Source organism: Telopea speciosissima, chromosome 10 (genome assembly GCF_018873765.1).
Source record: "Telopea speciosissima isolate NSW1024214 ecotype Mountain lineage chromosome 10, Tspe_v1, whole genome shotgun sequence".
NCBI lineage: Eukaryota > Viridiplantae > Streptophyta > Magnoliopsida > Proteales > Proteaceae > Telopea > Telopea speciosissima.
In genome coordinates this window covers 40,839,099-40,911,187 of record NC_057925.1, presented here as the reverse complement: position 1 = coordinate 40,911,187, position 72,089 = coordinate 40,839,099, and the positions used below count along the sequence as shown (strand labels likewise).

Below are 72,089 nucleotides of genomic sequence, written 5' to 3'. Positions count from 1 at the left end.
CCAATTAAGGTAAGGTGACTGGAGACAGGTCGGAGATAGGGTCTAGATGGGAATCTTCTAGATAAGCATCTAAAGCTAATAGATGCCTATCTACAATCAGATGCTTCAATAAAGAAGAGAAGTTTATGGAGACAAACCTAAAGCTGGTAGATGGGTATTCCCGTCCCGAATTTCATATCTCTAGTGCTATCGAGTGGTTATGCTTCCAAATGGATATGTTGACATCCATAACATATGCCATCTCTTTGGTTTTCTTGATCTCCATGCTGAAGGAAATACTTAGCCTTGGTAAAAAGATGAAACTTGACATCTTATAAATTCATCTTTTATAGCAACTCTGATTGATTGCTCACATAAAAACTTGATTTTGAATTTATTTTGCTTTCTTTTCTCTCTTGAAGGTGTTATGGGTTTAGCAGTCACATATGGGCTTGGTTTTAGTATGCATGCGGTTATATGGGCGCTTTGCAGTCTTAAGAATAAAATTATATTCATTGAGAGAATATTGCAGTATGCTTGCATCCTTAGTGAACCCCCTCAATTGGTGGAAGAAAATAGACCAGGTTGTGAATGACCAACACAAGGAAAAGTTGATATTGTTGATCTTCAAGTAATTTCCAATCTAAATTCCTCAAGTCTTTTTCCTCGTACTTATTTCTTCATTAAGGAATGGACCCTTCGAAGCTAATGTTGCTACATAGTTCTTCATACTCTTATGAAATTCTATTAAGCTTTGTGATTTAGTTATTTAATATGTATGTAGGTCTGGTATGCCCCACACCTTCCTCTTGTCTTGCGAGGTCTCACATGCACTTTCTCTGGAGGGATGAAGATTGGCATTGTTGGACGAACAAGAAGTGGCAAATCAACTTTTGTACATGCTCTCTTCCGTATGCTTGAACCTACAGTTGGTCAAATTTGGGTAGATGGTATAAATATTTCCAAGATTGGCCTTCATGATTTGAGGTTAAGATTGAGCATCATCCCACAAGACCCAACAATGTTTGAGGGGACTGTAAGAAACAATCTTGACCCGCTTGAAGAGTACACTGATGAACAAATTTGGGAGGAGGGAATTTTTTTTCATTTGATAAATAATCTTTAATGAGTGATCAATGACATATATAATGGACATATCTTCTGTTTATTGATTATTCGTACAATAAACAAACATATCACAATACATTGGTTGTGACATGTATAGTTGTCTTGTTTTTATTTTTTCATTACTTTTTGAAATCATTTTTCATTGAGATATTAAAATCATTTCATTGGATTCATTGGATCATTTTTTGGGCCAAATTTGTCCTAAGAGATTCTCTTATTTAAGACCTGAGAGGTCCATTGTTTTTACTGCCTTGTTTTCCATTTCCACTTGGCACCCCTTGCTTGTTTATTTCATCTTTTGTTAGCTTATCTTGAATGATCAGTTCGATGTCCTATTGAATAATCAAACAAGATGCTAAGTTGACATAGACTTTTTGTTGTCTTAAGCTTTAGACAAATGCCACCTTGGTGATGAAATTAGAAAGAAGGAAGGGAAGTTTGATTCTACAGGTTGATTTTTTTTTTTTTTTTTTTCATATTTACTCTATATCAAATTACTCAACCTTAATTTATCTATGCACTAGTGTAGTATTGTATGATATATTTAACTTCTAATGAAAAACCCAACCTTGTAGCCCTCCAACCCCTTTTTTTTTACACGAAATAGGGGAAGAAAAGTTAATGAAAATAAGAACTTGAATAGATAACCCACTTTTGTATGGTGGTTGTTGCAGTGACTGAAAATGGAGAGAATTGGAGCATGGGCCAAAGGCAGCTAGTTTATTTAGGGCGAGTATTACTCAAGAGGAGCAAAGTGTTAGTACTCGATGAAGCTACTGCATCAATGGATACTATGACTAACTACCTAATTCAGAAAACGCTTAGTCAACACTTCTCAGGGTCTACTGTCATCACAATTGCACATAGGATAACATCAATTCTTGATGTTGATATGGTCTTCCTTCTTGATAATGGTTAGTAGCTTGTAATTAGTAAATCACAATCAGATGGATTAAGTTGAGTTCTATAATTTGACTTTTCATCATTTTTTGGTGCCTGTCTATTCAAATTAACATGTTTTCTTGTCTTAAGCAGGGCTTATACTGGAATATGATTCCCCAACCAAATTGCTAGAGATCAAATCTTCATCATTTGCAAAACTTGTTAAGGAGTATACTGGAAGATGTAGTTACTAGTCTTTAACAAGCTAAATGAGTTTTGAATGTTCAAAGTAAACAGGTTGCATTAGACTAAGGTGCATTACTATCCTGATTAAGACAAAAATTTATTAGGAGATCGAGGCTACATGTAAGCATTTGAATTGGCATTGTCATTCAGTTGAAGTATTGGAATAGTAAAGAAGATGAAGAGAGAGAAAAAAATCATTTTTCTCATGCACCTTTATAAACTTTGGGTGAAAATGTAGTAGTCCAACAACATCTTTAGACTAGCAAATGTCTACCACGTGGCTTGATGGATATGACAGAATAAATCACGTGAAATATTTATGGAGATTAATGAGCATACAAATAAACTACGGAGGTGTCATTGGCATACCTAGATCCATGGTTGTGGAAGTTGAATTCTTGACGATCTTTATCACACACTAACTGCGTTGGTCGGTCTACCCTTTTCCACTTTTCACTTTAGGTTTTCTTAGGTTAGTCACTTAATGGGCTAGTGACAACTATTTATACTGGAGAGGGTAGGGACCAACCCTACAAAGAAACTAGGGCTTCATTCCCATTAAGGAAACAATACCTTAGGTCCACACATAGTAAATGGACTCATACCATTAAGGTAGCTCCCATCAACACAACTAAATCAATTTTGTTAAAATAAAGTGGGACTATGCCAGTCCACTTTATGAAAATCTTACAATCTCCCACTTGGGCTGCATATGCCACAAGTTTTGATTTTGAAAACCTTTTAAAATGACTCTCTGGTTTAGACAAATTGATTATAGCCACAAAAGATAGTGTTGAATTTGGGCTTATTAAAACTGATTAATTTGGGCTTATTAAAACTAATTAATTTGGGCTTATAAATCAGATTTAACCCAATTTTATTTTTAGTAACTATAGGAAAACATAAACTGGAAAAAGATCCGGCATCATCGGGGTTACACCTGTGGTGGAATCTCTCACATGCAAGAGAAATCGACCAAATGATGACTCACCTGTGGTGGCAAGAGCACATCGTTCGCCATATGGTTTTCCTGACTGTAATCCATCCGAATAGTCAATGATGATCTCACAATCTAAGTAACTAGTCCACTAAGTGGAAGCATAATCACTTAAATCATGAACCCCATATACTTGGATTGCTACTGAATATCCATTTTATTTCAACAATTTTCATAAATATGATTTTTATCATAAAACACACATATCCAATATATTTAAAGAAATGTCACCTAAATTAATCTTTTCGTGACGTTTTGAATTATCACAGGATGTCAATATCATGAATAGGCTACATGCAATTCCTCGTGACGAAACTGAATGTCACAAACTATATAACACCAATGAGCAAGTAAAAATACATCAAATTGGCTAAAGATTCATGAAAATCAAGTGTAATGCATATAAACCAATGTGTAATACATCCATCATCCATAGTAGGATAGAATTCTATTTTTCTCATAGTGACAGCATAAGAAAACTTCATATAAGATCTAAAATTTGTTCACTTTTGAACTAAACAACCTTGTTCAATTCTGTCATAAACTAATATGACTAAAACCGGTCAAAGTCAAAAGCCAAACGGACAACGAATCTTTAGGTCCAAATAAATAATTCGACGGACCGAATTATTGATTCGATCCAACCTAGTGGAACACGATGACGAAAATGTCGATGCACAATAACATGACTATGAAGTTAATAGGTTCATGATTATAACATTGTAGAGGTTCCAAAGTAATAAATGTAAGTAAAGAAAATAATCTATAAATATTTATTGATAAATAATTTTCAAGACCAGTAATGATATATAGAACCAATCTACAGAAGCGATTTCTAGAAATGAAGCCAAACACAATAATCGTAAGGCCATATTTAGAATTTAGAAATTATTTCAATAGATCAAACTTAAACCGTATGATTTCTGATTCACTTCCATAAACAATTTATGGTCGATCCATTTATAAGACTTTTCAAGTAGGTTTCATTAGAAAAACTATGATGAAAGTATTTAATCCATAACTTTATAAGCCTAACCTTACTACTTTAATGATCTAAAACCTCAATTATATGTGAACATCATCATGTTCATCTTGTACAGAAGTTACAAAATTTAAAATTTCAATGCCTTCACATATTTATAAGATTGTCTAAAATAACTTTATAGGATAAAAAATGATGGAACATGTGGCAACAATATCCCCTTAATGGTAAACTTATAAATACCAAACATTATAAGATTGCGTTTTCTTAAATGTCACAAATAACCAAAAGCATACATCACTGATTATAATACCTCATGACAATACAAAATGTCACAAATTTCTTAATGTATTATAATATACATGTGATTTTATATACTGCCTAGTGACATAGTTAAATGTCACAACCTTAATGGCACTGAATCCACACTTAGAATAGTCCAAAATATGATGTTACAAAAGTACATATATGTGACATAACATGAGAGAAAGCAAGTATAATAATCATATTAAATGATTAAACAATTGAACAACCAATATGCAGTCAAACAATTCTTTATGTATCCAAACAACACCTTAGAAGGCCAAAGGGATACATAAAGCAGCTAAACAGAACCTTATCTAAGAGTTTAATTTAATGTCTCTCAAATTGAGAGTATACTTTAATACATTCCCGACACTGTATGAAACATTAAATTATCCTTGATTTAAATTTTTTAGTCCCATCGGTTCAAGGTACTCTTTAAATTCAGGATCAAAACGGTTCAAAAATGGCTTACAAATAGCTTTAAAATAATTTAAAAAATCACTTTTATTAAAACTATTTTCAAAATAGAATTGTTTCCCTGAAATAGAAGTGCTTTTATGGAACATAAATAGTATTCTGAAGCAAAAATATTTCTCTGAAACGTTTCTATGAATTATATCAACCAGAAATTACTTCTGTAAATAAAATGAACCAAATCAATTTCTACGAATAATCCATAGCCTGAATTGAACCAAACTAGACAAATTAAATCAAAATCTTAACAAGGTTCAAAATTAAATTACATCGCCCCACTGGTCGAACCATATAACCGACTCAGAGTACATAATTCTATCCTCCTACCGGTTTGACTAGTCAGTATGACAATGTGCTAGACGTGGCATAAAACAATGATAAACCTTTAAAAAATAAAATTAATACAGGCTTATATCCATATTATGCATTTTTAATTTAATAGACTTTATAATAATTAGCCACAAAAAACTAAATAGACTCATTTTATTTTCATTAAAAGTCCTCTTTAAGCATGTAACAAATATAATAGTTTACCAAAAAAAAAACAAATATAACTGAAATAAAATTTAAGTGTGTTACCATGCATAAAATCTATCGTGCCAATTTAAAATATAACGAGACACAAATCAAACACTTAAAGTGTTCCTATTGTTATAAAAGGGAACATCCCAAGGTAATATGGAACACACAATTCTCTTAAGTGTTGGCATTCAATAATGTTCCCTATCATGACAAAAATAGAACATCATGTCATGTATACATCATATGTGCTCTATTGTTACAATATGTAACATTACAAGGTAAAAGCAAAATTAAACAAATAGTGCACATACTCGTGACAGAATTAAATGTCACAACAAATAAACCCATAAGAACCAATTTGAACCAAATTAAATTAGAAATCAGATTTGAACCAAGGGTTGAACTAATTCAAAAGGTTTGGTCAAAAGCAAAAGTTGACTGGTCAACGGGTCAGGTCATGAATAAAAAAAATATATGGGTCAATGGATTGGGTCTCCTGATTGGGTTGGTGGGTCAACCTGAACCGTGGTGCATTTCAGCACCAAGAATCGACACATGTTAGCATATCCATCATAGACAAAACACACCCATAATTATTATAAAAGGCAAAACCTTTTCCTTTATCATTAAAAAAAATATATCTCCATTATCAACCTATAAAATCCGGTTTTTGAGAACCAAGAATAAAGACAAAATTGACAGCACATGCTCTGGTTTTTTTTTTAATAGTTGCACATCTACCCAGAAAAGGGTAATAATTTCACAGTATTACACGGTTTCAAAACCGTGTCGACCCCCATTTTTATATTTTTTTTATTAAATCAAAATAGGTTAAAAGAAAGAATTAGAGAGGGAATATTCCCTCTCCTTCTTCCCCAAAACGCAAGAAGCAGAGAACGAAAGAAAACTCATTTTGGGGTTCCATGGTTTACCAGCGCTTCCGACAACGGCCAAACGAGGGGGCTAGTGGCCTAGAAAATACCGGCGAAGGATCGCCTTCCTCAGGCGATAACAATCATGGGTTGATATGGCCAAAATAGCCCATGAAAAGCAAGGAAAACGGTGTTGCAAGTCTGTAACAACCAACCTACTATTGCTCGATATGGCTAAAACAGGTCACCGGAGGCCCCGAAACACTCGACAAAGGACTGCCACCCTTCTGGATCCAAAACTCTGCCCTCAATGGCCGCCTAGAAAACGCAACGCTGACAGAAATTCAGGAAACCCCCTTTTAAGGGTTCCAAAAATACATTACTACCTTCACTGAAAACGTCGTTAAAAGTGGGTGAACGACCACCTGATTCCGGCTATCACAACTCCGGTCAAGATGCTGGTGAAACTCAATGGCGATCATGAATGAAAGCAAAATCTTTACGGGTTTAGAAAATGCCCATCGACGAAAAGTGGGCTCCAACAGGGCCGACACACTACGATGAAGGTGGAAAGAGTCTTGATGACTGCTATGCCAGTGTCCAAACACCAGAAAAGCCAATAGATGAAGGTTGCCGAGACAACCGAGTTCAACTTCTTATCTAAGGAGTTTTTTTTTTAATTTTATTGTTTATTTTTTTTATGAATCTGGTTCTTGGCGGATGAGATACATACTGAGAATGGTGTAAATCCATAGATGGTTACTTTCACAGTGATCGGCTAAATAAAGGCTATGGTTTCAGACATGGCAACTGAATCTAATCCATCGAATCGGCCATAAAAACACTAAACAGAATTGCAGCCCATTGTCTACCATGAAACTGCTCTGATACCATTGATAGAATAAATCATGCGGAATATTCATGGAGATCAATGAGCATACAAATAAACTACGGAAGTGTCATTGGCGTACCTGGATCCATGGTTGTGGAAGCTGAATTCTTGACGATCTCTGTCGCACACGAACTATGTTGGTCTGGTCTACCCTCTTCCACTTTTTACTTTAGGTTTTCTTAGGTTAGTCACTTCCTGGGTCAGTGACAACTATTTATAGTGGTGAGGATAGGGACCAACCCTACAAAGAAACTAGGGTTTCCTTCCCATTAAGGAAACAATACCTTAGGTCCACACATAGTAATAGGACTCATACTGTTAAGGTAGCTCCCATCAACACAACTAAACCAGTTTTGTTAAAATAAAGTGGGACTATGCTAACACCACTCTCGAGCTTTTTTGGATAAGTTCTTCTCTCATGAACATTCGTCGCGTGCCCCGATCATACTGCATCCTTTGTTCTTGATCTCTACCGCTCTTTACCAGTAAGTTACTCTCTAGCCATGTCTTCTTCTTCGTCGGAGTCTAACAGGGATTCTGGCAAAGCTGCAGAAATGAGTGGGGGTTCTGACCCCGAAGTGAGTTTCGAGAGGACCCAAGAGGAGCGATCTGCACTCTTTGGGTCAAAGAGGTTTGCTGCTCAAGTCCAACACCTGACCCAGGGCTCTGTTGCTCGGTCTAAGAGTGGGCAAGTGTCGGCTGAGACTTCAACAGAGCGTACTACCGATGGTGGCGCTGCCTCTGGTGTTGAAGAGGAGGAGGAGGCCATGGTGAGACCTACCAGTGTGGCAACCTTTGAGAGTTCTGTGATTGAGGATTCGCTGACTGCTCTCCGAATTCAGTACAACTTTCCTTCGTGGGTGGAGACATGGGTCCCCAATAAAGTTGAGAGGGTGAACACCCCCCGGCCGGGCATAGTGTGCCTATATGAGGTCATCTTTTAGTGTGGTCTTCGCTTCCTTGTCCACCATTTTATTTTAGAAGTACTTGATCGCTTTGAGATCTCCCCCAGCTGCTTAGTGGCGAATGGTTGGAAGCACCTCCTAGGCTTCTACTGTTTCTTTGCTCAGCTTGGTCATATGGCCTTATGGGCGCTTTTTCTTTATTTTTATCATCTGAAGAAGACCGGTGATGAATGGTTCTACGTGGCTCTGCGTAGTACGACGAGGTCATATAGACCTAAGGCATTCGTCTCTCACATACCCGACTCCGCAAAGAAGTGGAAAGATCGCTTTTTCTTTGCACGTATTAACGATAATCCCTTTAGAGTGGTGTGGGGATCCGTGCGGTTACATTTGGTGAATCGGGTCCCCATACTGAGCTCATATGATCAACGGTCCCTCGAGCTCATAGCACAGGGCATGACCTTCAACGTGCATGGTCTGGAAAACGAGGATCTACTGGTTGAGTATGGACTGAGCTCAGCACGGGGTGAGTCCCTTCCTTAAAGAACCTATTTCCTTAGTGGCACGAACTGTTTCTAACCTGTATTTATCTTTCTTCCAATGGATTATGAACCGGATGTCAACGAGCTTCGCGAAGAGGCCATATCGGCCAGACAAAAGGCCTTGGACAAGTAATCCAGGCGTTCGCCCCACCCTTTGCTCTCGGGCATTTCCATAGGGGGTTAGGCGTCCTCCAGCGGTGGCCAGAAGAAGTAGGAGGTCTCCTCCAAGGGGAAGGAGAAGGTAGAGAAGGTCAGTAAGGCTCTTCCGCCTAAGGTCCCTGAGAAGAGGATGTGTGAAGATGTGGTGAGCTTTGACCCCTCCTCGAAAAGAGTTGCGCGAGGTGCTGGATCCCCGGAGAAGATTGCCCAGGTCTCGAAGGTTCAAAGACAGCCCCAAAGGACCTCACTAATGGGAAATCTGGCAAGGGTAAGACGGGCGTTTTGCCTCCTCCCAAGGGGAAGAAGTGCCTCCAGTTTCAGTGGGAGGTCTACGAGGGTGACTCCTCTCTCCATTCTCCTCATGTTGCTGGGGAGTTGATTGATTATGGGCCTCCAAGGGACGTCGATGATTTTTGTGCTCGGTTGAATGATGAACTTCTCAATTCATTTGCACTCGATTTCGCTAGGGTAAGCCTCGAGCTAAGCTGATTCCTTCCTTGGTTTGCTCAGGGCAGTTCTGATATCATCCCATTCTCTGTAGGTTACTCGGGGGGCGAGCGAGCTACGGTAGCGTGTAGCGAGGTTGTTCGCCTCTTATGAGGAGGAGAAAAAGATGAGAGAGGCTGCGGAGGAGCAGACGATAGTCACTGGGACCACCATCTCTACTTTGACTGAGGGGGCTAAGAAGGATGCGGTCAAATCTTTCACTAGGTGCATCGAGGAGCCGGAGATGCAGTTGAAGCTGGCGGATAATGAGACGGCTTTGGAGAAGAGGAAGACTACCAGCATCCAGAAGGACTTTGTTGACTTTCAGAACCGGCAGCCCCAGGTGATTGAAGATGCCATTAGGGTGGCCCTGGAGGCCTTTAAATCGTCTGATTAGCTGAAAGATCGCATGAAGGAGGTGAGTCACAAGGGCTACAGGGCTGGAGTTGATGATACCGTGAAGCACGTTCTCGAGACGACTCCCGGCTATGACTTCTTTGGCTTCAACTATTATATTCCTCTTATTTTGGCGACCCCGGATGTACAGGAGGCCGTGGAGGATCCTGTGGCCATGGATGACCCCCTGCTCCAATATCTCCTCCTATTGTTATCGCACCCTCCACGGATGAACTCGTTCCCCCTGTTCCTCCTCCAGCGGACATGTCCTCGGCTCTCATGGATCCCACTCTGGACCCCCTTCCCGCTGACTCATCTCCAACAAGCGCAACTGTTGCCTCTGATCCTCCAACCAGCAATTGAAAATCCTAATGTTTCCCCCCCCCTTTTTTTTTCCCGACTGTGTAAATACCCAGCTTATCATCAATGAAATATATTTCCTAGCACGTTCTTCCTCTTGCCTTTTTCTCTATTTATACGAGCAACTTCAGGTTGTATCTCTAGGTTAACTCCTCGGGCTAATTTTCCCGACTAACCCTTTGAAATTGGTTCCCTCATGAAGTTTTACCTTTCTCCATGACATAAGCATTATTATGATTTTGAGCATTCCCCAAATATTCTCTGCGAATTTCCCACGTAAGCTTTTATTGCCTTTCCCTTTCTGTTGACCCTTGATTTCTTCTTGCTATTTATGAGAGCCGGCTTTTGAACTGCTTTCTTGATAATGACGTGCTTCGAGTTTCTTGGAGAGACCTCAAGCTAACGGGAAATAGACACGTGTCTTAGCTCGGCACAGGAATTGAATTGTTATCCCTGTATCTGTGCTTTTCTCATCCTTTTGGGGCGATGCGAGACCAATAAAATTTAGCCACATGGTCCATGACATGAGTTGCCATTTACGTGGCTCTGGACTTTGAATCGTCGCTTCACTGTGTTTGTATCTTTCCAACGTTTGCGGGAAGTGTGAGCCAATGGGACCAAGCCACGTGGTCCGCGAAGTATCATACCCCTTATGTGGTTAAGAACCCCGAACCGTCACCCTTCTTCTTTAAATAGAGACTAAGTCTTTCAACCCTTGCATTGTTCATAGAATCATGGCTCCTTCTGCCACCTTGCTGCTTTTCTTCCGCTCTTGGGGTTTACATTTCCTTCGCCGTGCATGGCTTTGCCCTTTTTTTAGACACAGAGGCTCCAAATTCGGGGAGCTTGATCCCTTCACTAGTGTTGTTTTTGGCTTCAATCTTCTAATGACATTGGCCCTCGCAGCTTCAATCCTTGATCGACATACCATGTCTCTCGGGCGATTGGCCGTGGGGCATCCCCTTTGTGTTTCCTTCCATGTCAACTCATTGGAGTGGTAAGGTTGCATCAAAGGGGTGGAGAATCTTGAGGAGACCTCTCCTTGCCCTATTCCACTGTTAACGTATTTGGCAGGTTGAGATGTGGAACTATCAGGCGCGCTGGAGCACCTAAGGCCGTAGCCCACTCATGTTCTTCAAGCTCTTCATCCTTGGTGGAGGTAGAGGGGTGATGACTGAGCTTCTTGGGTCTTAGAGCATCTGTATGGTGAATCCCATTTGACTTGGCAGCCTGCTCTTGATTCTCGGGGTCGCTCAATGACAGAAGCTTTTGATGAGCTCAGTATCGATCTATCCGATGCTGTTGTTATGCTATTTCTATCTCACACTTTACGACCCCCGGTCCTTGTCTTTCATCAGCCTTCTTTTGTTCAAGAGCTCCAAGACGGTCTCGGACTCACGTTGCTAATGGGCTTTAGTTTGCCATGTTTTCTCCTTTCGTGGAGATGTACTTGGATCATAAAACGATCTTTGTAACTGTCTTTGTATACTATAACCTCCTCATGTGCTTGTATTCCATAGAGGCATTAATAAAGGATTCTTCCTATTTTCTTTACTTGTGCTTTTCTTTCTTTATGTGAGCTACGATCTTCCTATGCCATCAGTCAGCGTCTTTCCGCTATGAATCAGATTTTTGTTCTGCTAGTCCTTTAGTGTGAGCATGACGAACTAAGCATTAGTATTGCCTTTAAGGCTTAACCTTTAGTGCTGACCAAGGAGGTCAATTTTCCATGCTAACCCCACAAGCTAGACTTTCGTGCTGTCCTAGTAGATCAGCCTTTCGAGCTGGACTTTCTTGCTGACCTTTGAGATCAGACTTTTGTGCTAACTCTGCGACCTAGATTTTTGTGCTGACCACGGGGATCAGACTTTTATGCTAACTCAGGGAGCTAGACTTTCGTGCTGACAATGGAGATCAGACTTTTATGCTAACTCAGGGAGCTAGACTTTCTTGCTGACCTTTGAGAGCTGACTTTTTGTCCTAACTCTGCGAGCTAGACTTTCTTGCTAACCACGGGGATTAGACTTTTATGCTAACTCAGGGTGCTAGACTTTTTTAATGGTTCTTGCACAAAATTTGGCACGAAGTGAGATTCCATTAATCAAAAAGCAATTGTTTACAATGACCTCTTACTGAGATAATTTTTTCAGATTTTCTGAATTCCAGGGTCGTGGTATCTTGTTGCCCCCTGGGGTCTTCAAGCGATAAGTACCCAGTCTGATTTGCTTGGAGACCACGTATGGTCCTTCCCAGTTTGCATCCAGCTTGCCCTGATGCTATGGTTGGGAGGCACTCACTTTTCGTAACACTAAGTCGCCAGCTCAGAATGTCCTTTCTTTGACCTTGGAATTGTAGTAGCGGGCCGTTCTCTGCTTGTAAGCCACATTCCTTATCAATACATCCTCTCTGGCTTCATCTAGGAAGTCCAGGTTGGCTCTCAGCCCATCCTGATAGGTTCTTTCATTGAAGTTTAGACTTCTAAGTGATCCCGCTACAACCTCAACCAGCGCCAGCGCTTCAGTCCCGTAGGTAAGTCAGAATGGGCTCTCCCCCGTGGGTGTTCGAACGGTAGTTCGATATGACCATAATACACTGGGGAGTTCATCGAACCACCTTCCTTTTGCTTCAGTTAGCCTTCTCTTCACTCCTGTGAGTAGAGTATGATTTGTCACTTTCGCTTGGCCATTTGCTTGAGGGTAAGCGATTGAGGTCGTTCGGTGCTCGATGCCGTATTGGGAACAAAATGCCCCAAATTATGGATTATCGAACTGCTTCCCATTGTCAATCACCAGTATTTTTGGCAGACCAAACCTGTAGATGATCTTGTCTCTAAAAAATTTCTCCATTTGTTGATGCGTGATCTTTACTAATGGCTCTGCTTTCACCCATTTGGTGAAGTAATCCATAGCGACCATGAGATATCTTCTTCCCCCTGAGGCCGGGGTGAAGTTGCCCAGTATATCCATCCCCCACATGGCGAAGGGGATAGGACTAAGTATGGAGGCTAATTCCATAGCAGGTTGATGTGGTATATTTGTAAACTTCTGGCACTGTTCGCATCTTCTCATGTACTGGATCGCCTCTTTCTGCATGTTGGGCCAGTAAAACCCAGCTCTCAATACTTTGTAAGCCAGATGCCTTCCCCCCATGTGACTGCCACATATGCCTTGATGTACTTCCACTAGGGCGTTCAGAGCATGTGTGGGGGTTAAACATGGACCAGAAGCTGATCTTTTGTATAGCTCGCTCTCTATCAGCGTGTACCGGGCTGCTCGACCTAGAACCTTGCGGGCTTCGACCTTGTCTTTGGGTAAGATGTTGTCTCTTAAGTACGAGATGATTGGGTCCATCCAACTAGGGTCGATCTCAGCTTGTGCGACTTCTCGAGCCAGATGAGAAGGCCCATCGAGCTGCTCAATATATACTGAACCATCGAGCCTGGCCAGTTCCTCAGTTGATAGATGAGAGAGCGCATCAGCCTTCTCATTCTTAGTGTGTGGTACCCTACTTATCTCGAACTTCTCGAACGAGCTTATTAACTTCTTGGCTTCTTTTAAGTATGCTGCCATTCGATCGTCCTTGGCTTCATAGTCCCCATTGACCTAATTCACGATCAGTTGTGAGTCAACCCGTATGGCTAGCCTTTTGACCTGTATGGCCCCGGTAGTCCTTAGTCCCGTAATCAGTGCTTAGTACTTGGCCTCATTGTTTGAGGCAGGGAAGTTCAATCGAAGGGCAAACTATATCTTGAAGCCTTCGGGGCTTGTTAGGATAAAGCCAGCCCCCCTGACCTCTGAATTACTCGATCCATCTATAAACATAGTCCATGACAGTTCTGGGCTGGATTGTACTTCTAACGTGTCCTCTTGCTCTGGTTCATTTTTGTTCTACGTGCAATCGACCATAAAGTCCGCCAGAGATTGTCCCTTTATAGCTGTTCTAGGCCTATACTCGATCTGATATTTGCTCAGCTCCACGGCCCAGGCTGTTAACCTCCCAGATACATCGGGCTTGTGGAGCACCTTTTTCAAGGGCTGGTCAGTCATGACTGCTATTGGATAGGCTTGAAAGTATGGTCATAGCTTTCGGGCTGCTTTCACTAGCGCGAATGCAAGTTTCTCGATCTTAGGGTAGCGAGTTTCCACGTCTAGTAGGACGTGAATGACATAGTATACAGGCTTCTGAATTCTGTCTTCTTCTCATATCAGGTGGCGCTTACAGCTACTGGTGACATCGTCAGGTACAGGAGTAGCTCTTTTTCCGGTACTGGACGCATCAATAGAGGCAGGTTGGCAAGATAACCTTTGAGGTCTTTGAAAGCTTTCTGACATTCTTCCATCCATGCGAATCCCTTTACATCCTTGAGATTCTTCAAGGTTTTGAAGAAAGGCAAACATTTATCCCTCGAACGGAACACGAAGCATGTCAGTGCTGCGATTCTTCCATTCAACCTTTGTACTTCTCGAACAGTCTTGAGCGGGCTCATTTCTTGTATAGCCTTGATCTTTGCAGGGTTGGGCTCAATCCCTCTTTGGGACACTATATAACCTAGGAATTTGCCAGAACTGACCCAGAAGGCGCACTTGGCTGGATTCAGCTTCATCTGGTGAGCTCGTAACACTTGGAATGCTTCGTCCAGATCGGCCAAGTGATCCTGGGCCTTGATGCTTTTTACTAGCATATCATCCACGTATACCTCCATATTCCTGCCTATTTGGGCCTTGAAAATTTTGTTTACCATTCTTTGGTAGGTCACTCCTGCGTTTTTCAGCCCGAACGGCATCACCAGGTAGCAAAAGTTCTCCTAGTCGGATCAGAATGCTGTGTACACTTCATCTCCTTCTTTCATCAGGACCTGGTTGTACCCGGAATAATCATCCATAAAACTCAACCTCTTGTGTCCTACCATTGCATCTATCAGCAGATCGATCCTGGGCAATGGGTACTCATCTTGGGGACATGTCTTATTGTGGTCGGTGTAGTCCATACACATCCTCCATTTCCCATTTGGCTTGGGTACCATCACTACGTTTGCAAGCCAGGTAGGGAATTGTTCTTCTCTAATAAAGCTGGACTTCTCTATTTCCTCTTTCATCGCGGCCTGTCGCTCTGGCGTGAACGTTCTTCTTTTTTGTTGCACTGGCTTTCTGTTGGGGTCCACGTGCAGGGCGTGTTCAGCGACGTGATGGGGTATGCCTGGCATGTCGGCTGCTGACCAGGCAAATACGTCCTTGTTCTTCTGGAGGAATAAGGTGAGCTCCCTCGCCTCTTCTCCGCTTAGTGAAGACCCAATTTTTACAGTCCTGGTAGGGTTCTGTTCATCCAAAGGGACCTCCAAGAGCTCCTTTACTGGCTCGCCTTGCTGATAGCGCTTATCTTCTTTGCGGTTATTTGCGACCTCCACCTGATAGGTCGTTCCTCTGTAGTTGCCCTTGATGCCTTTCAAGAACGCAGCGTGGCATTCTCGAGCTTTCTTCTGCTCCATTTGGCATTCCCCTATGCCGTTAGGAGTGGAAAACTTAACCTTCAAGTGCTTGGTGGAAACTATTACTCCTAGCTCGTTCAAGCTGGGTCTGCCCAGGATGGCGTTGTAGGTAGTTGCCACTCGAACGACCATGAAGTTAACTTTTATGGTCTTCTGGCACGGTGTTGTTCCCACTGTCATTAAGGGCTCCACTGACCCCTCGATTGGGGCTGGCGCACTTGAGAATCCATACAAGGGCGCGGTCTCGGGCTTCAACGTGCCCGGCTCAAACCCGAACTACAGATACGCATCGTAGTATAGCATGTCTACAGATGCCCTCGTGTCCACTAGGATCCTGTGGACCGATCGATTGGCTATCACTGCCTGAACCACAACAGCATCGTTGTGTGGCCAGCTTAACCCTTCCTTATCCTCTTCGGAGAATGTGATTACTGGTTCTGTACGTGCTTTCTTCTCAGGGACTTCGGCCACCGCTATGAACCTTGCCTTTGCCTTAGCTTTTCGGGTTGACTCTTGTCCTGGTCCCCCCCAGAATGGTGAGGATAGCAGGTATAGTGGACATATTGGCCTCATCCCAATTTTTGTGGACCTCCCTGCCATCGTCCCATTGATCATCTTGGTGACCTCGATCCTCTCCTCTGCGGTCCCTATCATCTCTTCGTCGGTCATTTCTTGCTGTTTCACGACCTCGGGAGTTTCCCTTTGTATCTTCCTTGACATATCGTCTCAAGTGACCCTTTTGGATCACATCTTCAATTTTTCTCTTCAATTGTCTACAGTCCTCGGTATCATGACCCACGTCTTTCTGTAACTTGTAGAAGTTGTTCTTGTTTCTATCTTCTGGCCTGGAGAACATTAGCCGGGGCCATTGTAGTAATCCCCAATCATAGACCTCCATCAGGATTTTAGTCCTGGTGGTGTTGAGTGGGGTGTAGTCAGGGCTCTGGTCCCTGTCTGACCTCGCTCTCTTGGTGTCTTTCTTCTTCTCTTCTCTCTTGCTTATCCTTTTCTTCTTTGGAGCCTTACTCTCTACTGCTTTCCTTGCCTTCATAATGTCGAACATATTAGCATACTGGTAGCAGCGGTCCAACAGCTGAGGCATAGTGGACATGGGTTCCAGACCGAGTGACTTCACCAGGTCGTGGTTTGTGACCCTGTTATACAAGGCATTGAAGGCCATGGCATCGTCTAGGTCTTTGATCTCGAGGCTCTCCGCATTGAAGCGGGTAATGTAGTCCCTTATGGACTAGTCAGAACGCTATTTGACAGCCAGCAGATTGGCAGCGGTCTTCTTTTGCTTCACGCTGCTCTAGAAGCGGCTTACAAAGGCCTTAGCCAACTCGGTGAAGCTTTAAATCTAATTGGGCTTCAGCTTCGCGAACCACAACACCGCGGGCCCCTTAAGAGAGGTGGGGAAGGAGCGACAGGACACCACATCGATCCCACCATAGACCGTCATCATGGTGTTGAAGTAACTAAAGTGATCATTAGGCTCGCCCTTCCCATCATAATCCTCGAACGTAGGAGGTTTAAAGCCCTTAGGGAGCTCTGCCCTCATGAGCTCCACCGTAAAGGGATGTTGGCCCTGTCTAAAACTTTCTTCTGGGATGGTTCCCCTCTCCAAGGCCATGATCTTTGTGTTCATCTCTCTGAGCTTATGGTCAAGCTCGCTTTCCACGACCTGGTTATTGACTACGTTGGCCTGTGCTCGGCGCGCGTTTAACTCGTCTCTTAGATCACTCCAGCGCCCTCTCCATTGCTTGACCTAATCAGTGCGTACGTCTGATACTCTAGAATGGGTTCTCTCGATCTTGCTATGAGTCCTTCGGCCAATGGATGCCGACACATCCTCGACGTGCGAGGACCAGTTCCTGGTAGGCAAATTCCCCTTGCGCATGACTCCCAGAGGAGGTAGCTCTCGCCTGGATAGGTGTGATGATCCTGCTCTACTTCCTGATGCTCGTACATCATCCCTCACTGGCCTCGGGTTCCCTTGGGCAGTCCTTGGGAGTACTAGAGGCAGTACCAACGCTGGAGGTGGCACCGATGCCGGGGGCAGGCCTGCGGCCGTGGTCACTACCACAATAGCCACTCTCAATGCTTGCATTTCTCAAACCACGTTCCTTAGGACTCCATTCTGATTGAGGACTTGCTATTGCAGATCCTGGATTTGGCCAACATTGGCAGGCGCACTAGGATCTGTTTCTAGGACAAATCCCTGAGGCAGTGGCGGCGGGGATGGTAAAGCCTACATGCCGCGGCTGGAATGGCCTTGATCTTGTACAGTGTTTTGGCCAGCCAATGTTCCCGCTGATGGTTGAGTTTCCATCGCCTCCCCCGCCGCTGGTAACTAGGGATCAGTGGGTGCAACATTCGTTCGACGTTGAGTTTGCTTTCCGGTATTCCCACCACCGCGGGTGCTCTTCGTTGTCCGTCGGGTCACCGGGTTTTCTACGGCTGGTGGAGCCTGAGTGTTGGATGGAACGACGTTTGGTTCTCCGGCCATGATCTCAGGTTCAGTTGGATTGAGAGTCTAAGGCTTTGAGAGTTGTATCGTTCCCACAGACGGAGCCAAACTGTTGTGTTAGAAATCCTGCTGGAGCGAAGACAGGGATTAACGGAGAGTATCGGGCGTCGCCGATGATCTCACTCCAATGCTTAAGTTAGATCTTTGAGCAATAGTCAATTCAATGAGAGTTCAGATAGGTTGGATGTGTGTTACCTCCCTTATTTAAGGTGGCTGAGAGTTCGAATTCTGCCAGGATTGGTAAGCTAGAATCTCGGAGTGGAGTAAGACCATTGGAGAGTGTAATACGGAGATGGTGTTTATCCGTTACTTCCCACGGGCCTGATTAGGCGTGACGTGGGTGAAGATCATGGACCCTGTTGGTCCATGACAGACTTTGAGTGACTTACGTAAGCCGCAAGGGTTATCCCTTTCATTCTCAGTGTTATCACATAAAATGACGAGCTTTGAGCCACAGGCGCGAGGTTGGGTGTGTGCGATTGCGACCAACGAGCTCATGACTTGGACCTGGATCTCTGACCTCTATAGCTCGTTCTTATCAAGCCCGTTTCCATATCCCAACACCTACCATGGTGCAAGCCGCCCAACAATTAAATTCGGGGGACACATGCATCATTGCCTAAAAAAGTAAGTTTCTGTGGTCAGCGAGACATTCATATACTGAAAATTATCTTCTACAATTCCCTGCCCGGTCCAATTCCTTAGTCCCTGTAATAAGAGGGGGGTGGACCCCACCCGGGCAGAGTGTTCGGGTAGGGGTGGAATGGTCATTGCGCTCCCCCTTGTCATATACTCTATCACTTACCAAACTAAGAAAGAAAACTAGACCACAAAAAGAGATCGTTGCCTGGTCGCATACATACTACTATTGCTTAAATTTTGAATTGTCTTCTTGTATATATAGTCGTCTCTAAATCTCGAATTTTCTGAATTCCTACAATCTGTAGATACATACTCATCTCGCATACATTCGAAAGGTATCATGTTCTTCTCTTACAACTTTTAAGATTTATATTCAAGTTTAACTTTGGAAAATTATCAGCCACCGCTCCCTAAGTTATCCCACGCACTATGAAATGTAACCCCACTAATTGCATTTCATAGTATTAACCCTGTTAGTTTTTGGGCCAGATGTGAGATTTGTGTACTTGGTGGCGTTGCATTAAAATAACGGGATAACTCAGGGGGTGACGTTAAAAATTTCCCTTTAATTTTTTTTTTTTTGTATTGGTTTATAATATGGTTTTTTATGACTTTTCAATTAAGTAAAGTTTCCTATTTCGGTTGAATTTCATTTCCTCTATAAGAAAGTTGGCGTCATTATCAAGTTTATCTTCCGTTTTTGTTTCCATTTAGATTTGAAGCCATGCCAATAGAGAACCCAACCTCATACCTAGTTGTGAATACTTAGAGATCATACCTCTAGACACAAAATCTCTCACAAGAACATAAATGTGAATTAATTAAAATAAAAAATTTATTTTGCATTTGGTGAACACAATACCCAACAACATTCCCTTTTCCCATCCATCTCTCTAAAATTTTTTTTTCGTAAATCTTATTTGTAATCTTTGAGGTGAGATATACTCGTATATAAGTAATGATCCTTTGAATATATGATGAAAGTTGGCACTTTTATGTCGTCCCAATTCTATACACATGTTTGGTGGCCCCAGAACTTGTTACTTCCAAGCACCTAAAAACAAAAACATGCGGTTTTAAATTTTAAAAAAAAAATTTAGTATTTATAAAAATAGTTAAAATAATGGATGACTTAAAAAAAAAAACCAATATATGGAGTATAAGATTCAATTTCGCATTGAAATTTGACAAGTGACCAATCCAAAGTGTACTGCATTGTGAAACCATTGGAATTACCATATCATAATTTCATGTGGCAAAAACAAGTTTGGCTGTATAGGATCCTTTAACCCAATAAAGCAAACTGATTTAAACCAATTTGACAATTATGTATTTTTATTAGTACTCTGAAAATTGTTTGAGAAAGTGAAATTAGTTGAATAACAATGACTAATAGGGGGAGAACTCCCTTATGTCGTAAGGCATAACTGCATCAAATTACCTCCCTTACTCCTCTCAAACTTCTCATAGAAAAATTACCCCTTGACTTCTCAAAGGGGGTTGAACCATGACTAAAGGGAATCTGATCTCCTTACAAGTTATATATTGCAACTTGGAGTCCTCAATTACTACATGATTGGGTTTCCTCTCCAACCATTTGAACATAAAGACATTGGAATTCTTTGGCGTGGATATAAAGGTAACCTCCTTTTTTAATTTTAGAGTTTTGTCATCATGGTAAAAGAGGACACCCTAGGGTTTGAGTCCATGGTGTTTTTTACTTTTGACTACAATGGTTACACTTACACGAAGGATAGATAGTTTTGGTAATTGAAAATTTGTGTGTTGAAGAGCGTTTGAAGTTTGCTTTAGACCTTTAATGTAGTTATATATAAAGGATAAGTTTTGAATCTTTTCATAGCATAATTGGAAAACTAGGTTTTTTTGTTTGACTCATCTTTCAGAAAAACCTGGTGACTCGGTCTTGTCAAACCCGATCAAGGTAAGTCATGTTTTTTAAATTTTTAATACAATAAATATGTAAAAATAATAGAAAAATACAGAAAAAATATGGAAAAATCAGAAGAAAAAAAAAAAATAAGAGAAGGGAGTTGAAGAGTTGATGGTTTCTTCCCATTTTAGAATACAGATTTGCTATTTTACTCAACTTAGTTTCTAAGTGAACTGACTTTATGGTTTTTTAAAAAACAACTAAACTCATCAAGTTTGTCATGACTTGGGTGAAAATTGTGAGTCTTATTTGACTCGGACGGTTTATGACCCAGTCTCGACATTTTTTTACCCTAACCTAGTCTACACGACTCTTGACCAGGTTTTCCAAAATTTTTTACTCACTCAGGTGCCTTGCCCCAGTCAAAACTTAGCTTTCCAACTATGTTTCATAATGAAAATTAGGAATTGTGGAACATATTTAAGGGATAATTTATTAGATCCACTAGATAAGATCTGAAATTACTAGATAAGTAGGTTTCAAATTTGTTTTACATCCATTAGTTTTAATTTGAAGACGATGTACTTAATCCCCATAGTTAGTTATTGGTCATACTCTCAAGATGGAAACAAAATTAAAATTCTTAAATGCCCCAACCTCATTTCATCTTCACTCCATATATTTTTTTAGGGAAGCAGTTTTCTGTACGGGAGTGTGGCCTAAGCCAGCACTCCCATGAGTCTATCTCTCTCCTCCTTAAAACAAGGTCGCAGAGATGTCTTTTCACATGGAGAAGAGAGAGATAGACTCATGGTAGTGCTGGCATAGGCCACACTCCCGAACAGAGATATTTTTCCCATTTTTTTTTATTTATTTTCTATATTTTAAAATTTTTGTGTTTAATTCTTTCATTTTTTATGTCATACGTGGGATCCACCTCCTCTTCTTTGTCTGAAGAAGGCTGCACCATCCCCCGCCTGCAAACCCCTTGGCTCGCAGCTCCACCTGATCTACCTGTAACACCCACTCCCTCTCCCGTGCTCTCACTCTTTCATCCCCTGCCTCCTTACCCTCCACTGTGCTCTCATCAACCCCCGCTCCATCCCCTGTTGTGCCCTCTCCCGTCAACACGGGACAGTAAATTTGGATGGTAGGGTTTTGATTCGCGCCTAATTGATAACAGCCCGATGAGATTCTCAAATGTTGCTTCACTATCTCACTGTTGCGTGTGAAAACCTCCGGTACTTGGTTCGCCCGTGGATGAACCTGCAAAAACCAAGCAATGAGCGCAAGAGGGCCGGTGTGGCTCCGGCCTAGGACTCTCCGATGCTCAAGTCAGGTCTTCAACGCGACAGCGTAACTGCGTAGTAAAAAGCAAGATGTCGAATAGAGCTCCATACCTGGGTATTTATAGAGTAAGGAGGAGATGAGACGGCTGGGAGAGTCCTAGTATGGTAGGAGTCCTTCTTTCGGAAGGTTCTCTCGCGTAGAGCGGAGTGGAGAGTTATTTTCGGGGTCGGACTCTTATTAAGGTAAGAGTCCATGTAGAGCGTGATTCTGTGTTGCGCGGGATCGTGGCTCGGTCCTTATCCCGTGATTCTCGGGATGTGCTGACGTGGCTGGAGATCCCCGGTGGGGTGCTATGAGAGCCTCAATGGAGGAGGGCTCGGCCTACGAGGTCGGCCCGTGGGGTCTGCAATGGAGGTCGGCCCGGGAGGAGGTTGGTCTCAGCCATGAGGTCGGCTAGGAGTCTATGGCTGACCCGTATAATCTCGGCCTCAGCCACCGGCCAGCCCGCTCAAACCAGGCTTTGTCAGGTGACTTATCGGATATGGGGTCGGCCCAATTTCCTGCTCGGCCCAACTCGGTTCTCGGACTGAGGTCGGGTCGGCCACGTGGCAGCCTCTGATAGGTGGGGTGTTTTATGCCTCATCACAGGCCCCCCCACTCATCAGGTGTCGGCTCGGCGTTGATGAGTGAAATTTCCTGGGCGCTTGTCTGGAAGATTCCTGCGGTTGGGCCGAGATTATTTATTGCTGCGGATTTGACGTTGCACGATCTGACGGTTGGGTGTCCGTGCCACGTCAGCAGAGTCATTATGGCGGGCTCGGGAATTTGAAACGTCCTTTGATCTGGGCCGTTGGATCATGCTGAGCTCTGGTCGGCCGTTGGATCAGTGAAACCCAAGGATTATAAATAGGCGACTCCTAACTATTCATTCTTCACTGCTCTAAGTTATTGACTTCTCGACAAGTTTGGAACCGTCAACTCGGTAGATCTCGTCGTTTGCCTGCTCGTGATCAACTCGGCCGAAGCTTCGTTCGTGATTGACTCGGCAGTCGTTTCGTTCCCGCTCAGCTCTTCTTCAACCAGTAAGTCTTCTCCGCCCAATATGTCAGTTGGTAGTAGTCCTATGGGCGAACTGCTCGACAGGGCGGCAGTGGGCGCGAGTCCGAGCCGAGAACTCCCCGTCCGCTCTCCCACCATAGACCTGTTGGGCTCGACCTCAGACGAGCCCGATGTAGTGGAGCTTCGTCAGGCCGAGGTGGCCGAGCCCCCGTTACCCATGGAGTTTGACCACGAGACCCAATCCATAGTCGCAGACCGGGCCGAGAACTCCGGGTCGTCCTCATCCGATGAGGAATCAAGCGAGGGAGATTCGACTGAGATGGGGGTTGGCTCGGTAAGCTCGTCCACCGACGCCCCTGAGCCTGAGGAAGGCAGTGTCGGCACCGTTCTGAGCACCATCACGGAGGCCGACCTCGACTATCTGAGGACGACCTACGCCATCCCCGAGGACATTCAGCTCCGAGTTCCTAATCCCGGGGAGATGGCCTGCTTCATCAGGCCCGGTGAGGTGGCTCTGTACGAGACGCCCTTCAAGTATGCGTTTCGGCTCCCCGTTCTCAGCCTGGTGGACCAGATCTTGGACCATTTCCACCTGTCTCCTGGTCAACTGGTGCCGAACTCTTGGCTGGCTGTGTATGGCTTCTACGCCCTGTTCTGCGAGATGGGCCGAGGTGCGAGCGTGGCGCTTTTCTCTCGGCTCTTCTTCCTGAAGAAGTCTCCCGAGAAGGGGTGGTATTATTTCTGCCGCCGATCAGGGAAGAGTGCGGCTCTAGGCGGTCACAAGTTTTTGGTCGGCACGCCGACCTTCAACAAGTATTGGAAGCCCCGTTTTTTCTTCGCTTCCATTCCCAACAGCCCTCTCCGAACCGAGTGGAAGGAGATGAATCTGAACTATGTAAATAGAGTACTACCCCTGACCGAGAACGAGATGACCTCGCTCGACCTGATCCCCCAGCGTCCGCCCTTTGATGTTCTCCAGCTTCAGGACGAGGGGTTTCTTCAGAGTTGGCATATGACCCCTGGTAGGAACCCTTGCCGAGCTTATCTCAGTTGTCCGAGCCGACCCCTTTACTTAACTTAGTTTTCTTTTCCTTTTCTGATTTGTTTCCTATGTTTTCGGTTTCTCTTGCAGTAGTCGGCCACATTCCTCCAATGGACACAGCTCGGCTGAGGGCCGAGATTATCGCGGATAGGAAGAAGAAGAATGCCGAGAAGAGACCCCGGGGCGAGTCCTCCAAGGCCTCCAAGGGAAAGGGGGTGATGCCGGGACCATCGGACGCGGTGGTCGGTCTGGAGGCCGAGAAGAACACGGGTCAAGCAGGGTCTCCGAGGAAGGGGAAAGGCCGAAAAGGCGAGAGGAGCCCGCCGAGAGACATCAAACGCCAAAAGCTCTCGGTAAACCTGACGAGTGGCGGCCTTCCGCCCGTGGCCTCTCCCACCAACATCTCCCGATACGTCCTGGGGAGGGCTTCGGCCAACAACGTCCCTGTGAGGCCGACCTGGCGCCTCTTCCCTGGGGACTCGGCCTTGACGTTGGCCGCTCACGCCAAGGAATGGCTGGATGCAGGTCGGCTCCCAGCCGACAAGGAGAAGCTCGAGGCGCTGTCCGACCCTGAGCTCCTCTCCACCCTATTTCAAGACTTCAATATGGTAAGTTTCCTTGTCGGCTCTTGCCTATGATCTGATATGTGTAGTTTATCCTTATTTTTTGTTCTCATGCTTTTTGTAGGGGTTCGCCAAAGCAGTGGAGACCATGCTCCGCTTCGAGCGGCTCCTGACCGAGAACTATTCCTTGGACGTCCAGTGCAAGAAGGCTTATCAGGACGCCCAGGATGCCGTTCAGAGGCGTCGGGAGACCCAAGAGAAGCTCACCGCTGCTGAGGCCGAAGTGGAGAGCTCTCAGGCCGAGGTGGCTAGGCAGAGAGAGAAGGTCCGAGCTCTGCAGGCTCGGCTCGCCGAGGTGAAGGAGAAGGCCAAGGAAGATCTGGCCACGGCTCGGAGCGCGGCGATCAGCGATTATCTCCAATCGGAGGAGTACGCCGATATCTGCCATGAGATCAGGAAGCCTCCCTTCGCCGAAGGTTTTGAAGCAGGCCAAGCTGAGCTTTTGGCCGAGATCAAGGCAGCGTATCCTGATCTCAATCTCTCCCGCTTTGACGATGATGCGACTACTTTTGCAGGGGAGATGGGAGATGAGGAGGGAGCCGAGGTCACCCAAGCTCAGCCCCTTGAGGCACCTGCTCTAGCCGACGTCTTCCCTCTGGGAGCTGGACCTCAAGACCCTGCTGCCGAGCCCAATATCGTGGACCCCCCCGAGGGCGCCTCCAAGTCCCACGCCGAGGAGACGGAGATGTAATTTTTTTTTTTTTTTTTTGTGGGTGTGGGCCCGAGCTGCCCCTTTTGTAACCGTGCCGATCAGTCGGCTTACAATGAATAAAACAACTTATTTTTGTCAGAATTTGTCTGAGTATTTGAACTCGGCGCCCTCAGCATTCTTTTCCTTGCGTATTCTGTTTTGTTTGCGGCCAAGCTGCCGAGTCGTTTCACTAACCGAGCTTAGGAACTTGTCTCTTTTTTATCCATGCCCAACGTTGTCGGCGGTTTCGGCCATTCAACGCCCGAGGTCAATGTGATCTTCGCTTTGGTTGGTTAATTCGCCTTTCCCTTCAGTCTGATTGGAGAGGCTATCATATAAGCGGACGCGTGGCCGAATATCCTTCTTGGCCGAGCCTAATGCCTTAGCTTGGTTTTTGTACTTTGTTAGGCTCGGCCAAATAGGGATGTCGGCCCCTGAGAGGTCGGCCATGTCTATGTGGATAGGTCTTACGACTCGGCTGCCGACCTATGAGGGTCGGTCTTTGATGTCGGCCTGGTCTATGAGGACCGGTCTTATGACTTGGCTGCCGACCTATGAGGGTCGGTCTGTGATGTCGGCCTGGTCTATGAGGACCGGTCTTATGACTTGGCTGCCGACCTATGAGGGTCGGTCTTGGATGTCGGCCTGGTCTATGAGGATCGGTCTTATGACTTGGCTGCCGACCTGTGAGGGTCGGTCTGTGATGTCGGCCTGGTCTATGAGGACCGGTCTTATGACTTGGCTACCGACCTATGAGGGTCGGTCTGTGATGTCGGCCTGGTCTATGAGGACCGATCTTATGACTTGGGAGCTTGCCAATATGTTGAGTGTTAGAGAAAAGACTTTAATGAATCAAATGTCGGAACTGAAGCCGAATACAAGTATGCTCAATTATTGAAAAAACTTTTTCAAATTTTCCGAGTTCCAAGGTCTCGGTACCTTCTTGCCCCCCGGAGTCTGCAAGCGATATGTGCCAGGGCAAATTTGCTTGGAGACTATGTACGGGCCTTCCCAATTTGGTGCTACTTTTCCTTGTTGCCTCGGCTGGGATGCGCTGAGTTTTCTGAGAACAAGGTCCCCTTGACGAAAATGCCGCTCTTTGACCCTTGAATCATAGTAGCTTGCCGTCTTCTGTTGGTACGCCGCGTTTTGGAGTAGGGCATTTTCTCGGACTTCATCGAGGAAGTCAAGATTGGCTCTCAGCCCATCTTCATAGGTCTTCTCATCGAAGTTGAGCACTCGGTACGATGAAGCCATAACTTCAACTGGTGCGAGGGCCTCGGTCCCATAAGCGAGGCGAAATGGACTCTCCCCGGTTGGAGTTCTTACAGTCGTCCGATATGCCCATAGGACGCTTGGGAGTTCTTCCACCCATCTCCCCTTGGCCTCATCCAACCTCCTCTTAATGCCGGCAAGTAATGTTCGGTTGGACACTTCTACTTGTCCATTTGCTTGTGGATGAGCTACCGAGATGGGTCGGAAGTCAATGTGGAAGTGCTCGCAGAATTCTCGGAAGGCCAGGTTGTTGAATTGCGCGCCATTATCAGTGATGAGAACTTTCGGTAGCTCGAACCGGTAGATGACCTTATCTCGGAAAAATTTTTCCATGTTCTTCTCAGTGATGGTGGCAAGGGGCTCGGCCTCGACCCACTTGGTGAAGTAATCGATCGCCACTACTACGTATTTTCTGTTTCCCGATGCCGGGGTGAAATCTCCGAGAATATCCATTCCCCACATAGCGAATGGGATTGGGCTCAGCATTGAGGTTAATTTTGTTGCTGGTCGGCTTGGGATTGGCACAAACAGTTGGCACTTCTCACACGTCTTCACGTATTTCATGGCCTCTTCTTGCATTCTTGGCCAATAGAATCCTTGCCGAAGTATCTTGTATGCAAGAGCTCGGCCGCCCATGTGACTCCCGCATATTCCCGCATGCACCTCGGCTAATGCATACTCGGCCCCCTTCGGTCCCAGACATCGAAGAAGAGGGGCCGAGATTGCCCTTTTATAGAGTACTCCGTCGATCATCGAGTACTTGGAAGATCGGATCTTGACCTTCCTTGCTTCGTCTCGGTTCCCTGGGAGCAGGTCATTCTCCAAGTAGTTGACAATGGGGTCCAACCAGGTCGGCCCATCCTCTTCAATGTGCTTTATGCTTTCTTCTTGTAAGGATGGCTTCTCCAATATTTCTATGTATACTGAACGGCTCAGATATTGGAGGTCGGCCTCGGCCAACCTAGATAAGGAGTCCGCCGCGGCATTCTCTTTTCTCGGTATTCGAGTCATCTCAAAGTGTTCGAGCTCGGAGATCAGATCTCGGGCTCGACCCAGGTATGCTATCATCCTTTCGTCTTTTGCTTCGTAGTCTCCGTTGACCTGGTTGACCACGAGTTGGGAGTCTCCTCGCACCTTCAACCGCTTTATGCCCATAGCTTTGCTGACTCGAAGTCCAGCTAGAAGGGCTTCATACTCAGCCTCATTGTTTGAGGCGGGAAACTTGAACCTTAGGGCATATTGGACCAGAAAGCCTTCGGGGCTCACAAGTATTAGGCCGGCCCCGCTTCCTCCGGAATTGCTTGAGCCGTCAACATTCATGGTCCAAATCGGGTCGGCCGTAGCGCCGACCTCCTCGACTGTCTTTTCTTCTCCAACCGCATGTTCGGGCCCCGTGCATTCGGCGATGAAGTCGGCCAGGGCTTGTCCTTTTATCGCCGTCCTCGGTCGATAGCTTATATCGTATTCACTTAGCTCAACTGCCCAGGAAATCAGCCGTCCCGAAACGTCGGGTTTGTGTAATATCTTTTTGAGTGGCTGGTCGGTCAGTACCACGATCGGATGAGCTTGGAAGTACGGCCTTAGTTTCCTTGCAGCCGTGATTAGAGCGAATGCTACTTTCTCGAACCCGGAGTACCTTGTCTCGGCATCAACAAGAACGTGGCTGATATAGTATATCGGCCTTTGAGTTCGACTCTCTTCCCTGATCAACACCGCACTGACCGCTACGGGAGTGGCGGCTAAGTAGACTTGAAGCTCCTCTTTTGGTTCAGGTCGGCTGAGAAGAGGCGGGTTCTCCAAATATTTCTTCAGCTCTTCAAAAGCTTCTTGGCATTTGGATGACCAGATAAAATCTTTTGGGTTCCGGATATTCTTTAGGGCCTTAAAGAACGGTAGGCACTTGTCTCCCGATCTAGACATGAATCGCGCCAACGCCGCCACACGTCCGTTTAGCCTTTGTACTTCTCGGATCGTCCTTGGAGGACTCATCTCTTGGATGGCTCTGATTTTTGCCGGATTGGCTTCGATGCCTCTGACAGAGACCATGAAGCCGAGGAACTTTCCCGAGGTTACGCCGAATGCACACTTGGCGGGATTCAGCTTCATCTGGTTCTTCCTCAATACGCCGAAGGCTTCTTCCAGGTCGGCCAAGTGGTGCTCGGCCTTCAAACTTTTCACCAACATGTCGTCCACGTAGACTTCCATGTTCTTTCCGATCTGCTCGCGGAATATATAGTTCACGAGGCGCTGGTATGTCGCTCCGGCGTTCTTCAATCCGAACGGCATGACCTTGTAGCAGAAATTCTCTTGGTCAGTTCGGAAGGCCGTGTACGACTCGTCCTCCTCATGCATCATGATTTGGTTGTAGCCGGAGTACGCATCCATGAAACTCAGCATCTCGTGACCTGCCGTGGCGTCGATCAAGAGGTCGATCCGAGGTAGTGGGTACTCATCTTTTGGGCAGGCCTTGTTGAGGTCGGTGTAGTCGACACACATTCTCCACTTCCCGTTCGGTTTAGGGACCATGACGACGTTAGCCAACCAGGACGGGAATTTCTCTTCTCGGATGAATCCTGATCGGCGAAGCTTCTCCACCTCTTCTTTGATTGCAGTTTGCCGATCAAGTGCGTAGTTCCTTCTCTTCTGCCGGATTGGTTTCCGACCCGGATCCACATGGAGTCGGTGCTCAGCTATATGTCTGGGTATGCCCGACATGTCAGCGGCCGACCAGGCGAAGACATCGGCGTTCGCTTTTAAGAAAACTCCGAGCCGCCTCCTCTGATCTTCATTTAGTAGTGATCCGAGCTGGACCACCTTGGCTGGGTCATCTTCACTGAGATGAAGTGGGGTCAGGTCTTCCACGGGTCGCCCTCTTCTCTCGATAAGCTCCTCCCGCTGATCTTCGGGGAGATGTACGACGCACATGGACATTCCTCGAACATTACCCTTGTTTTGCTTGACGAAAGTAGCGTAGCACTCTCGTGCCTTCTTTTGGTCTCCTCGGACCTCGCCGACACCGTTCTCGGTGGGGAACTTTATCTTCAAGTGAGTCGGGGAGATGATGGCTTGGAGGGCGGTCAATGAAGGACGGCCGAGTATGGCGTTAAAAGCCACTACCGACCGTACCACCATGAATTTGACTTGGATCGTCGCCTGGCATGGAGCTTGCCCAATTGTGACTAGTAGATCGATCGAGCCCTTGATGGTCGCGGCCGCTCCCGAGAACCCGTGAAGCGAGGTGCCTTCGGGCTTGAGTGCCTCGTCGCCGAAGCCAAATTGTCGGTACGCTTCCAGTGACATAAGGTCCACGGATGCGCCGGTATCGACCAATACATGGTGTACGGGTCTGTTCGCAATTTCTACCTGCACCACTAAAGCATCGTCATGAGGTAAACTTATACCTTCGAGGTCGGCTTCCGTGAAGGAGATAGTCACCGCCGGCTTGAGTTTCTTGGCGGGCATCTCGGCTACTCCGACGAAGCGAGCATTTGCCTTAGCCTTTCGAGTACTCTCTTGCCCGGGCCCTCCGAGGATAGTGTATATGGGGGCTCCCTTGCCATTGCTCGGCCCGGATTCATCCTCCTTCTTCTCGGCTCGGATCTTGTCATCATCTCTTTCAACTCGCCTGTTTTCGGCCGTAGGCTCGGCTCTTCTTTGATCTCGGTCATCAGGCCGCCGACCTCCACGATCTTCTCGGCCTCCTTTGACATATCGCTTCAAGTGGCCCGCTTTTATCAGCTCTTCGATTTCTCTTTTCAGCTGATAACAATCCTCGGTGTCGTGACCGATGTCCTTGTGGAATTGGCAATATTTGTTGGGATTCCGAGATGACCCCGCTTACATCGGTCGGGGTCGGCGGATGTACCCCCCATCTTGTATTTGCATCAGGATCTCCTTGCGAGATGCATTCAATGGCGTGTAGTCGGGGCTCCGAGCTCGATCCGACCTGTCAGCTCAGCGATCCGTCCTTGGCCTTTTGTCTTCTCTTCGGTCGTCTGTTGTCGGCCTTTTCTTGTCGGTACGACCTTTGTTGCCCTTCCGGGCTTGGAGGACCTCGGCCATATTTGCGAACTCGTTGCACCTCTCCAAGAGCTCGGCCAGGTTTCTTGTCGGCTTACGGGCCAAGTCCTTGATAAGGTCCATGTCGGCCAATCCGTTGCTCATAGCCGTGTGGGCCGTGGCCTCATCCAAATCCTTGATATCTAAGGATTCCTTGTTGAAGCGGGAGACGAATGCTTGGATCGACTCGTCGGGCCTTTGCTTCACGCTGAGGAGGTTGACCGTGGTCTTCTTATGTTTCATACTACTCTGGAAGCGCGTGACAAAGGCTCGACAGAGTTGAGCGAAGCTTTTTATGGAATTCGGCCGCAACCAGGAAAACCATGAGGTCGCCGCGCCCTTGAGGGATGCAGGGAAGGCTCGGCAAGAAACGATCTTGGTTCCCCCGTACATGATCATCATCGCATTAAAGTAGTTGATGTGATCTGTTGGGTCGGTCGTCCCGTCATACCTGTTGAACGGGGGAGGTTTGAAACCGTGTGGTAGCGGCGCGGTCATGATCTCGGGAGGATAAGGGTGACGCCCGACCAAAGAGTAGGCATCCGGGGTCGTTTGTTTCTTCAACCCCTCCACTTGCTCGGCCAAATCTCGTAGCCACTTCTCCAGCTCAGTTTCAGGTGCTCGGCCAACCGGCTCCTCGGCCCGGGGTTGATAGGGTCGGTCGTCCCGCTGTAGTCGGCCATTCTGGTCAGCTCGGTCCTCACCATCCTTCCTTGTTCTTTTTTCTTCTTGGAAGTTGGACCCTTGGGGGCTCCCCTGTTGTTCTTCTCGGGGAGGTGAGCTCTGACGTCGGGGAGTATGATGCGATCCTTCTCCGTGTCTCGGCGCGCGCCTTTCAACCGGGTCTTTCCTTTGTTCTCGGAATATCCTCGGCGGTTCGTCCTCTCCGATCCGTCCAGAAAATACCGACCTCCTTGCTACAGAGCCGGCTGGTTCAATTTCCTGCCCTGTTCGCGGGCTTTGGCGATGTTCTTGTTCACCCCGTCGAGCGCCTCTACTGGGGCGCGGAGGTGGAGTCTTCTGACGAGACGGGTGCGAGGACGCAGCCCGACTCGGCTCGGCCCTACGCCGACCACCATTTTGCTGCAAGTTTCTTTCAGCGCGGGCCGGAGCTGGAGGGAGCGCGGCCGGCGGCTGACCCATCAGCCCGCCTCGGGCCATCTGGTTCATGAAGGCGCGCAGCATCTCGTTGGTGTGGAGCATCTGTAGCTGCAAATCCATAACCTGTCGATTATTTGCCGGGGCTTCTAGGTCCAAACTCTCCGGCAAGGGTGGCGGTGCAGGTAGGACATTCCCGTCCAAACTTGGCTCGGCCTGTACCTGGCTAGCCGCGGCCGTGGTTAGTGCACCTCCCCCATTCCCGCTCTCTGGAGGTGGAATGGTGCCCGTGATGGGTTGCGCACCACCTTCCCTAGGGGGTCTTCTGTTTATCCCCTGCTGAGAGGCTTCGGGGGGAGGTGATCGTCTCGTCGGCACAACGGGTTGCGGCTCCTCCGTACGGGAAGTAGAGCCATGCTGCCCTGACCTCGTATGCACCATTATTATTGTTCTGGGAATTGGCAGAAACGACGATGCTTACTGATGTCGTTCCCACAGACGGCGCCAAATCTGTTGCGTGTGAAAACCTCCGGTACTTGGTTCGCCCGTGGATAAACCTGCAAAAACCAAGCAATGAGCGCAAGAGGGCCGGTGTGGCTCTGGCCTAGGACTCTCCGATGCTCAAGTCAGGTCTTCAACGCGACAGCGTAACTGCGTAGTAAAAAGCAAGATGTCGAATAGAGCTCCATACCTGGGTATTTATAGAGTAAGGAGGAGATGAGACGGCTGGGAGAGTCCTAGTATGGTAGGAGTCCTTCTTTCGGAAGGTTCTCTCGCGTAGAGCAGAGTGGAGAGTTATTTTCGGGGTCGGACTCTTATTAAGGTAAGAGTCCATGTAGAGCGTGATTCTGTGTTGCGCTGGGATTGTGGCTCGGTCCTTATCCCGTGATTCTCGGGATGTGCTGACGTGGCCCGGAGATCCCAGGTGGGGTGCTATGAGAGCCTCAATGGAGGAGGGCTCGGCCTACGAGGTCGGCCCGTGGGGTCGGCAATGGAGGTCGGCCCGGGAGGAGGTTGGTCTCGGCCATGAGGTCGGCTAGGAGTCTATGGCTGACCCGTATAATCTCGGCCTCAGCCACCGGCCAGCCCGCTCAAACCAGGCTTTGTCAGGTGACTTATCGGATATGGGGTCGGCCCAATTTCCTGCTCGGCCCAACTCGGTTCTCGGACTGAGGTCGGGTCGGCCACGTGGCAGCCTCTGATAGGTGGGGTGTTTTATGCCTCATCACTCACCATGGCTGCTTCACTCCTGCTGAAATCCCAAGTCCCTTTGCTTGGAGACCCAAAATCGAAAATGGGGTCTTGAGTTTAGAAACGATGATTTTGGAGGAACCCATCTCAGGATCAGCTTTTCTGACAGAACCCACTTCAGAGATGGAATCTCCAGAGAAACCCAGTTCCCATATTGATATTTTGGAGCCGTCTATTTTTGAAGAATCCATGTATGCTCACACTAGCTACCTCACCCTTTTCGTAAATTCAGCGAGAGAAAGATGTTGGTCAGGATAACGTAATAGAGGATCTTTTGATCTTCCCCCACAAAGTGATTTCGTTTCAACAATTTACTATTAAACAAAGGAGTTAGAGAGGGTAGATGTTGGATACTTAGCTTCTCAAATAACTTTAACTAGAAATTCTGGCAGGGCTTGGAAGTTGGAATGGACGCTTAATAGCACAGACATCTCTTCTGGGTTTTGAGTTTTCTAGAGCCCAATGTCTTCTTCTTTTATTGAAAATTGGGAGAAAACTTACATTTTTATCATCATCAAGGAGATGCTCCAGTGGGAAAAGAAGGAATCTGAAATTGTGTGATTGTGCAACATTTTATGCTCTGTCACACACCAAAAAAAAGGTAGTAGAGGAATCCAGTAAAAAACTCATTTCTTCGCTTGAACATCAGCTTAGAGATTAATGCACCAAAAATGGGCAGAGAAGAGGAAAGGTGGGGGTTGCAGAAAGGAGGTTGGGGGTGATGGGGGAGGGCAGGGAAGTGGGGTGGGCGGGTTGCAGAGGAGGGGGGAGAGAAAGAGAGAGAGAGAGAGGGGGGTGTTGCAGGTGGGGGTGGAGTTGCTAAGCAAGGTGAGGGCGTTGCAGGGGTGGTTCGACCTTGGTGCAGATCGAAGAAGAAGAAAAGGAAGAGGAGGTGGCAGGTCCCATAATTAATTAAAAATATGGAGAAAAAAAATAATAGAAGATGCAGTAATTTTTGAGGTATGAGAAGATGAAGGAATGTTGGGGTATTTTAGGAAGTTCAGTCAGTTTTTATCTTGGGTTACACCAGCAATAATTAACTTTGGGGAATTAAGTAAATTTTTTCAAAATTTAAACTAATAGATGTAAAATATATTTGGCTAAAGTGTCACGGTGCGTGCGTAAGAAAAGCATTGCAGGACGTTGTTTGATTTTAACCGTCTATTTAAGCAATTAAAATTTCAACCGTTGGACTTTTTTTTATCTCAATTAACCGATACTTCGTGTTACCAGTATGCCTTCTTTTCCGCTAACCTCTGCAAAACCCTGTGACAATCTCTGCAAACCCTTGAAACCACAAAATCAAACTAGATTTGTAACTTCATGTACTCGTAAGAAACCATTGAGCAACTGCAACTCGGATCATGAGTTTTCAAAAGACATCATTGATGTTACAGTTGTTGAGATGGCCAAGAAGATCATAGTTTCATTTCTGAAAGCCGCAGCTACAGGAGATTAAGATATGATCTCGCAAGTCTTCTTCAAGAAATTGGCTAAGGTTCTGACTTTTACTGGTTTTAACTAGGATGAAAGTCTCATGCCAATAATTTATTTGGTTAGATACAAAGACCCAAGCTTTGAGAATAAAATGCTATCTCAAGTCTCTAATTGTTAACGAAACAAAATGGATATAACTCAATGGCTGAAGCTTCAGAATAGACTTGGAAATTGGAACGTCCCAATCCTTGCTATGATCATGATTAGAAGAAACACACCCATCATAAATAGACATATGACCCATCATTTTCTTTTTTGTGCTTTGACTTACCGTTTCTGTTCTCGTTGGTTCAGTCGTCACCATAGATGGCCGAAGATACAGTGGGCAGCTTGCAACCTATTCCAATGCCGTCCGACAAAGTTCGGTACATGCTATTGATTTTTCAGAAAAGAGACTCTCACCCGCTGTCTCCAAGGATTTTGACCTTTACAAGTATATGCCTTCCACGATAGCAACCTCGTTTTCAATCCCTCACTCCATCCCTTCTCTCGACAGCAAGAACTTCAGAGCATTTCTAGCACGCCGTGTGGGTGCAGCACACCACCCTTCTTCCACCGGCATGGCATCAGCCTGTTGCCCACCAGCCGATTGATTTTGTTGCGACTCCATACGCAGACAGGACTCTTCACCATCATGCAATTTAATTTTCAATTTTTGTAACTAGTTTTTGCTTCTTTTAATCAGTAAAATAGTAAAAGAAAAAAAAATCAATGAAAAGTGTCACCTTGGTTCACTTCATTCCAACGGAAGGAGCGATCGTGGTGGAGCTTTTGCAGTTCCTTCTCCAAGGAAGAGGGCAACCCCTTTTAATGGTTTCAAACAATCGTTACTGAGTTAATGGAAGTTTGATCTCTCTATCTCTCTCTCTTAGGCAATTGGAATCGATCCAAATCAATATTTGAAACCCAATCGGACAAACTTCCACCCTTTTAAGGTTTATTTGAATCCATTAAAAGGGGTTGCCCTCTGCATCCGAGTCTTGGATCTTCTCCTTCTCCTTCTCCTTCAATCGTGAAACTGTGCCAATCTCATCTATGGAAAACGGGAAACTGACCGACCACCTCTCAGGGTGAAAAAACACAGATCAACTTATTAATAAATAGATAGAGACAATCGATAGAAATAAAGGTCAACTTGACGACCTGTCTTTTCACCACTGTCATTCCGGTAGTTCCGGAACAGATTCCGTAATAAACTGCGTCATATGGAAGCTGAGTCAACAAACCGTTTCCAATTTAACCGCTCAAGGCCTAAAATTTCAAAGAACCAAACAAAAAAAAAGAAGAAGAAAACTGATGTGATAGAATCAACCTGAAATAGACTTAAAAAAATCCCCTAATAGGAACCTCTGGATTGGAATCTCCAACTGATGGTTTTCATTATCAATTTTGAATAAAATTCTGGAATCTCATTGTGTTTCCAACCACGCTGCGGGAACTTCAACACAAATCATGTGTCAATTTGTTGAGGGCTTTACTAATTTAGAGTCCTTTTACGAGCTTAATTCCGTATTGGGACCAAAGGAGATTAAATACTGTGGATTGAATGGCCGAGGCTATTTTAGTAGTTGTAGGTGTTGGATTAATATGGTTAGCTTTTGTTATCTGGGTGCACCGTTGCTGCCATTGGTCTGATTGAATGGTATGAGTTTTAAAGTGGCATAATTAACCACTACATCATTGTGCTGACTACATGCTAATGATATCTGATACCTATTTCATGGTACATTTTTTTTATTATTTCTCTCCGTTTTGAAATTACTTTCTTAATGGAGAATGATGTTATTTCAGTATATAAAATGAATGGTTCGGTCCATGGGCCTTGTTTTTCTGTGACATGGCTGCTCAACTTGAAACAAGCTTTTGTGGGCCTATTTTCAGGCTAACCTATAGTAATGTGGAAAACCTCAGATCAAATGAATATTGCCATTCAGGTAGATAAAGCTTGGAGAAAAGGTAAGAACTCCTTTTTTATTTTATTATTTTATTATTTTTTTTTTATGGAAAAGAAAATTATATTAAATTAAGAGAAGGAGGTACAAGCATTTATACATAAAGGGAGATGAGGGGCAGAGTCCAGTAAGAACCTAAACCAGTTTACAAGGGGCAAGTTAGATAGTGTCTTAAAACTTAGATCATTAGAAAGAGCCGAAATCCTAAGGAAAAAGTCTAGGACTTCAAAGGGCCAGGGGGAAAGGGATGGAGTTGGAAGAAGTCCGGGAAGTACTGTATTAAAGCACCAAACTTCTTTCAGCTTCAAACCTCTCATGACGGCAAAACCAAGACCTTTGAGCAATCCCGTCAGCTCAAGTTCCAAAAAATGTGAGTTTTTACTTCGGCCAGCAGTGACAGAGAGAAGTTTCCCCTTAATCAAAAAACCAAAGACCCAGCCAGGCTTACCTACACCGTTGGGATAAAATCTTGCGCAGATCAAAACATGAAAATCTAGTAGTGGTAAATCAAAATTGGACAAAGAAAGGTCAGAATAATCCAAAGAATTAAAAGGAGACATAACAACATCATTAGATTGGGGATGGGGTGGAGAAATGTTTAAGTACAATAACCACTGGTTTATTCGACACAGCGACTGACCAGGGTTAGGATGCACCGAATTAAACACAACATTGTTACGAACCTGCCAAATAACATAACAAGAGATAATAAAAACAGAAAAAAATCAAACAAGAGAAGGCTTGTCAAGCCTTCGGTCCAGCAAAGTAGAGATGCAGAAATGTCTGAGAGAAGGAAATGAAATGAATTCAGTCCTCTGATCCAAAGGACCAGCTACCCAGATATGCTTAACCTAGTCACAAGAGATGAGGACATGCCAGAGGGTCTCATTACAAGTACCACAGAGAGCAAAAGTGGAATCAACCTGAGTCCATTTCGAAATAAAATCCTTAACCGGAATCCCTGCATGAAATACACGCCAGAAAAAGAGTTTAAATTTGGGCAGCAACTTGAGTTTCCAAAAAAATTTCCACCAAGCGATAGAAGAAAAGTCAACTAAAGGCGGGGTTGAAATAAAAGAAGCCACCAAGAGTCAGGGGAATTGGTGACCCGGATATTCAAAATCTAGGTAGCAAGGGAGGGGGAAACAACCCTAAGACAGTCCATGTTCCAAGCATTGTTATCAATAAAAAGGGAAACTTTCTTAGAAAAAGCTCTTTGAGACTGATTCGGTTTGATGGCAACCCAGGAACAGAAGGGACCCAGGGGTCGGTCCAAAAAAAGGTATCCTTACCATTCCCAATCCTTCGAAAGGTAAAAGATTTGAGGGAGGGGATAATCTTGGTAAAACTATTCCAACACCACGATCCTCTTTTCAAACTGGTATTGGGATCAAACAAAGAAGTATGAGGAAAGTACTTAGCCTTCAGGACCCTAGCCCAAATAGAGCTATGCTCAGAAATTAGGCGCCAGCCAAGTTTAATAAGCAGCGCCAAATTTTGGGTGCGTGCCGAATGAAACCCCAAGCCTCCAAGGTGAGTCGGGGTACACATCGATTTCCAGGAAACAAAACCAGATTTCCTATAGGAAGTGGAGCCACTAGTCCAAAAATTATAGCAAACAGAGTCAATTTTCTTACAAACAGAAGAGGGGAATAAAAAACAGCTCATTAGGTAAGCAGGTAAAGAACAAAGAATCGATTTAATTAAAATCCCTCGACCTGCAAAAGACAAATGGTTAGCTTTCCAAGCAGTCAGTCTAGCAGAAACACGACGGACTAAGGGGGAAAGTTGTTTAGCCTTAGATCTCAAGGGAAACAACGTAGTTCCAAAATAAGAAGAGGTAGAGGTCATTTCAGGTATGCCTAACAATCTGGTTAAGCTAGCTTTGTCATGCGTAGACACATTCCTACTAAAATATAATCCACTCTTAGAGAAATTAATCTCCTGTCCAGAAAGATCAGAAAAAAGGTCCAGAATAGCCTTCACAGTACCAAAATCCTTAGGACAAGCTCTGCAAAAAATAAATATATCGTCAGCAAACAAGAGATGTGTGATTTCGGGAGCACCCCTAGCCACCTTAATTCCGTTGAAAAGATTAAGATCCCTGTAAGTGGAAATCAAACGAGATAGGACTTCCATACCCAGAATGAACAAATAAGGACTTAAGGGCCAACCCTGCCAGATGCCCCTGATCCCACTAAAAACCCCAAAGGGAGATCCGTCAACCTTGATAGAATACTTAGTAGAGGAGAAAATACTCATAACCAGATCACACCAATGCTTACCGAAGCCAAGAAATTGTGCAACAGCCAAAATAAAGGACCATTCCATTCAGTCATAGGCTTTAAACATATCGATCTTAATGGCCACCCAACCAACTTTACCCTTAGTACTGTGAAGGCTTTAGCATTCAGGATCTTTAGAGAATTAGTAATTAACTACCTTACAATTACTTTAGGAATAGGGAATGTTGAGGCTTTTCTTTCGCATTTCAAATAAGAACACACCATTTGATAAACAATTAGATATGGGATGTAAAGTTTCTCTATGTAAATAACTTCAATATGAGAGCGACAGGCACTGAATCACCTACCATATTTGTAAATGGTCAACGTTCGTCAAAGGCACTTCCTTTTCTAAATACGTAGTCTTCCATTTATTTGTCTAGTTTCAATTTTTATAGATTTTAGCACTAGAAATAAGCTAGAGGTCTTGATACCCAAGCCATGAACACCCTTGCTTACTCAATCGGTTAGTGCCTTGCCAATAGAGTGCAATCTTCCAGGAGGTAATGGGTTTGATTCTCCTATCTTTAATTGTATCATAAGACATTCCCTTGTTGGCGAACACGGCTTCAAATAAAAAATTTTCATTCGAAGTGATGGATTAAACCTCACGCAGTATGGGGTATTCGAATCAAATTTTAAAATAGGATTTAGGCTTACCACTTAGTGTCGCAAGTGGAGCACCTTCACTGGTTCATAACACTTGAACACCATGTGAGATTAAATATTAACCAGGATCATATAGACAGATCAAGAACATAATAAACATGTGACAAAATCGTTATGGGAGCGTACCTTCTTTGGGATCCATTAGAGATGACGAAGAGCGCAGCGGAAAGAATGTTCGATCTCCCTTGAAGGATTTTCTCCTCTAAGCTCCCCTTTAGCACTGGCTCAATGGTAAAACCTTAGAGACACCGTTTTTCTAGAATGGTGTTGCAATATTGTGATTCGGGTTAGAGGAGGGACCTAGCTTCCCTTTTATACAGATTTCCATAGATCTTCCCATTACAGAACTAACTTTGATCTGTGAGCTCACACTAGCCAGTCCATATTAGATCCTCTAGATACTGCATATCTTCCTTATTAGACCAACCTCTTAGAAATAAAAGTTGCCACAATTAATAGAGCCCACCAAAAGGTAAGAATATTAACAAAATATTCTAACATTCTCCCACTTGGGCTAAATTAATTGTAACCAAAGTGAAAACAAAATTTTCATTTTTGTCCAAAACAGTTCAAAATCATTTTTGAAAACATGTGCGTGCCTTTATGTTGGTATAGTGATAATTCTAAAGGATCAATCCCCTTCACATAGAGTCTTAAACACCAAATCATGGTGGTAATTGCATCTTATAAGCGATATAGGACCAGCTATGGTCATGAATGTCCTTAACTCTATTGAAATGGTTGCAATATGATAGTGAGGCAACTACATAACACTTTATAAATAACCTTTATTTGTCATCCCTTTTGTCAGCTCAAATTTCTCTTTTCTTAAGTGAAGCAAGGACACATGGGAGAAATCTTTGTAGCTCCAACGAACCTGTATGTCTTACATTAACAACTTGAGTTTTACTTTATGTGATACAAGACATACCTTAAGGCCAATAAATAAGTGCCCCGGCTTTTGCTTAAGGTTGTCACATACCTCAAGACTTTAAAACAGATACATATACCACATCAACATGCAAAACACCCATGTGTTAAACACAACAGCTATAATAAACCTGCATTTTATTGAATAAAAAATTCATGCCATAGACAGTTGATATATATGAATACCAAAATTTATCAAAAGATAAAGTACAGATGCAAACTTTAGTACACAACAGAGCAAAAATAATATGACTCCCACTAAACAACCGCATCTAATGATGCTCCCAAGCTCATATTAACAATATGTCTCTCAAAAACATTAGGGCGAAGGCCTTTAGTTAGGGGATCAGCAACCATATCATCTGTACCAATATGCTCCACTATGATGTCATCTTTTTTAACCGTTTCTTTAATGGTCAATTATTTGACCTCCATGTGTTTAGACCCTGTGATACCTTTATTGTTGTTAGTAACCAACACTACAGAATTGTTATCACAGTATAACTGGATATGTCTATCCACAAAATCAAACATTGTCAACTCCCTTATGAGATTCCTTAGCCAAATTGCCTGAGTAGCTGCCCCATAACATGCTATAAACTCTGCTTGCATAGTTGAAGAAATAATCATTCCTTGCTTCGTGCTTTTCCACGACACTGCTCTCTTGCCATTAAAAAAATATAACCTGATGTGGACTTCCTGTCATCCTGACAACTAGCAAAGTCAGAATTTGAATATCCTACTAGCTGCAGGTCTTGAACATGTCTGTAGATCAACACATAATCTCTTGTCCTCTTCAAGTACCTCAAAACCTTTTTGGCAGCAACCCAGTGATCGTGATCAAGGTTGGACTGATATCTGCCTAGAAGTCCTGTTGTAAAAGTAATATCTGGTCTAGTACAAACTTGAGCAGACATGATGCTTCCAAGTGCACTAGCATAGGGTACCAACTTCATTTGTTCTCTCTCAGCATCATTTTTAAGGCACTGTGATAAGCTTAGTTTGTCTCCCTTGAGAACTGGAACATTCCTAGGTTTACAATCCTGCATGGTGAACCTCTTCAAAATATGATCGATGTAACCCGTCCGAGAAAGACCTAATAGGTGGCGTGAACAACTTTTGTGGATCTCAATACCAAGGATAAAAGATACCTCACCAAGGTCCTTCATGTCAAACTCCTTAGACAACAACTGCTTTGTCTTACGTAGCAATCCAACATTACTACTTGCAAGCAAGATATCATCCACATAAAGTACCAGGTAGATAAACACTCACTTTGCAGTATATACATTGATCTACGCGGTTCTCAATAAATCTAAATGAAGTCACAACATTATCAAACTTTATGTACCACTGTCTGGAGGCTTGCTTGAGGTAGTAGATAGACTTCTTAAGCCTATACACAAGATGATCAGAACCATCCATAGAAAAACTTTCAGGTTGAACTATATAGACCTCCTCATCAAGGTTTCCATTCAGAAAGGCAGTCTTCATGTCCATCTGGTGTAACTCCATGTTGAAATGAGCTATTAATGCTATAATTACCCTGAAAGAGTCATTCGAAGAAACTCGTGAGAAACTCTCATTATAGTCAACTCCCTCTTTCTGAGTAAATCCCTTGGCTACGAGTCTAGCTTTAAACTTCTTAATCTTTCCTTCAAAATCCTTTTTGGTCTTGTACACCCATTTACATCTAATGGGCTTGAAACCTTTAGGTAACTCAATAAGCTTCCAAACACCATTATGTCATAATTAATTGGATCAACCACAGGACCAATGTCATAGTCATGCTCTCCCAAATAGGCCACATAGTCGGGTGATATGGCTAACCTCCTCTCCTTAATGGATCTCCTAGATGCAGCCTCCACACCCACATCCTAAACCTAAGGAGCTTCAGTAGGAACATGATTAATAATAGGTTCTTGAACCTCAATGGGTACAACCTCTAGTGCTACAAGCTCTGCATCTGTCTAAATGGGTAGATGGAAAAATACAGTTGTACCAACCCCACTACTTTCCTGTTCAGTCTGAGAACAAGTACTACTTTTCTCGGTCACATCAAACTCCAGAAACTTGGCTATCTGAGAATCCACAATTCTTGTACCTCCACTGGGGTTATAAAAACGATAACCCTTTGAATGATCTGGATAGGAAACAAAAAAGCAATGAGTAGTTCTGGATTCCAACTTGCTCAATGCTAGATTATACTACCTTACATTTGCAGGACAACCCCAAACTCTAAGATGGTTCAAGCTAGGTTTACGCCCAGTCCATAACTCGAAAGGAGTCAATAGAATAGATATGGAAGGAACATAGTTAAGGATATAAAGGGTTGTTCTCTAGGCTTCACCCCACAGAAACTTAGGTAAATTTGTCCTACTAATCATACTCCTCACCATATCTATAAGGGTGCGGTTACGCCTTTCGGCCACCCCATTTTGCTCAGGACTCCCAGGCATAGTAAACTGATCTACTATCCTAGAATCCTCCAAGTACTTGGCAAATGGGCTCTTAGGCTATCCAGCATCGTTATGCCTGCCATAATACTCTCTTGCCTGGTTAGATCTAACAATTTTTATGACTTTCCCTAACTGTTTCTCAACCTCAGTCCTAAGAATCTTAAATTTCTCAAGAGATTCAGACTTTTCCTTAACTAAGTACAAGTAGCCATATGGGGAATAATCACCAATGAATGTCATGAAATAATAATTTCTATACAATGTGGCTGAATAGGGTCCACTAATGTCAGTTTGAATGACCTCCATTAGGTCAGAACTATGGGCTATCGATTTCTTCTTTATCTTGGTCATTTTACCCCTACAACGGTCTACACAAGTCTCAGGCTCACCTTCAAGAGTAGGCAGGATGTTAGACTTTATCAGCATTTCTACTCTTTCTTTAGAGATGTACCCAAGCTTTTTATGCCATAAAGTGTAAGACTGTTCCTTAGGTAAAGGTCTTTTGGAAATAATTTTCTCAACATTATAAGAGACATAGATTTCATTGGGACATAAGCGCAATCTATACAATCCATTGGACATAATGTAACAACCATATTATTGTTGACAGAAAAAGTGACTGAAAAACAAATAATATAAATTATTAGCACAATGTGAGCAATATGTAACTTGAAACCTATATAAGTACACTTCTTGAGAGTTCACAAGCATCACCATGTAAACACATTTGGGCAGAATTCATGATATGCAGTTGTAATACCCCCTTCACACACTAGCAGCCATGAGAATATATTCTAATCCTCGATATTCTACCACCTTTGGGTGTATAGACCTCTTGGGTTGTCAATCCCCAACCATATGCTGTATATGTGACCCTCTAAGCACTAATACACAATCACCACCTTTGGGTGTATATCTATACATTAGAATCAGAGATATCCCTTTACCATATGAGAGCGATATTCCATAAACCTAATCAGAAGTACCACTTTGGCAGTCACTACTTAATCAGATCCATGAAACTCCCTCACATAGGGACATACTTTATGTTACTCACACAAACCATATTGTATGTAATTTTAGACTAGACGACAAGGGGCTGAATTGTCCAAAAATTACAATACATGCTAATCACATTATTTGTAAAATGTTCAGGATTGCAAAAAATAATCAAACTTAATTAACCAAAATTGTTAGATTACAAAAGTGAACATTCTAACAATATAGAATATGGAGTGGTAACCCTGATGTTGCAAAGGGAATTACTATGAAATGGGAAGCATTATGTAAACCCCGAGATGAGGGTGGCCTTTGCATCAGGAAACTCAGGGATGTGAATAAAGTGCTACTGTGTAAGTTGTGTTGGGACATCAAGTCGAACAGCAGCATTATGAATACCTTTCTTCGTGCACGCTTCACGTCTAGGGGCATATTAAAATAGCACTTTAATTCTCCATCCTCAATATGGCTGGGAATAAAGAAAATGTGAGACTTTGTCACTGATCATGAATCTTGGATTATTGGTGATGGATCTAAGATAAATTTTTGGCATGACAAGTGGATCAATGGGGATTCGGTGGCAGCAAGGATGGGGATTCAAGACCCATGGCTGAAAAGGCTGCGATCTCCCCTTGCTTGTTTCATACATAATGGTGACTGGTGGTTCCCTCATGTTGAGTCGCCTATATTGCTACAGGTCTTTAATGAGGCAGCAAATATAACCCTACCAGTGACCTAGGTAAGTGATGAAAGGGTCTGGACTTTATCTCAACAGGGCAATTTCACTGTCAGGTCAGCGTGGGAAGGGCTTAGACAATCTGCTGAACACCCCCCTTGGTATGCAGTGATATGGACATGCTACTTACAACCCCGCCACTCTCTTTTTGGATGGCGCCTTTTCCATCTTAAACTACCCACCGCTGATATGGTAATTCAACGGGGGTGTGCCTTTTGTTTCAAGATGCAAACTGTGCTTGAATGCAGTTGAGTCTCAATAGCATATCATCCTTGAATGCCCACTTTCTTTGAAGATTTGGCAAGGGTTCCTTACAATCTTCCAAAAAGCATGGCCAACGGTGAATTCCTTATCGGATTTGCTAACTTGGTGGAAGGACAAGGCAGCTTGCGCTCCTCTACCGAAAATGTGGATGGCGGGTTTGATCTTGGTTCCATATCAAATCTGGAATGAGAGAAATAGGAGGCGGTTTGAGGGGCAGGGGAAAAATTCAATTGTCATACAACATCTCATTAAAGTGGAGCTTAGAGATGCCTCCTCACTAATGAAATGCTTAATCAAATCAGTACAGGACTTACTGATTGCTCATCAGATTGGCACAAACTTCCCTTACACTCAGGCAAATAGAATCATTGAGATTCGGTGGAGGAAACCGAACGTCAACTGGGTAAAACTCAATATTGATGGATGTTCGATGGGGAACCCAGGTCACTCAAGTGCTGCTGGGATTTATAGGAATTCCCAGGGACAGCCTATTGGCAGCTTTGCTCAGTACTTGGGAATTACTACAAATCACTATGCAAAATTTTCAGCCTTTTTTATAGGAGTACAGAAGGCAAAGGAAAAAAACATTAATCATTTGTGGATTGAATGTGATGCTGAAGTAATTGTGGCGGCGGTCAAGAAGGAGAACATCCCTTGGAAATTCAAGCAAGCTTGGCTTGGTGCGGCACACTATCTCTAAGGCATAAGATGAAAAATCTCTCATAGCTATAGAGAGGCCAACACAGTGGCAGATATTATTGCTAAAAGGTGTGCATCATCTCATACCACCCAAAATTGGGAGGAAGCCCCACCATTCGCTCACTATGAATTGAATGGGATGTACAAGAGAGGAGTCGATACCGATTCAGTTGATCTCTGTTGGCTACTTTAGATTTTTGTACTAGTGAAGGTGTAGTCCCTTGAGTTCCTGTTGATGGCAATGCCGAAGGTGGGATCTCAAGGAGGCCTTACATATAGCTTTCTTTTTTGAAAGGCCTAGTGCCTTTGTGGATTCTGTATCTCTGGCAGCGTTTTATGGGGTGCCAAAGAAACTTGTATTTTTTCTATTACTTAATACATACTTTTCTGACCTTTAGCAAAAAAAAATATATAGAATATGCATAAATTAAGAAATCATAGCAGAAAATTCTAGAATTATAATAAAAATTCCAGAAACTATGCAAAATGGTGGAATAGTAAACAAAAAACCACTATTTTGTAATTTTTTTCATAAATCTCGAGCATAAAATATACCCAAATTATATATCAAAATGTAGGAAATTCAGAGATGAATTCAACGATACCTGAAACGCCCCAAATGGAGCTCTCATGCACCCTCATGCATCGATCAAAGTTGGTGCGTTAAACCCACGCTCGTGGTCAAAGATTCCAAAATAAAAGGATTAGATCCGGTTCTGGGCATGGTTCAATCATTGGATTGGTTCGGATCGGCCCAGATCAGTTCACCCATATGAACCAAGCTGGTCAACGGTCAACCCGGGTCAACAAGTCGACCCGCTGGGCCAACATACCAGGTCACTGGGTTAACCCGGATGGATCACCGGGTGGGATTCCCAGGTCGACCCAAATGGGTCTCAGGCTCAGGTTACTGGGTTGATCTGAATGGGTCAGGGTAATTCTTTTTCTTTATAAACCCAAACAGCAAGTGAGATCACTATCCGGAGTTTACCGGCTCGTACGGGAGCATCTGACAGTCTTCGGTGGTGATCCACCTACCGAAACGCTCGTAATCCTGAGCCCTACAAGCTTGTCTAATTTATTTCACTTTTCACTAGTCGGAGAATCCGACAGAGGCCTAAAAACATATGGGTTCGATAAGAAACCCGAAAAAATAAATTTTTGATTGATTTGTTCAACATAGGAACGAACAGAGGTCATATATCAATCCATATAGGTCCTTAATCTAATCTATATTGGCTCTGATGCCACATGTAGGATTAAATATTAACCAGGGTCATATAGACAGATCAAGAACACAATAAACATGTGACAAAGTCGTTCATAGAGCATACCTTCCTTGGGATACATTGGAGACGATGAAGAACGCAGCGGAATAAATGTTCAATCTCCATTAAAGCAAGGATCTTCTCGCCTTTAGCACTGGCTCAATGGTAAAACCTTAGAGACACCGTTTCTCCATAATGGTGTGGCAATATTGTGATTAGGGTTAGAGGAGGGACCTAGCTTCCCTTATATACATATTTCAATAGATCTTCTCATTACAGATCTAACGGTGATCTGTGAGTCCACACTAGCTAGTCCATATTAGATCCTCTAGATACTGCATATCTTCCTTATTAGACCAACCTCTTAGAAATAAAAGTTTCCACAATTATTAGAGCCCACCAAAAGGAAAGAATATTAACAAAATATTCTAACACACCAAACCCATAGAAGTAGGACTCATACTCCTCTTAACGCTTGATAGATCAATAATGTAGAGGAATCTTTCCTAGACGATGGCGACCCAACACTTGGAGTGAGAGAGAGAGAGAGAGGTTGCCCCTTTTGGGAGCTCTTTTTTTCTCTTAAGATCAATTTGAGCTAATTGTTCTATATTTTCTATTGAATTAAAAGTATTTAATATATAGTTTCATAAAAATCAAGTATTTTATTTTCTTGAGTATTTGGGAATGCATTGGAAGTGGAAGAGAATTGATAGAGGCATACGCGCGGACGCGACAAGCCGAGTTGTGGTAGTACAATCACCCCGAACCAAGTTGTGGTAATGTGATGTGGTGTATTTAATTTGGTTCAAAGTTGCCCCAGTGTTGGGTCATTCTTTGGTTCAAAGTTGACATGATTTTTTGGCTAAGGGACATGTATCTTTAAAGAAACATATCTATTTGTATGGGTGCATTCATAGAACTTGGATTGAAATCATTTAATCCAATCCATTGAACCAAGAGACACACCTACTCCATGGGTTACCATCAAGAGACACTTACATATATAAGTGCATGGATTGGAATCTTGTAATCCTACCCACTCAAGCCAATGAACACACCCATTCCATGGAGTGTCTTGAAGGGATGCATCCACCACTATAAGTAGAGGTGAAATGGAGAGCCCAAAGCATTCCATTTTTGTGGCTTTTCTCTCTATCTCTCACACTCTCTCTCTTTCTCATATACTCTTGTCTTCCCCTTTTCTCAAAAGGTTTTTTGTATCGTCCGCATTGCATATTGTTGGTCTGAAATCCAACCCCGAAGTAGTCAATAGGCGTATCAGACTAGTGTGAGTTGGATGTAGGAAGTTATCAGCTATTATATCTTGGAGCCAGTGTTTGCATTTATACCCGGTCGCATCATACGGGGCAAATACTATCTTTAGGACAATGTCAACAGATATGTCTTAGTCACTGTTATCATCTTGGATACGTTGTTTCTCCATTGCAGAATCATTAACAAGAGACAAGTGTTCTTAAACAGTTTTCCCTCATCCATTTTCTACAATCTAAAGACAATATTTCTAAAGACTATTTGAGAGCCTATATAGTTTATGTCTACTATTGGTGACATACTTCCTCATATGGAGAACCTTAAGATAGTATTGGACTTTGATAAGATAGAACCATTTGATGGTTTTAACTATAAGAAATGGAAGCAACAAATCATGTTTGCACTTGATCATTTCTCTGTTTCATTTGCTTTGACCTCTACCTTACCCGCTGAAACCGATGATGCTATTCTGAAAGCCCATAGAGATGCATGGGTTAAGGTAGATTACCAATGCAGAAATCTTATTATGAATTCTTTGTCAAATGATTTGCACAACGCGTCTGCCCCTTAGGAATATGAAAATCTGATTTGTACTGCACTTGAGAAGAAGTATTCTTTTGAAGATGTTGGTTGCAAGAAGTACTTTATTGCTAATTTTCTTTATTTTGTCATTCGGATAACAAGAGCATATCTACTCAAATAGACCAATATCAGATTGTGGTTGGAAAGCTTACCAAAGAGGGAATGGTCATCCCTGATGGCTTCAGTGCTGGTGCACTCCTTGAGAAGTTGCCTTCTACATGGGTTGATTTAAAGTTAAGCATGAAGTATAAAAGGAAGGACTTATCGCTGAACAAAGTTATTGTCTGGATTAAGGTTCATGAAAAGAACCAAGAGAAGGACAAAATGGAGAAGGCTAAAGAGTTTAAATCTAAAGCCAACTTGGTTGAAACAAAGAAGCGGGACAAGTCAAAGAAATTTTTGAAAGCTAAGAAAGATACTTTTTTCAAGAAGAAGAAAGGGTCTTGTTTCATATGTGGCAAGACCGGGTATTATGTCGAAAGAAGAAAGAAAACAAGGCTAATGTCAATTGACAGAAGCGGACATCTATGTGGCAATGTTGACGAAAGTGAATTTGGTTGAGAAACCTAAGGATTGGATCCTAGATACAAGTGCGACTAAGCATGTGTGTGGGGGCCGAAATGCATTTACCGACTATTCAACAGTTGGTCATGGGTAACAAGCGTTCATGGGAAATTCACTTACTTCTCCAGTGATTGGAAAAGGGATAGTGAAACTGAAGTTGTCTTTAAGAAAAATGCTTTTCTTAAAAGATGTATTCCATGTTCCCGACATAAGGTGGAATTTCATTTTCGGTGCTCTTTTGAACAAGGCAGGATTTCATTTGTCCTTTGAAGCGGATAAGGCTGTTGTAACAAAGAATAATTTGTATGTCGGAAAGGGTTAAAATTTTGATGGATTGTTTGTACTGAATGTTGACCATGTTATAGTTGATAATAAAGCATGTACTTCTATTTATATTATTGACTGTTATAATGTTTGGCATGGTAGATTCGGACATTGCAATGCTCCCTACATTAAACTTCAATGTAAGCATGGGTTAATTGAAGGAGACATGTAACCTTCTTCAAGATTTCAAATCGCTATGTAGAGGCTAAATTTACTAAGAAGCCTCACATGTCCGTTCAAAGGAAAAATGAATTCTTAGAGTTAGTCCATAGTGACTTAGGTGAGTTCAAGTCACATGAATCAAGAGGTGGTAAGAGGTACTTTGTTATTTTTATTGAGGATTGTTTAAGATATACTAAAGTGTATCTTTTGAGGACTACGGATGAAGCAAGTAATTGTTGGATATGTGTATCCATTAAACCTGGTTCAATTCGGTTTGACCTGACTTATTATGTATTAAATATTTCATACATTTTTGTTTAATATGATCACATGCAATATAAGCTTTTTGAGCAATGTATGTCCATAACTATTACTTTAAATTGGTAGGAATGACTAGGGTTTGGGTTGAGCAGTCTTTATCATGTGGTTGGCACACTAGGTATACCTAGACATGTTTGATGTTGGGGTACGAATGCGAGTATGTACATGTTGATGTGTGTATTGACAAAGAATCTTATTTTGTCAATTCTCACATGTATTACTGGCAGATGTAGGTTTGGGATAGACATGTGTCACCGAGACCTAGTACCTGAGAGGGCCTTGTCACTATATGATGTGAGGGTATTCTTTGATTTACTAATGATGTAGTTCAAGAAAACTAAAGTCGATGATAAGAGTTACTTTGTTACCTTTATTGATGATTGTTCAAGATATACTAAAGTGTGTCTTTTGAAGACTAAGGATGAAGCAAATAATTGTTGGATATGTGTATCCATCAAACCTGGTTCAATTCGGTTCAACTCGGCTTATTATGTATTAAACATTTCATACTTTTTGTTTAATATGATCACATGCGATATAAGCTTTTTGAGCAATGTATGTCCATAACTATTACTTTAAATCGATAGTCACAACTAGGGTTTTAGTTGGGCAGCCCTTATCATATGGTTGTCGCATTTGGTATGTCTAGATTAGTTTGATGTTGGGGTACAAATGCCAGTATGCACATGTTGATGTGTGTGTTGGCGAAGAATCTTATTTTGTCGATTCCCTCATGTATTATTGCTTGCGTATTCTTTAGTTCACTAATAACTGTAGTTCAAGAGAACTAGAGTCAGTGTTCTAGGAATGTGTAAAATAACAATTTTATAAATTCATTACAAAATAATTTACAATTAAATCACCGAGTTTGGAATTTCAGTTAATTAAATTCAGGATTCTCTCCCAAGATATTTCCCTTGTACAAAATGTGGATTCTTTATTAAGCGTCACGTTAGTTGATATGCAAACATAGTGGAGTTATTGTAATGATGTATATCCAGTAAAATATAGGCATCAACCATATGTACACTAAAGTACAAAGTGTTGGTATGAATGAAAATGACCTCTCATGTAATATCCCGCATTTATTCAGCTATCCTGATAATTGTAAATTTTGAGGATGAAATTTTTTTATGGCGGGTGGATTGTAATATCCCGGCCTAGTGGAAGAATTAATTTAACCTGGGATATAATACCCGTGCCTAAAATACAATGATAATTTAGACATTTCACATTAGCTTAAATTTTGAATCGACGGTCAACTGAGGATCTTGATTTTTGAATCCACAATCAACGGATTTTGAGATAAGATGATCATTTTTAAATATATTTATTTATAATCCTATTGATATCTAAGTGTGTTAGCCTAGTGGTTAGGATTTTAAAAGTAAATAAAGAGGTATAGGGATGAACTCTTGTTGGAAGCAATTATAAGGAATTTTATCTATTTTTTTTAAGTAGCTTGGTGGATCCCACATAATATTAATTGAAAAATTGAGAGAAAATAGGGGTGGAGTTTTCCCACATGGATAAAAAAATAAGAGAGAGAAGAGAGAAAAAAAATTAGAGTTTTAAAAGGAAAATTTGAGTGGCATTAGGAAAGAGGGGGAGAGACATAAATCATGAAAAGGGGAGAGAGAGACTAGAGTCGTGAAAGAGGAAGAGAAAGGGATCGTGAAAAAAAAAAGGAAGAGAGAGAGAAAGAAAGAAGAAGAGAAGAAAAAAAAAAAAAAAAAAAAGAAGGCGGGAGGTCTTCCACCACTAGCACCTTCATGCTTTTCTTTAGAATTTGATTTTCTGCAAACCTGTGAGTTAACATCTATACTTTGTGCTTATTTTATGTTAAAAATATTCCTCTCTCTTGATTTTAAAATTCTAATTTTACATGCATGTGTTTAACAACTTTATTTGAGAAAACTATGTTGAAGAATTCATTTATTTATGGGCATAATAACATGAGATATAGTGAGAAGGATGTTATGATGATATTCTTTATGATTATGGACATATGACAATCCTTCGTATGCTTATGGATGTATGGATGTTTTTTTTTATTATTGAATTGTGATTGAGAAGATGAGCCTGTAGTACGGTACGGGGCATACTTCTTATCCTCACCAGTGAGCTGCACTTGTAGTACGGTGCAAGGCAGGTGTGATTACCTTGATGTGCATGTTCATGATTAAAAATTGATATTGTGGTTATGCTTTTGGCCAGGTGTAAGCATGGTGTTGGTACTTGATTATGTATATGCGATATTGTTGTTTTTTTGAAATTTGCTATAGGGATGAGTAACCCTAATTTTATGTATATATTTTTCCAACTCTGTTATGGTGCATGTTTTTTTCTAAAATGCTCATATGAGGTTTAGATGTTGCCTTGCTAAGTTTCTTCCCGAAGCTTACCCCAATTATGTTTCAGATGGAGAAAACGTAGATATTGATCAGATCTGTGTGGAGAATCATGAGGATGAAGCTTATGATTGTGAAGGAGACATCATTAAGATTAAATCTTGAAGTTGATTTAAATTCTATTTCAAAGTTGAATTTTTTTTTTTTAGACATGCAACTTTGATTAATTTGGGTTTTGAGACGATATAATAGTCAGTTAAATTTTGAGTACTATTGGAGACTTGAATTTTATTGATTGAATGGATGTGGTTAAAGACTTCCACTGCAATTTTTGTTTTGAGGTTACCAAATGATTTATAAATTTGGTTCACATTCCGGTTCCTATTTCCCTAAGACTTAGATCTTGTGGACCATTAACGACCTAAATTCCTGGATGAATTTGGGGGCATTACAGAGTGGTATCAGAGAAAGCGTTTCACTTTGAAATAAGAATTATAAACGTGAACCCTACACACTGATATTGAACGTAGAAGAATCTAGAAACTCAAATTTGAATATTACAAATTAGAAAATTTCTCTGTAATGGGCAGAATAGTAGTCCGATTTTGAGTTTGATGGTTGACCAACTTTTGAGTTAAATTTGGATCTGAAATTTTTACTGGAAATAAATTAATATGTTTAGAGGATTATCAAAAAAATTCATTTGATTTGAGAATGATTTGGTAGTTCAAATAATTTTTGCAGTCCAAACTGTACAGTTGCTGTTAAAATCTAGAGACTGAGAAAGAAAGGGTTCATAGAGAGACTTAGATGTTGAAATTGGAAGTGATTTTCTAACTGTAGACACATTTAGGAGTATTACTAATCCCATAAAAATTAGGGATATAATTAATTTTGAAAAACCCATTTTTTGACTATTTTAAAATTCTTGGATAGAATCTGTCTGCAATCAGAGCCTGATTTTGGAGAACATAGAAACCTAAGTTAGAAAAACCTTTTTGATGTGATTTTTAGATATGTTTTAAAAATATAACTTAGGTTTCATTAAAAATTAACTTTCACATTAATGGACTTCCAAAAGATTTAATTTCTTAATTTCTACCATAAACAGTCAGAATTGCAGAAAACAGAATTTTTATGAGTTGCAATTTTGAGTATGAGTTGTGATCTTTTGTACTTGGCCAAAACAGAACCATGACCCCATGAAGAGCGAGACGGAGTGGTGGCAATGCACTAATAAATTCTGAAAATCATCCACCACCATCAATTGAGGATGAACTTTGATTTATGAAACCACATGAGAATTATTGGAGATGAGTTTTAGTGAACCTTGAACTTAGAAACTAGTGGCATAGGATTTTGAATATAGAGACATTACACATAGATTTCAACTAAAATAATTAGGATGAAACTCTTTAATATTTTGTAGTAAACTTGAGCTGTGAAGTGGGAGTGATATATTTTTTTCACTCTTTGGATAGACATTTGTGGCAAATACTATATATATGTCTGTTAAAGCTGAATCGCACAAGATGGCAAAATATGGGGGATCAAAGAAAAAAAATAACAAGCAAGACAATCGCAAACACACAAGATTTACGTGATTTGGTTTCGCGAGAAACCTAGGTCCACTAGGGATGTAAACGGATCAAATTCGGTCGGATAGTGGCATTATCATATTCGTATCCGTTTATATTTGGACGGATTCAGATAATATCCTATCGGTATTCGGACGGATTCGAATAATTTTAGGATAATGATTTTTTGAATACAGGTTCTCCTAAATGGATATGAATACAGATCGAATACGATTTTTTGACTATCCGTTGACATAGTTACCATTTTTATGATGAATGTTAGGGTTGAAACTTGAGAGTTCAGTTATTACCCTTTCTTCTACTCTTCTTAGTCTTTTATTCTCTTACGTTTTTTACTTTTGATTTTTTAATAGATATGTAATTCCATGTAGCACATTGCATAAAATAATATATATAAACCAATAACAAATCTAGAAAAAGAGTCACATTATCTTAACTTATAAATTTATAAAACTAAGATAACAAAATCCAATAAGGTAACTTAAAAGGATAGACAAACACAAAGTTATATTTCACATATTTTATTACCGTTGGACTGCTAAACGAATCGGATAATAATCGGTCGGATAGGGGGATTATCATATTCGTATCCGATTAGTTTCGGACGGATTCGGATTCTCCTAAACGGATACGAACGCGGATCGAATATGGATTTACGAATATCCATTTACATCCCTAAGGTCCACAGGAAGAGCAGCGGCGAACTTTTTCACTAAACAAAATGAAGATACAAGTTTTTCGTCTAACCCTAGAATGAGAAAAAATGCTTTATATATACGGCTACAACCCTTAGCGTCACGAACTAAATCTCAACCTTTTCTCCCTTTGGGTCGTACCACAAAATATATCGGGTCAGGTCAGATCCACATCACACTTGGATCCTTGGAATACAAGGCATACTCAACAATGTCTTTTCAAGTATAGATAGAAGGTAGAGATGTGCCTGGAGATTTGATTCTTTTAGAAATGACGAATTTTGATGTCATACTTGATTTGAGTTGATTATCCTCCAACTATGCTAGTGTTTATTATTTTGATGTGAGAATAATGATTTTGGTATGGAGGACAAATTAAGCCTTAAATTTGTGGGATTGAGGTACAACAATTTTAAGGACGAAATTTTTAAAGGAAGGGAACATGTAATATCCTGAAATTTTTGGAAGCCCAATTGATTGTACATGCTAAGATAAAAATGATTGAACTTATATATGAGGTGCATGTATACTAGAGTATGCGATACATGATTGTGGATGATACACACAAAATAATTTGAATGAGTTGACTTTGCGTGATTCTACATAGATAAATGTTGAATGGTTGAGGATCAAGTCAATTCTTGTTCAACTTATTGGTTTGTAAAACTCATGTGTGAGAGATTTAGTTTTAGCTAAGCCTATTTTGGACCTTTGATATAGGTCACGATTGAATAAATAATCGGCCAGGAATATAGAGATAATGATCCAAAAACTTTTAAAGATTGATTTGGCCAAGATTGCATGTTAACTCAATGGTTCAAGAATATAGGTTGATTTTGGTTCAACTTAGTAACTCAACGTTTTAACTAAGAACCAAGTTACCATGCTGGATATTATTTATATCGGTCAATAGATTTAGTTTGATCAAAGTTGAATTTTGGAAGTTTGATTTATTAATTTTGTCAAGTTTCTAATAATGATGTCTTAACCAACAAATGGGTGGGCAGACGGAGAGAGTGATTCAAATTTTGAGAAAACACCTATATGTTTTGGATCGTAAGGAGCAAGTCCTATATAACCGTACCTTTTCATTTATGATGATTTTCTGAAGGAATCATAATATTCAAGAGACTTTGTAGGAAAAAATAATAATAATAAAGGAAGATGAGATGAGATCTAAGTATTCAAAACTGTTTAGAGACCCAGATATTTAAATTTCGAGGACAAAATTTCTTTAAGGGGGTGGATTGTAATATTCCACATTTATTCAGCTTTTCAGATAATTGCAAATTTCAAGGACGAAATTTCTTTATGGTGGATAGATTGTAATATTACTAATATCCCGGCCTAGTGGAGGAATTAATTTAAGGCTTAACCTGGGATATAATACCCGTGCTTAAAATACAAGGTAATTTAAACATTTCACATTAGCTTAAATTTTGAATCGACGGTCAACTGAGGATCTTGATTTTTGAATCCATGATCAATGGATTTTGAGGTAGATGATCATTTTTAAATATATTTATTTATAATCCTATTGATATCTAAGTGTGTTAGCCTAGTGGTTAGGATCTTAAAAGTAATTACAGAGAAAGAAAGAAAGAAAGAAGAGAAGAAAACAAAAAAAAAAAGAAAAGAAGGAGGGAGGTCTTCCACCGTTAGCACCTTCAAGTTTTTCTTTAGAATTTGATTTTCTACAAACCTATGAGTTAACATCTATACTTTGTGCTTATTTTATGTTAAAAATATTTCCCTCTCTTGATTTTAAAATTCTGATTTTACATGCATGTGTTTAACAACTTTGTTTAAGAAAACTATATTGAAAAATTCATTGATTTATGGGCATAAGCGCATGAGATATAGTGAGAGGGATGTTATGATGATATTCTTCATGATTATGAAAGCATGACAATCCTTTGCATGCTTATGGATGTATGGATGTTTTTTTAATTATTGAATTGTGATTGAGAAGATGAGCCTGTAGTACGGTACGGGGCATATTTCTTGTCCTCACCTTTGGTGAGTGAGCTATGCTTGTAGTATAGTGCAAGACAGGTGTTTGTGATTACCTTGATGTGCATGTTTAGGATTAAAAATTGATATCGTGGTTATGGTCTTGGCCAAGTGTAAGCATGGTGTTGGTACTTGATATGTATATGCGATGTAGTTGTTTTTGTGAAATTTGCTATAAGGATGAGTAACCCTAATTTTATGTATATATACTTTCAATTATGTTATGGTGTATGTTTTTTTCTAAAATGCTCGTATGAGGTTTATATGTTATCTTGCTAAGTTTCTTTCCGAATCTTACCCCAATTATGTTTCAGATGGAGAGAACGTAGATATTGATCAGACCTGTGAGGAGAATCATGAGGATGAAGCTTATGATTGTGAAGGAGACATCATTAAGATTGACTCTTGAAGTTGATTTAAATTCTGTTTCAGACTCGAATTTTTTTTTTTTTTTTTAGACATGTAACTTTGATTAATTTGGGTTTGAGACGATATAATAGTCAGTTAAATTTTGAGTACTATTGGAGACTTGAATTTTATTGATTGAATAGATGTGGTTAGAGACTTCCGCTGCAATTTATGTTTTGTGGTTTCTAGATGATTTATAAATTTGGTTCACATTTTGGTTCCTATTTCCCCAAGACTTAGATCTTGTGGACCGTCAACGACCTAAACTCCTGGATGGATTTGGGGGCGTTACATCTCAGATCAGGGGACCACACAACTATCATAAGAACCTTGTTACATAAAATATCCGACAATAAACCATACAGGATTCTTGTATGATCGAGTCTGCTACACACAAATGTGTACCCACATTTGTATCTAGAATCTCTATTCACAAGAGCACACAATCCAATGACTATGCCCATAATGAGCCCAACTCCGTCCCTACTTGTGAACAATTCGAGGTCATAGCTCTGAACACTCCAATGAAAATATAAATACGTATTAATTAAAATCAAACAATTTATTTTGGATTTGGTGGACACACTACCCAACAACACTCCCTTTCCCCATCCTTCTCTCTCTAAATTTTACTATCATAGTGGATTTTTTATTTGTAATCTTTGAGGTGGGATATACTCTTATATTGTTATTGATCCTTTGAATATATGACAGTTTCCATGTTTATGTCCCCCTAATTCTATGTAAATGTTTGGTGGCCTTGAAACTTGTAACTTCCAAGCAACTAAAAAAAACTTGTGACTCTCTTTAAAACTAATCATAATATGGCCAGATTATGTTTGGGAAGGACCCATTGGTAGACTGTGTGGCCCCTACACCAGCTCAGGGGCTAATGAGAGTACTTACAAGGGAATCCAACACAGATGGAATTTTTCATTTTACAAGGGCAGGGCAATCATTTTGCCCTTCCCGTGTCTGGGCGCAAGCACCACACAATTGGAACCCCATAGTCATTCTCATTCCTTTTGTTGAGATAGCATTGACAAAACCTTTAGTTTCAACTATTTTCTATTCTTTACTATTCATTATTGTTCCTTATTGTTCTTTACTGTGTTTTACTGCTTTTTAACTTGTCACGCTACAAATTTGCTGATAATCAGTTATAAAACTGTATTTCATTTATGTATAAAACATTAAAATCTCAAAAGCAATGATATTATGTACAATACTTGGAAAAACATGCAAAGATATGATAAAATTCCCTTCACCTTTCTGTATCTCTACTATATTATGTCTTTACTATACTCACCAGTGCCTCTGACAAATCTCTATCATCTTTCGGATCAAAGTAGACCCCTACATGATATTTCATAAGCATTAGGCTTCTCTTTATACCTTTGGAATAGTGGGTAAAGTTCCCCACCACCCATACTTACTAAACTTGTCTCTACAACCCTACCAGGGTATTTAGGCAACATCGGTTGGCCCATAAGTTGAGGCAATAGTCCAAAATGGAAAAACCTAAACCCTAAACTAGGGTTTTTTACTGCTTTTTCTTTCATAACTCTGTGGTATCTCATCCCATTTCAAGGAAATTCATCTTAATAGAACCACCACACTATAATAGGTAAAAGTTTCTCTTGTTGATGGACGGGAAAATGAAGGGTGGCAATTTCAAGGGAGGGGTATTTCGATCACTTTGTCAATAGGGTGTGACTTGATTGCTCTCGACCACCTTTGGGCATAGCAGAAAACTTTTGTCCTTAAGAATGATAGAAGATTTGCACCTTTGAATGAGACTCATCAAAAGTAACGAAGCCTAAGTCATAGATCAGAGATGCAAACTAGTACTTACAAAATCATTTGGGTTTTACTAACCTCATAGAAATGATGTCAATGGCTTATTGAAAAAGTTAGCTGAGATCTTGGGCAATAAATAAGATTTGGCAAAAGTTTTCATATGTGGCCATGCATGTGCACAACCTACATTAAATACAGTAAAATGCCCATTTGAAATAGCCAAAACACCCCATCCTCTATCAAACAAAGTCGATGAGAGGAATATCTCGTGCATGAATCCCTTTCCCATAAGATAAGATTTTATGTAGGGTTTTGTTGCATGAACCCATTATGACAAACAATTTCTATACTCTCTAAGGCCTAATTTTGTATGATTTCTGTTTCAATTTCAGGGCATGATTTCTATTTCGGAAATTGTTTGGTTTATTTTCGCAAGTGGAATAAAAATTCTGAAATAGCTGAGGAGCTGTTTTCAGAGTTCCTATTTCATTTGATTTCACTCTTGCTCTTTAATGACCACATAGGTTAATTCGACGGGCAAAATATTAATTGTATGTTAAAAATAATTAAAGCACCACCCTTCTTCTCCTGTTGGTCTCACCACCACCACCCTATCGGCACCATCGACACCACCACCCGCCATCACCACCATCACCATCCTTCGCAAAGAAATATAGAGAATCTATTCTCAAAAAATGAACTACCAAATTCATTTTTTTTTATTTTTTAAATATTTCATATTGATAATTGAACTTCCAAATCAATTTTTTTATTCTTAAAATATATCATATTGATATAACCAAAACAATTTAATTTTCTGACAAAAAAATCTAATTGACTATTTCATGAAATCAATCCAAAAATTGAAATAGAAATCATACCAAATTTGGCCTAAGGTGAGGTTCAAACACATGCAAAAAAGAAGAGAAAAATGAACAAATGATTTATAAATATCAAAAGAGAAGTTATTTTTAGTAGAAATCATGAAAATTGATTGGAGATGATATGTGAACCCAAACAATAGTATGAAGTTTCGTGAACATCCAATATTATAACTTGATCACATAGCAAGACCACCCAAACCGAACACCAATTGCATTCAATATCATTTTTCATCTTATGCAATTTTTCAATCAATTTGGAGACAATTTTGGAAACTTTTCAAACTCTAATTTTTTTTTTTAATGGGGTACTGAAAATTTTCCAAACACCAAAATCAAGCTGAACCACACTCATTCTAAAGGTTAATTGCTTCAAGACTTTTAGTAAACCATTAGGAGACAAGATCGATTTTCAAAAGGGCGCCGGGCCTGCTCGGACTCACCAACCTCTCTACCTCCCCTACTCTACAAGCACACTGATCCAACCAGATTCCTAAGACTTCCTTCCTTAGCATTGCATGGGACCAATATGATCATTATGTATGATCATTGATCGATCTCATCTATGTTTCCTCCCCCTCCTCTTTGTGGTGAATCCGTGGAAAGATTGATGGCAATTCACAGTACGTGCAGCCAACTCCCCAGTGGATCGAAGATCAACCTACTATCCCTATACACACGGTTAAAATAATTAGTGTTTGGGCTGTTAGGATCTCCCCGAAATGCGACGAATGTGGGCTTAATTAATTATCGGGTCGATCATTGATGGGGATCAAGAAATATAAATGCTGACGTGGCTGCTACTATTTTATTGAGATGGACCAGTCTGGCCTGGCCCATTGAGGAAGTGGGTTAGGGTTTTGGGGAGTATTATAAATACAACTGATGAGGGGTCCCTGCAGTGACTATTCTCTTTTCTCTTTTCTCCACAAGAAAGGGAGCTGTGGGAGAGTTTAGGAGGCAACAGAAGATCCCCATCGTGGATTGCATTCATTCTCTGACAGATCGATGCAGCTATTAGAGGCGATCTTATGTGTTCTTCATCAGCACACGTGGGCGCCAGGTACACTTGTTTTCCATATTTATTTTGATTCAATCATGTTCTAGGGATCTGTATGGGGACGGATTCGGGTTTGAATAAAACCCTTGAATGTTCTAACAAGTGGTATCAAAGCCGACCATACGGACCTAGAATCGATTGATTAAGAACTTGGATCGAGTTTTGACGGTGGAAATAGGGATTTTGGCCAGAATTTTTCACCGGCAAAAGTCGAATATTTTTGTGTGGGTGTGAAGTGCTCGCCGAGACGATCACGGCAGTGGGTGGATCGTCGCCGCTGGCGGCCGAACGCATCAGCACAAGTCTCCCGAAGGCTCAAGTGAGATCCACGCGCCGACAATCGTTGCAAAAAAAAAAAATTAAAAAAAATCTCCATAGCGATACTGACGTCAGCCCTGTTCCTTGCGGGTCACATTTGACCCGGTCAATGTTGACCCGACCTGAGTCAAACCTGACCCATACCTGATCAAAGAGTCCAGACCCTGTCAAGGTTGACCCGACTCGGATATTTGACCCGATCCGAGACCCAACCACTGACCCGATTTTTTAGCTGGATGGGTGGACCGACGGTCCGGTTCAGGCAAACCGGGTTCTGTCCAGGCTGGTTGATTTGGTTCGATTTGATTCGGACTGGTTTGGTTCGAATTTATAAAAAAAAAAAAAAAAAAAAAAAAAAGGGGAAATAACCAGAACACTTCAAATGGACCATGTGGGTTCGTTTGGATGAATTTTGAGACGCGGTTTTGTTTGGTGTGTCTGTTTTTTCGTGCTCTTCGATTTGGTATGCAATTCAGCATATTTTGTATGAATAGATATTGTGGTTTTGGTAGTTTTTATATTTTTCAGTTGTTTTGGGAACAGAATCGACTATTTTAAAACTTTTTTTATTGTTCCAGGAGCTGTTTTTCTTGTTTTGGAACGTCGTTTTGATTGAATTTTGTTATGGGATGCCTCATTTTACTTGAATTTTTCAAGGCCGACGTTTTGGGTATCCAGTTCGAATATTTGGTTGATTTTATGGGATCTGTTAATGACGACTGTGTCACCTTCAAGTGACGTATGGGCTAGTGGAGCGTCCAATTGGGCTTCGGTTGGTCTTGTTTCGTTCGTAATTACAAGACCTACCCACTGGTACCTGGTTTTGGGATGTTTAATAATCCTAAGGACCTGTTTTGGATGATTATGCTACTTTGAGCATATTTGGACTATATTGGGTTGACCATTACCGCTTTGACGATAAATATGCATGTCACAACACATTATGGACGATCAATGTGTTTACTTCCACATATATTGCTGCATATTTGGTTGAGGAATTATGAGAGGGTGAAATGGTAATCCACCAAAGTGGCCCATTGAATCCTTTTATGGTTCTGTCAAGGCAGCGGAATAGGTGACATTAGCCCAAAGGCGATGTCACCAAAGTTTGACGAGGTGATATGCATATGGATTGGAAGGATAGTGGTCTAAGGGTTCCAGTAGCCCAAAGGTGCTGGGATTTCTGAAAACTACTGATCTCTTCACGGAAAGGCAGTGTGTCCATCCAAAGATAGTATACTCAAAGAATTTGGGATGCGTGGCCTAGGGGTCTTCTTACTGCCCAAAGGTGGAGGAAAATTTTCGAAAGTCATTGATATCTCGCGGTAATTACAGTGCAATAAATTATTATTAAGGTGCATAACCTAGGGGTTTCTCTATCACCCAAAGGTGAAGGGAGATTTTCGAAAGTTGTTGCTATCTCGCAGTATTTACAGTACGATAAAGACGTGTACCTTTGACCCGAAAGGGCAAGAATGCAGTATTGTAAAAAAGTGTTAGTGTTTGATATTTATCATCTTGATTGTATGCATACATATACTTGATGTGTTGATGATAAATGTTTAGAACCACTGATTTTATGATGATATGTTGATGCATGTTTAAATGATGAGTGAACACGCGATGGGTAAAGAACATGCTGATTTGTGTGATATAGAAATCTTTGATATTATGATATGTTATTTCTATATATGTTGATGCAAATTATGCTGTTGACGAATGACGAATAATAACTTATTATGATAGATGAAGTAATAAGTGAATAATTATGGTAACTGACGGCTAACCAATGAGCATAATGAACCATGAATGAATAATCCATCAATAAGAATTGTAACGATGAAAGATTATTTTAAAAATAATTTGTAACCTATAAGGTATAACCGGTCTTGTGCCATTTGACGGAAGCTACTTCGGTGGCATGGATTGAAAATACATTAATAATATAAAAAGATAAAACCAAACACTAAAATAAAACAAGAAATAATGAAAGGAATGGATGAGTGAATTAAAAATCACGAAGAATATGTTAAAGAAATTGATGCACTTAACAAACTACAAGTATACACTTGAAAGAAATTGATATCTAATTGTGCACAAGAAAGAAAGAAGGAATAAAGAATCTTGAGAATGATAACTTGACTGAGAACGAAAGAAGTAATTGGTTCGAATAGTTTGACGGTTTTTGATTACTTTGTACCGAGATGTGTGGTTTGAGCATGGTTTGAACATTTTACTTTCAGACTTGATCGATTTAGTTTGCTTGATTCTCATGATCAGTGGGAGTGCTTCTTTACATGATTGTTCTATTTGTGGATTGAGAGTTCTTCGTATCTCGTTGATATGCTTGTTGAGTGGGAGGACTTAATAATATATGTTCGTTTTGAGTGTGATACTTCTGTTTGTTGTGATGAATAGCATTTGCATGCATACATATGGTTGAAGTGTTGAGGGCCTTTTGGTCCATGGATGTTCGATTGGCGATGAGCCAAGTCGTTCGGCTATTTCTAGCCACGGATGTTCGATTGGTGATAAACCAAGTCATTCGATTACCAACGAATCATGACGATGTTCAAAGGTAATCCATGAGTCGTACGATGTTCATGAGATGTTCGAGGACCCACAAGGAATGATGACGATATTTATGTGATCACAGACGTGGACGACATTCCTTGTATAAATTATCTCAAGGCGGTTCATGTTAGTAAGTAGGTCTTTGTTTGTAGCTGACAGAAAGAGATATGCCGTATGTTGAGGTGTATTTTCTGCTGTTGCTCGACATCGATGTATTTGTTGACTGGATCAAGGTTTAGTAGCATTATTGTTGTATTGAGATCCCATGGCCACATCTGATAATGATAACTTTATAATTAATCTAGCCCAAGTGGGAGATTGTTAGGATTTCCCCGAAATGCGATGAGTGTGGGCTTAATTAATTATCGGGTCAATCATTGATGGGGATCAAGAAATACAAGGGCTGACGTGGCTGCTACTATTTTATTCAGATGGACCAGCCCGGCCTGGCCCATTGTGGAAGTGGGTTAGGGTTTTGGGAAGTATTATAAATACAACTGATGAGGGGTCCCTACAGTGACTATTCTCTTTTCTCTTTTCTCTACAAGAAAGGGAGCTGTGGGAGACTTTAGGAGGCGGCAGAAGATCCCCATCGCGGATTGCATTCATTCTCTGACAGATCGATGCAGCTATTGGAGGCGATCGTATGTGTTCTTCATCAGCACACGTGGGTGCCAGGTACACTTGTTTTCCCTATTTATTTTGATTCAATCGTGTTCTAGGGATCTGTATGGGGGCGGATTCGAGTTTGAATAAAACCCTTGAATGTTCTAACATGGGCAACAAAGAAGTACTGAATTCCATACCGACCGATCGGTTGCTGGCCCGGTGGAGCTTCTGCAGTTCCTTCAATTCTCCAAGGAAGAGGGCCTCCGTAACAACGGATTCAAGCGATATACCCTTATTCATTTGATGGAAGCAATTGGTGTCTTGGGTTTCATGACATGACCAGGGTTTTATAATCAATCAAGAATCGATCCCATGCCAAAGAGGATAGCAATTGGTGTCTTTAGAATTCAATCGGACAAACCTCCACCACCACCACCACCACCCTAAGAGGATAGCTTGAATCCATTGATATGGATGCGCTCTGCCTCAGAAAGTCAGACCTTCTCCTTCTCCTTCTCCTTCTTCAATCCTGAAACTGTGCCAATCGGATCCATGGAAAACGAGAAACTGACCAACCTATATATCATGGTAAGAAACAGATCAACTTGGTAATAAATAGATAACCGATACAAAGGTCAACTGACCGGTTCCGGAACTAATTCCGTAAACTGCGTCAAGCCGTTTCCAATTTAACCCCTCAAGAGCTAAAATTTGACCCAAAAAACAAAAAATCAAAAACAAAAGACTGATGTGATAGAATCAAGCTGAAGAAGACTAAAAATGTCCTCTAATAAGAACCTCTGGATTGGAATCTCTAAGTGACGGTTTTCATTATCCTGTCTATCTCATGTGTCTTCCTAATCCTATCGAATGGTGGAGGTTTGTCCGATTGAATTCTTGGACCTACTTAATGTAGTAGGATTCCTTTCCAACCAAGGCGCAAGCCGCGCAACAATTAAATTCGGGGGACACATGCGTCATTGCCTAAAAAAGTAAGTTTTTGTGGTAAGCGAGACACTCATATATGGAAAATTATCTCCTGCAATTCCCTACCCAGTTCAATTTCCTAGTGCCTGTAATAAGAGGAGGGGTGGACCCCACCTAGGCAGTGTGTTCAGGTAGGGGTGGGATGGCCAATCGTTGCACTCCCTCCTTGTCAGATACTCTATCACTTACCAAAGTAAGAAAGAAAACCAGACCATGACAAGAGGTCGCTGCCTGGTCACGTACATACTACGATTGCATAAATTTTGAATTGTCTTCTCGTATATAGTCATCTCTAAATCTCAAACTTTCAAAATTCCTAAAATCTGCAGATAGATATTCACGTCGTAAACATTCGAAAGGTATTATGTTCTTCTCTTACGACTTCTAGGATTTATATTCAAGTTTAATTTTGGAAAATTATCAGCGCTGCTCCCTAAGTTATATCCCATACACTATGAAATGCAACCCCACTAATTGCATTTTATAGTGTTAATCCTGTTAGTTTTTGGGCCAGATTTGAGATTTGTATACTTGGTGGGGTTGCATTAAAATAACGGGATAACTTAGAAGGTGACGCTAAACATTTCCCTTTAATTTTTTTTTTTGTATTGGTTTATAATATGGTTTTTGATGACTTTTCAGTTAAGTAAAGTTTCCTATTTTGGTTGAATTTCAGTTCCTCTATAAGAAAGTTGGCGTCGTTATCAAGTTTATCTTCTGTTTTTGTTTCCATTCGGATTTGAAACCATGCCAACAGAGAACCCAACCTCATACCTAGTTGTAAATACTTAGAGATCATACCTCTAGACACAAAATATCTCATAAGAATATAAATGTGAATTAATTAAAATAAAAAATTTATTTTGCATTTGGTGGACAAAATACCCAACAACATTCCCTTTTCCCATCCATCTCTCTAAAATTTTTTTATCGTAAATCTTATTTGTAATCTTTGGAGTGGGATATACTTGTATATAAGTAATGATCGTTTGAATTTATGAAAGTTGGCATTTTTATGTCGTCCCATTTCTATGTATATGTTTGGTGGCCCCGAAACTTGTTATTTCCAAGTACCTAAAAACAAAAACATGTGACTTCCCTTTAAAACTATTCACAATTGCAGCCGGAACGGGATCATTAACAAACTGCGTGGCCCCTACACCAGCTCATGGTGATTAAAAGAAGCTGAGTCAAGGCGTTTCCGATTCCAGAACTGATTCTATATACTGCGTCAAATGGAAGCTCAGTCAAGGCGTTTCCATCTTAACCCCTCAATGCCTAAAATTCCAAAAAACCTACAAAAAGAACTGATTTGATAGAATCAAGATGAAGAGGACTAAAAAAAATCCTCCAATAGGAACCTCTCGATTGGAATCTCCAATTGACAAATTTCATCATCTATTCTATCTGATGTGTCTTCCTAATCCTATCGAATGTTGGAGGTTTGTCTCATTGAATTCTGGGACCCACTTCTAAGATTTATATTTAGGTTTTTTTTTTTTTTTTTTTTTGGTTTCTAATATGGTATTTGATGACTTTTTGGTTAAGTCTTTCGGTTGAATTTGAGTTCCTCTATAAGAAAGTGCGCATCGTTATCAAGTTTATCTTCTGTTTCTGTGTCTGTTTCCATTCGAATTTGATTTTTGTGTTGATTTTAAGTTGGAATTCGACTCTCATGCAATTCTTTCCCATTTGTTTTCTCTACCAGTACCGGCATTTGGTTCTTACTGTGTTTGAGTAGGTGGGTTGTTTCTTGTTGCTCTAGGAATTTCGGTCTTTAATTGTTAGGTGTTGTACATTTCCTCAAAATATTTGACTCTCCAATTGGAGAATATATAGAGATTACATAGAGTGGGAGAGCTCACCGGACTTTACAAGGTAAGGTTACATAAAATATTGAATTACCATAAACAATGGATTCCAAATAATTCTTGCAACTCTTGTCCAAGATCCATATCACATGTGACAAAAATCAATTGCACATGTGAAAAATGTGAGGGGGAAAATATCACTCAGTGCACCCCCTCAAGGTGGAGAATTGGGTAACCGAATCTTCAGCTTGTCCCTCAGAAATTGAAAACGAGCAATACCATGTGCCTTTGTGAGATTATGAGGCAGTTGGACCTTTATTGAAATAAACTGAACATGAAGTAGTTTCTGTACCACACGATCATGAAGAAAATGAAAGTCTATCTCAATGTGCTTTGTGTGGGCATGGAGTACAGGATTATCCGAGAGATAAGTCGCCCCAATGTTATCACACCATAAAATTGGGGCACTAGATAGAGGGTAGCCGAGTTCACCAAACAAGGATTCAAGCCAAATCAATTCAGTCGAGGCATCAGCTAAGGCCTTGTACTCGGCTTCAGTTTAAGAATGAACCACAGTTTTTTGTTTGCGAGAAGTCCAAGAAACAAGATTAGCCTAGGGCAAGAAAAATGGCAAAGCCACCTATAGATTTACGATCACAACCATCAACTTTCCCATCCGCATAAAAAATGCTTGTCAGGATCGGGAAGGAGAGCATTAAATGAGCAATCTGTGGGAACAAGTATTCTTGAAATAGCATAGTAAACACTTCACCATTTGCCAATATTCAGAGGTTGGGGCATGCATAAATTGGCAGGCATGATTAAAAATAAATACAACATCTGGTCTAGTTAGAGTGACATTGCAGAGCACCAACAACAGACTTGTACTCAGTGGGGTTGGAAAGAGGAGCAACCCCTTCATCCAATGCCTTTTGAGTGGTAGCCATGGGGGTACTTACTGGCTTGCAGTCAATCATACCAGTGCAACACAATAAATCTAAAATATATCGTGATTGTGACAGATGGAGAGGGAGTGAGGAGTAGCTTGAACGCCAAGGAAAAACTGAAGTTCCCCAAGATCCTTAATTGAGAATTCACCTGATAATCGTTGCAATAGAGAAGATATCATTGAAGGATCGTTGTCGACTGCCCTTTTTTACTCATGGGTGTGAGGAGCTGAAACCCTGTGAGAGATGCCAATTTTTGCAAAATATGTAGGGAGAGTTTGAAACTCCCACCCAAACCCTGTGAGAGATGCCAATTTTTGCAAAATATGTAGGGAGAGTACGAAACTCCCACCCCAATCTGTTTGAATGGCTTTAATTTTTCTATCAAAATGGCGCTCAACTAAGGCCTGAAATTGTTGAAAATTTGAGAAAACCTCAGATTTGTGCCCTAGAGGATAAAACCATATAAACTTAGTGTTATCGTCCACAAAAATAAAATAAAATCTGTGACCAGATAAAGAGGGGGTAGGGAGGGACCCCACACATTGCTATAAATCAAATCCAAAGGAAATAAACTACGACTGTCCATAACAGGTAAAGAAATTCTACTGGCTTTGCTTAACTGACAAGATGTACAAACATTACTAAGGCGGAAAGAAAAATAAGGTAAATTATTTAAATTAAGCATTTGGCGGAGTAATCGCTTATGCAGGTGTCATAAACAATGATGCCAGATGTCAACAGAGCAACGAACTGCAGAAAGAGCAGATGGTGGACTAAGAGGAATGAGTTCTTAAAGACTAACTTTCTCGGTCTCGACAGCAGAGTGGACTTGATGACCTGATCCATCACAAGTGAGACGGGTGAAATTCAACGTATGCATTATTATCACGAGAAAATTTTTAAACTGAAATTAGTAATTTAAAAATAGAAGGAACATGAAGAACATTATTCAAACTAATAAAAGATTTAGAAAGAGAAGGAAAAGAAGAATAATCAATGTAAGAGATGGGTATGCCCTTACCATTGCCAACGTGTAAGTGATCCGGTCTAGTGAAGTCATCAAACTAAGAAAGGGATTGGATGTCTGGGGTTACATGATGAGATGCTCCCATGTTAGGATCCCACGGCAAGGCACTAGATGGGTGTGGTGTAGGGTAAAAAGGGTGGGTTGGGGCCACTATAAGATGAAGAAGGGGAAGAGGGATTTTGGTATAGTGAACGGTACGTGGATGGTGGGTTATTTGGGTAGTAAGGAAGAGGCGGGGTGTTAGAATTACCATTGTGGTGGCGGAAGTAGTAATGATCTGTGGAATGATTTGTGCGGTGACACATAGAACACGGGAACCGCCCAGTAGAGTTACCACCACCAGGATCACTACGGCCGTGACCACCATGACCACAACCCTAACGACCACCATGGCCCCCATGTTGAGAGGGGTGAGAGTTAGAATCAGGAGACTTGCCCGTGCATTGAGTTGTGTTGGCATTAGGAGAGCCAGCTGGAGTAGTAGCATCTGTGATGGCAAGCTTCGTCATGGATGAGGCATGAAGAAACTCATGACTAAGTAGCATTGCATGGAGATCATAATAAGTAATCGGATCAGTCCGAGTAAAAAGCGATGAGACGATGTTGCGAAAATCATATTTTAAACCACAGAAAATATGAAGATTAAAGGCACTTGGGCGAGGAACATGATCAGCAGCATTGAGTTCAGCAACAATAGTTTTAGCACGATTTAAAAAATCAGAAACAAGTTCATCAGGTTTTTAAGTCAATTCCTATAAAGCCATGGTCAAGGATATTATCCTGCTTTTAGAAGGAGAAGAGAAAGCAATGGACAATGTGGAAAAACTTCTTCAGACAGGGAAGCCATAAGCAGACTTCGAATCATTGAGTCTTGGTGATGCCAGTGAGCACTGTTAGCAGGATCATCAGGGCATGGGGTAGAGTCATCAAGATGACAAAACAAGTTCTGCCCATCGAGGAATGGCTCAACTTGATTTTGCCAAAATAAATAATTCTTGGAGGTTATTTTAATGGATATATAGTGGTGGGCATTTGGGAAAGGAGAAGAAGAAGAAGAAGAAGGAACTAGTGGGATTTCTTGAGGGAGACCCATAGTGGAGGATGCTGAGTCATTCTCCATGAGAGAAGAGAGAAGAATGCCTAGAAAAAAAATTCTCATTGGGGTTACTTAGCTCTAGATACCATGTTAAGTGTTGTAAAATCCCTCAAAATATTTGATTCTCCAATTGGATAGTATATAAAGATAATATAGAGTGAGAGAGCTCACTGGACTTACAAGGTAAGATTACATAAAATATTGAATTACCATATACAATGGATTCTAAATAATTCTTGCAACTCGATTTTTTCCAAGATCCATTTCACATGTGACAAAAATCAAGTGCACATGTGAAAAGTTTGAGAGGGAGAATTGTAGGTTGATGCTACGGTCCATGGGATCATGGTGGTTCACCTTGGGAAACCAATAATAATATAAATTCGAGTTCCCTACTTTAGGGAACTCCAGGGTTGTCACTAGGGAACCCTAGGGTTGCTCTAGGGCACCCTAATCTAGCTTGGGCATCCTTTTTCTAATTTTAGGTTTTTTCATGGTCGCCCATGGTGCCCTACTGGAACCCTATTAGGGTTTGGTATGACAAACCAATGCCTAGTCCATCTCTTTGACGTCCCATAAAATTAATGGGATCCATGTCATAGAGAAAAATCATCCCTATTGCATCTCTTGGATAGAGGGATCCATCCCAGACCCGAATGCGCAGCGGAAAACAATCGATTCGGGTCACTTTCACATCCCATGAATAATCAATACAATTAAATCAACAAGAATTAACATAGAATTGCTAACCTGATGAGCCTCAAGTGTTGCTCCTCTATCAGACAATGGTTCTTCCTCCGATGAGCACTCCAGGCAAACAGATATGAACCTCCAGTGGTGCAGCCAAGGTTCTTCAAGCCAATCCTAGATGCTCTTTAGTTCTTCAAGCATAAATCTGGGTTTTCAAAAACCCTAACTCTCAAACAAAGTAGAGAGCAAGAAGAAGGAGAAGAAGAGATCACAAGAGAGAGAGAGGAAACCAAAAATCGTCCAAGAGGGGGGGCAACCAAAAACGTGGAGCACTGCCCCCCTACTGCGTTTTTGGTTATAATATAATACTAGGGTTTCCAAAACCCTAGATGGGAAAAAGTCTCAGCGAGAGTCAGACTCTTTGTCTCCTTGTTGGCTTTCCTGTTTAAACTCAAAGTGCTTCTAATTGATGAAGAAGCAGAATCTAATAGGAACTGATATAATTAATTAATTGTTTTAATTTATGGATAATTACAATTAGCACCATATCCATTAATTAAATAAAGAACCATTTATTTTAATAAATTCTAAATAACTCTCTACATGATATACAACCCCCCCACTAATCAACACCATCATTATGGAATCTAGGGCATGTACACTTATACTGCCAAACCCCATTCCATATTACATGTCTATATTAGTGTGTCTATGTAATTGATCAAGTCCCACAGAACTCGATAAAGCACTTTAATCAAATAACTATATATAATCTATTATTTTATTTAAAATAGGTTTTACAAAAACCATTTCCAAAACGACACTGGATCCAGATTTCAATCCGACCATACACAGACAAATTCAATCTCGGTGTTCCCCAATCGGGCAGTGGTGACCATGTTGAGTAACTATTTCACTCACAAAGGGTTCGCGCATTCTCAGAACACTGGCTTGACTCACTTAAGCCTCAGTCATTGATAAACCAAAGAATGTGGTCACACTGTGCAATGATAGGGTCCCCTCAGGGCCTCAGTGACACATGTCTATCCCTTCCTACATCTAGCTGTAATACATGAGGGAATCAACAAAGTAGATTCTTCTCCAATACACATATCGATCATGTGAGTACTCGCATTCGTACCCTGACATCACATGTCTAGGCATACCCAATGCT

General features: G+C 41.7%; 2 protein-coding genes across 2 annotated transcripts in view; both read left to right on the top strand.

Moving 5' to 3' along the window:
- The window catches only part of LOC122643566 (ABC transporter C family member 7-like), a 7,340-nt gene extending 4,930 nt beyond the window's left edge, over positions 1 to 2,410 (top strand). The window contains exons 8-11 of the mRNA XM_043837180.1: positions 764 to 929; positions 1,495 to 1,557; positions 1,782 to 2,021; positions 2,143 to 2,410. Of these exons, the coding sequence (XP_043693115.1) occupies positions 764 to 929; positions 1,495 to 1,557; positions 1,782 to 2,021; positions 2,143 to 2,243 (570 nt within the window). The 3' untranslated portion in view covers positions 2,244 to 2,410. The remainder of the gene's footprint in view (positions 1 to 763; positions 930 to 1,494; positions 1,558 to 1,781; positions 2,022 to 2,142) is intronic.
- Positions 2,411 to 45,000: 42,590 nt separating this feature from the next.
- Positions 45,001 to 45,552, top strand: LOC122643564. Its single transcript, XM_043837179.1, has one exon. The coding sequence runs from the start codon at positions 45,001 to 45,003 to the stop codon at positions 45,550 to 45,552; it is 552 nt and encodes a 183-aa protein (XP_043693114.1).
- The last annotated feature ends 26,537 nt before the right edge of the window (positions 45,553 to 72,089 follow it).

What these genes read in the sequence shown, in the direction of transcription:
- LOC122643564 (XM_043837179.1), top strand. Translation starts at nt 45,001, where the DNA reads ATGGCGGGTTTGATCTTGGTTCCATATCAAATCTGGAATGAGAGAAAT.